At 39.4% G+C, this 72,089-nt stretch overlaps 1 protein-coding gene across 2 annotated transcripts; it reads right to left on the bottom strand.

Annotated features, from left to right (window-relative positions):
• Positions 1-44,215: 44,215 nt before the first annotated feature.
• FEM1C (fem-1 homolog C) lies at positions 44,216-67,151 on the bottom strand. Of its 2 annotated transcripts, none has more exons than XM_014841716.3 (3): positions 66,748-67,151; positions 65,143-65,876; positions 44,216-47,271 (listed from the first exon to the last, which is right to left on the bottom strand). In XM_014841716.3, exons 2-3 carry the CDS (start codon positions 65,684-65,686, stop codon positions 45,962-45,964), a joined length of 1,854 nt encoding a protein of 617 aa, XP_014697202.1. In that variant the 5' UTR covers positions 65,687-65,876; positions 66,748-67,151; the 3' UTR covers positions 44,216-45,961. The 2 variants fall into 2 exon arrangements, with proteins under 2 accessions (XP_014697202.1, XP_014697203.1); XM_014841717.3 differs by lacking the exon at positions 66,748-67,151 and adding an exon at positions 66,356-66,493.
• Positions 67,152-72,089: the final 4,938 nt, after the last annotated feature.

The raw sequence follows: 72,089 nt of genomic DNA, 5'->3' as shown, positions 1-72,089 counted from the left end.
AGAGGTGAGGTCAGCTCCTTCAGGACTCCACGGCCTGAAAGGGAGGGAGGGATGACACCTCCTAGGAAAATCAACAAGCTGTTATCAGAGGAAAGGGGAAATGGATGAAGAACACAAATAGATGAAGAAGGCAGCAAAATCTAGTTAACAAAAATAAGTTTAACAAAACTAGTGGATGACCTGGATCGACTTGAATTGTTGAAAGTTTACCAGAGCTCTCTTGGAGCTCTGCAAACCCAGGCTTTAGAGGTTTTCACTATGGAGTCATGATTGATTATATCACTGGTCATTGGTGATTGAACTCAATCTCTAGCCCCCTCGCCTCCCCTGAAGTGTGTGTGAGGCTGAAAGTCCCAACTCTCTAATCACCTGTTTGGTCTTTCTGGCCACTAGCCCCCATCCTGACGCTATCTAGAGCCTCTCTCATCCCTCAGGAGTCACCTCATTAGCATTAACTCGGAAAGGCTGACAAGGAACTTATTATGAATAACAAAAGGCACTCCTAACAGAGGGCCAGTTGATGCTCTTGCCTCAGGTAACCACTAAGAAAATGCAAACAGTTCCCCTGCTCCCTAATTTAATAAAGGACTTGGAGTAAAAAGGCCCATGTGTTCATGTGATGTCCTTCCCAGAAAATTTACCTGGCTTCTCACAGGAACCTTCAGAGCTTAAGCCTAAGGATCCAACTGGATGTATGAGGTCCACTCCAAACCCTTCCCAGGAAGGTTCCCAAGCAACTATGGTCTGTTCCCCCTTCCCTGAGGATGACATGTGTCATGTGATGCCTCCGTACAGCAGTCCCTTACTTCCCTCAGAGATTTTCAGGCATCAGTGAAGATACAAAAAACTACGCTATTTTTTTTTGGAAGGGGGAATGTTTTATTTTCCAAAGGAATCACGATAATGGTGGCCATTTTAAATGCCAGGTCTTGAGGGTCCTACTTCTGCTCACACGATCATCGTTATTCCTACTGTGATAGGGAATGAGAGGTGGCATGTAAAAAGGTATTTGCCCACAGCTTCTCTTTTTCTAAGCACAGATGACAGAAACAAGAAAAAGTTGTGGTAAAAATTTCACGAGGTCAGCACAGTTCCTCCGGACCCCCAGCCTGCTCTTTTGACTCTCTTCCCCTTTGACAGGTTCCCAACAAATTCCTCCTTTCTAACCCCCTCACTGAAAGCAACACAGGAAAGGGACACAGAAAGGAAGGAAATGAAAAAAGACAGAGCCCAGGGGAGCTCAGCTCTGTGCAGCAAGGGAAACCCAGGAGTTGAGAAGTGAGAACCAGGACAAGAGACTTTAGCGAGTTGATATTGAGATTGATCGACCATGCAAAAGGGATCAGAGGTGATTACTGAAAAGCAAACTACAGATCTTCAAAACTCAATAAATGGGAAGGGAAGAACTGAAAATACAGTTTGCCAGATAAGACCGATACCAATTAGAAAGTCATATTGTTCTATAATCCCAACATAGAACTCTAAAGTCTCCACATCACCGCCACCACCAGAGTCTGTCCCAACCACCATCCCTGGACTCCTCATGCCTGCTCTTGTTCCGTCTGGTTTCAGTCATTTTAATGACAGCCAGACGGTACTTCTTGAAATGTGAGTTTAGTCATGTCACTCCCTTGCTCAAAAGTTTCAACGGTTTCCAACTGCACTTAGAATAAAATCCAAAATCCTTACTATGGCTTAAAAGGCCTCTGCCAGCTCCCTAACCTTATGTCCTATTGCTCTCCTTCCTTCTACTGAGCGCAGCCACCAAGGCCTACTTTTAGTTTCTCCTACTGGGAGACTGCCCCCAAGACCCTGACTCCTGCTGTTACTGCTTCCTGGAAGACCCTCCCTGCTCTCCCCTACACCACCTCCTGTTCATCGATAAGACCTCAGACTACTCTGTTAATGCCTCTGTCCACCTAAATTAGGTTCCCTATGTTGTCCTATCTCTTTCCTTTCATTTATTACTTACATGTGAATATGTATGTTTGTTTAGTCTGTGTCCCACACTAGAAGCATCATGAAGACTGGGGCCATGTCAATTTGTTTACTGTCATATCTCCATTTCCAAGCATAATACCTGGCAAGTAGTGACCCACTATAAAGGTTTGTTGAATGAGTGATGAGTAAATGAACTGCTGTATACTCATCACTCCACGGACCTAGTTCTACAAACGTCATTGGATGCACCTGGATTACTCCCTTCTCCTACCACAAGTCATGTTCCCTCTCTTAAGGCACTAATGAGTTTCTCCCAAGTTAGCATTATTTTTTCTTCCCCTGCATTAGACTGAAAACACCTATAGAGCATATTGATTCACCTTTTTGCAGCCTTGTAAGGTCTAGTGCAGTGCACTTTAAAGATAATCTAAAGCATTTTTGAATGAAAGTTCAAAACAAGCAAAGACAGTTAACTTCTTGCTCATGTATCCTACCTCTCCCTGTGCCTACATCGTTAAATTGCATCTTCGTATTCCTGGAAGAGCAAAGGATAGTGGGACGGGGCCAGAAAGAAAGAAAGAATCGATGAAGAGAGAGGAAAGAAGGAAGAGGGAAACACGAGGGAAAAGAAATAAAGGAAAGTGGAGAAAGAGAGAGAGGTAAGGGATAGAGTTACAACCTGATATTATGATTGATGAAATGGATTTGAAGTCTCAATCATTAAAAATGCTTAAATCTTCTTCACTCTCTTCTCTCTGCCATACTTTGCATTTGATTACTTCCATTGCCCAGGCTTTTTGCTGAAAGTTGACAGGTCTGATGGTGGTACTTCATATTTTAATTCTTGCAAGTCTTGCTCATGACTCCTCCTAACAGACCTAGAGGAGTTAGAGAGTGGCAGTGATAGAAACACCCCTATTTCACAGATACAGAAGCTGACACTGCAATGGTCGGCCACTTGGCACCATAGAGTGAAGGGTCAGAAAGCTCTACCTCAGACCATGAATGGAACTGATTCCCAGGGTCTCAAAGATCTACAGTCAATTCAGAAACCTCACAATCTCAGGGTCAAAGTATGTCCTTTAGTCCAGTGTGTTCTCAGAATATGTTCGAAAGAAATTTTTTTCTTTCATGAGTGGCTCTGCTTTTCCTGTTAATTAAATATGACATCTCAATGGTCAATCATCATTTCATTTCATTTGACCCGAAGAATAAATTAATTTCTAACCTATGTACTAAGGAATAATCAGTTGAAATGGCTATCAAACAAAGTCAAAGTTTAAGTGGAGAATAGTTTAGGACTCTATTCATAAATTCTAAAAAAGATAAACTTATTTCTAGAAATGAGAGGATTCAATTGCTTGGTGGGAAGGAACAGTCTAAGGATAATAGACAGCTTAGCCTTGACAGCATTAACTTGCTTCATAATAGTTTCCAGAGAGTAAATCTTTCAAGTCCTACCAGATTTTTCTCCATTTTCCCATTCATTCGCCTCATCCCCTTGAGGGAGGCACAGTATCAAAGAAGTTGAGATTTGTATGGGATCTTAAAGGGAAGAATGACATGTAGCCAGAAATATACTGAGATAGGGATTAGAAATCTGAATTTTATTGCCCTTTGCCAATAATTAGTGTGAACTGGGATAAGTCAAATTCCCATTCTGGGCCTTAGTCTCCTAAACTTGGATGATAATCTCTAGCTTTTATTTTTCAAGATGCTAGGCTATCTGGATTAATTCCCCCCTTAATTCAATAATTTCTCCTGAAGTGCTCTAATGTAAACATACTCCTTTTAGCTTCGACACATGAGTGATGGAGAACTGTGCTTCCCAAGGCATTCGCTCCTCATTAGTTGATCTGTGGTCTCAGAATCTGCCTCTCTGTAATTTCCTCTCGTTGATCTTAGTCTGTGCACCAGAATAACCAGGGCAAGAGACCTCGTCTGGCCACACAACAGCTGTTTAAAATTTAAAGACATTATCATAGCTTTCATTTTCCAAGTTAAACCTCTCCACTTCCTGTCACTCTATATAAATGCTTTCCAGACACCGCTACGTCCTTCTTACCTATGCTGGCCCCTTTCTAGTTACCAATGTCCATCTTAAAATGTAGTTCCCAAAATTAAATTGTACATCCTAGCTGTGATCTCAGCAGATAGCTTAAAGAGTATTTCCAGTGTTGTAGGAAGAATACTGCTCCAAGTGTTTTGGTTTGATTAGTAATGAAACAAAAGTGTGCACTGGCTGTTGATATGGTTGGGGTTTTTTGTTGTTTATACCATCTACATCATACTGTCGCTTTTCATAGCTATGGTTCCAGCTGAACCTGAACTGGGATTCAGACTCTGAGAGTATCTGATAAACTGGTACTAATTGTGACCCACAGGCATTGATCATCCTGCATGAGGTGAGTTTCATGGAGGAAGTAGCTTGTGGGGAGGGCTTGGTGCCAGAGTGCCTGGGGATGGAAATGGGAAGCGAAGACACAGGTGTTTATCAAATTTGTGGCCTTTGAAATTTCTTAAATCTGTGGAGAGTAGGGCTGGGAATGATATTAGGCAGACACAAGACTATGTCAGAGACTTGAGGAGGTGGGACCTTCCACATTTCTGCTCATAACCTAGTGGAGTCTTGATGTGGTGAATAGGGAAGGAAACATGGCCCATGCATATGTCTGCCCCTGGGAGGGGACTTGGGGTTCTCCAGAAACACCCCAGCAGGCAGTGAGCAACAGGCAACAGAGGGAGCAGGAAATCTGCTCCTCAGGTAGCATGTGGGGAACCATCTGAGGATGCCAAGAAAAACTTCAGGGAACTTTGAAGATGAACTAAAATCCTGTCTTAGGCAATGCCAGGGAAATATGAACTAGTGCAGTTGAATTATTACTGAGAATGAGAGCCTATTGGGACCAATGCATTGATGAAGCAAAGGAAATTTGGGTTCTTTTAATATTAACAGTTAGTGCAATCTCTTTCATGTTAATACCAATCTGGAGCATCTAGGACTTTTCTGAAAAAATTCCCAAGTGATGCCAAATCTGCTAGTCTGCATACTACACTTTGAGTAACAAGGAATTAGAATATATAGCCATAGATCTTCTAAAAAAAAAAAGAGTATTGGGTGAAAAAGTCCCCTAAACTTGGACTATAATAGTTGGCTTCATTGCTCTCTGCTGAGTTTCCATCTTTCTAAATCCCCTGAAACTTCCTCCCAGTTAATAGAAATGAATCTCTGCTCACAACATTTTTTCCATGTTTGTGTGGTCTGGTCCCTGAAAGAGAGAAAACTCATTTGCAAAAGAAATACCTGGGAAGCAAAGCTGTCTACTTTAGGGAAGGAAAGAGTCAGTTTTTCTTAAGGATATATTAAAATTAATCATAGAAACAGACTTGGAACTTTCACTATAATTGACCTGACATTTGATGTTCCAGAATGACTAGTAAATAAAAGAAGGGAGAAAAAGCTAGAAGTCATTTTGATATGATTTCTCCACTTCTTTAATCCCAGTATAAACTGTCTATGGTTCTGTGGAGACTTTACACCCATAAATAAAAGCATGCTGACAGGAGACTCCCTGGTGAGCTTCTAGATCTTGTTGAGATCCTTTGGGGCCAGGGTGGTACAGAAGCTAGAGGGGCAGATGAGGGGCCAGAGAGAACTCACCTTGAATGACAGACCCTGTTCTCACTCAGCCCCCAGCCTAAGCAGCCCATTTATCTTCCTTTAAACATTGTCGGAGAATGTCCATTATTTCCCCTCAAGCATCACACTCCAAAATCTCACACAGAAAATCCTTCTTAACACCAACCTAAAACACAAGGCAGACACTCAGGGACTAGGACACCAGCAGAAATTTTACATTACACTCAAGTACAGAGGGAGGTGCAGACACACGCACTGCCATTGGAAGATGACATCTCAGAGGAAGACGGTAGCCACACAGGCTCGACCTCCAGGGCAAGCCCTGTCCCTGCTACCATCTTGAAGACCTGGGGCTTGGGCTCTCCAATAGCAGTGCTTTGATAACCCTGCCCACTTAGGCTGGAGTAAGTATTCTGCTGACAGTATGTGAAGAGCAGATGTGTTTACACAGCACTTCTCTGACAACAGAGGCTTTCCAAGATTTGCAGAAGAATATTAATTTCAGAAGCCAAGGCAGTGACCAGCTGGCTTCATTCGGCTGGCCAGGCCCAAGCAAGTCGTAGATGAGGCGGAACACATACCTTGCATATGCATAGCACAAAAGCAGCTGACCCAGGTGAAATGTAGCCAGGCCGCTATCTAAACTGGGACAGATGACTGATCAAGTAATTTACTAAGCCTGCCAGCCACGTGGTTGTTTTTCATATCTCCTTCTATTTATTTATCTCTTATTCCTTACCTATTTATAAAAAATTGAGGAAGTTTATGACAAAAGCCATAAATCCAGCTGACCTATTAAAACAAAAATAAAAAAAACCAGAGTCTGGATTGGGAAACCTGGAAAGCACTGAATTATAAAGTCTAAGCTACAGACAACCATTGCAGTCATCCCCCAAATTAGTTCTGTGCTCTGGGTAGCCAAGGCAAAAAAAAAAGGGGGACACTATTAATTTTAAAGCTCTTATCTAATAAAAGTAAACACATTTGTTCATTAACAGAAATGAACAACCTACCCCTACTTCTACACTCTAAGATGACCCCTTCACATCTTGAGTTTTCTCAATTTGATTAAATCATAATCAGGAATGTCCTACTATTCCTGGGAACTGATACTGCCAACATTGGAGAGTCAGAAGGTAACTGTCTTGTTTCTGGACTTTACCCGCACTCCTATGTAGGGAACATGTTCTGACATTATAATTTATAAAATTATACTTCTGAGATAAAAATGGACTTGAACTGTCAAACAACTCCAAAAATTGACATTTCTTAAAATAGCAATTATTTCAGTATTAGAGCCCCAATATCTTATGGTAGGAGGGTCCACGTGTGTTAAATATGGAGTAGGTGGAGCTCAGCTCCTGACATCCTGCTCTCCCATTTCTTTTTCTTCCTGACAGATGCCAATTTTCGTTTGTTTATAGTAATTTTTCCAACTTGGGGCTTGGTGATATTTTTAAAACATGCATAACAATTACCATTTTGTCCATTTTTAAGTCTACAATTCAGCAGCATTAAAACATTCACCTTCCCTCCCATTTCTGCAACTCCCACCTCCACCCTAGACCCTCCTATAAAGAGAAAATGTACAAACATTATTATTTTTCTTGGGGCTTTATATCTACTTACCTCTTAAAAAGAGGTACATCTCAAGAGGTTTACCATAAAGGAAGGCATGAAAGATTTTCAGAGAAGACAGACAGTGAGACAAAGAACTTTGGGTCAGCAGGCCGTTCCAATGTCCTTAACATCATACTTTCTTTCCCCTCTGCTCTGTTAGGGGTGTAATGGAAGAAGCAAGAGATTTAGAGTTGCTACTCTGCTGTGTGTTAGTTACATAAGATTTCAGCTGGTATCTTTCTACTGTGATGTCTTCATCCGTAAAATGGGGATAGTAATACAGATATCACTGTTGCATAATTTAAATGAGTAACACACATCATGAGGGATCTCAAAATTAGTATGCACAAATTGGTTATTACTTCTGTGAAATTCTGGTCCTAATTAATACTGTTAGGCTGCAGGCTCTTTGAGGACAGAGTCTAGGTCCTGTTCACTGCTGTGCTGAGCCCCCAGCCTGAATACAAGTTTGGCACTGAGAGAATATTGGTTAAATGTAGGAAAGGATAAGTTATCTCCATTTTTCTGCAAGTTCTTAATGTATCCAGGATAATGAGAAGTAAAAACCACAAAGACGAAGTCAGTCAATTGACAAAGTAAACGAGTCTGTGTGGTTTGTTGCACTCCGGGTCCAGCATGAGCGGAATTATCATTAGGACATGAAGACTTACACTCAAGTAATGGTACAATATTCTTATAGGGAAATTTGGAAAAGGGTGTAAAAACCTTAAAAACAAGCAAAATTTAACACAGAGTTCCAAATTAAGGAAGTTATGAGAAATATTCAAAGATGTTGGCAAACATGTAACTATAAGGATGTTATATAGGAAGACCAGAAACTACTTTCTCACCCAATAATAGGGACTGGCAAAATAAATTACTACCATCCAGACAATAGGACAAAATGCAGCCAACCTTTAAAATGGTTGTATAGGAGTATGTTTATTAACAAGGAAAGATGTCTAGGATATACTCAATTAAAAGAAAAAAAATTGCCAAGCAATAAACAGAAAAAGAAAGAAATACATGTAACAAATGTCAACAAAGGTGACCTCTGGGCTTATTCTTATTTCTTCATTTTGTTTTTCTGAATCTTCTCTTGTTTCTATAATAAGCATGAACTCATGAACTCTATGTAATTTGAAGGAAATAGTTAACAACAAAAAAAGAAAGAAGTGGCCGGTCTGGTCGCATAGTCGTCTAGTTCACATGTTCTGCTTTGGTGGCCTGGGGTTTGCAGGTTGGATCCTGGGTATGAACCTACACACAGTTCTGTGAGGCGTCCCACATACTAAATAGAGGAAGACTGGCACAGATGTTAGCTCAGGGTGAATCTTCCTCAAGCAAAAAGAGGAAGATAGACAACAGATGTTAGCTCAGGGCCAATCTTCCTCACCAGAAAAGAAAGAAAGAAAGAAAGAAAATATGGTCTCAAATATGCTTGAAGGAATTTTGGAGGCTTGGGAAACATATTAAAAAGTCCTAGAGAATAAAGCTGTATATTTATATGCCAGTAAGACTACTCGAAGGGTGAAGAAGAGCCTATAAGATGTCAAACCAAAGGGTCAGTTGACTAGTTTTTGTCTAATGAGTCATTTCGTTGAGGAAAATGCCAATGATCTCTACCTCCTGCTTCCCCTGCCTCTGCCACACTGACCACCAGCCAGCCTCACTTAGAAACCCAACTGTCACCATCAGTTCCTTTTCTCCTCCACTTGAGATCTGGACATCTGCATGCCACAAAGTGAGGAAATGTCCATGCTCTGGGTCAAGTTCCCAGCGGGAGACAATTGCCCCCTCCTTTCCTTCTCCCAGAGGAGAAGGGGAGCCAGGGGACTTCAGGGAAACCACCCACAGCCCGTCCTGCCCCAACCATGAACAAGGCTCATGCCCAATGCAGAGGGACTTCTGGGAATACATGCACGGACAAATAATTTCCTCCTGCTTGGTGAACCCTGAGAACAATCTGATGACTCAATCTTTTTAACTTTGTTCTACAAAAAAAAAAGGAAAAAGTGCTCATACAGTAAGAGCAGCCAAGGAAGTATCAGTTCTGGTTTTTTGCAATTGCTACATTTTCCGGTTGAAAACTGCTTTATTGTCTACAGTGTCCTCTCTGCTTCTTCTCTCTAGCTTTCTTGCTTGACCGAGAGCCCTGAAATTCCCCATGCATCTAGAGTGTATAAGCTTGTTCAAAAGTCTGTGCCACAGCTGTGGAAGTATTGGAAATTCTCCTTGGCCTTTCCGCTTTCTGAAAACGTCTTCTTGCTGCTGTATCTCTAACAATCTTCAGGCTTGTCAGGTGCCCAAATCTCCTCAGTCTGTCTAGAGGGGCCTGGAATGCTGGGCAATTCCAGAAAAGACCTGGCACCAGCTTTCCCCAAGAACAAAGGTCCTTCTGCACAAACGTCACACTGAGCCAGGAGTTCTGTTTCACCAAAGTCCTAGAGAACCGGTTCCTTCTAAGGACAGAATTGCTGTTCTGAGGACAAGTTCAAAGCCAAGGCTTTCAAGACCATATGTCGGGCCCCTGCTCACTTCCCTAAACTCTAAGGGAAAAAGGGAGGAAGACGAGGAGGAACTACAGCGTTTGTTACTGTCGCTTCTGGATGAAAAGTACTTTTTTCCTCGTAAGCATGGGCTTAGAGCAGTTTTAGCAATACAGTATTGGGAAACTCCACTCATTGGGTAGATGAATCTCTTAGGACTCTTTGAGTTCCAATTGAAAAAAATCCCAAGACTTGTAGGCTTAAGCAAAGGGGAATTTATTGTCTTGTGTAAATGAAAATTTAAAGGGTGAATCTGGTTAGATACATTAATTCAGATCAAATGATGCCAAGAGTCACTCTCTCTCTTGCTAACTACTCATCTAATTTCCTCTGTGTTGGCTTCATTCTCAGCATACTCTCATGATCAACTCCCAAAACTCCAGGCTTTCCTTCAATTAGACCAAGGAAAGGGAGCTTCTCTCCTTTGTAATAGCTCCACATAAGTCCCAGGACTGATTCACATTGGACTGACCTGAGTGACATGCCCTGCTTGAACAAATCCGGGGACTTGAGAGGTGAAATCTGCTGATTGGCCAGGTCTGGCCCTCCCCCTGTTATTCCAAAGGAAAACTCATGTGATGTTCCCAGAAGAAAAAAAGGTTGGTGGTCAGACAAAAACATTAAATGCCCTCCACCAGGGGCGTGTGATGGTCTTGGGTAGCAGACTGCGTAGGGTGCAGACAAGGAGTACTCAAAGGTCAGCAGGTCCAAGGTCTAGTCATGTCAATGGCCCCTAAGCTCAAAGGCCTTCGAGAGAGCCAGGAAACAACTTCCAGAAGCAATCACACTTAAGAGTCGAATTGTCGCAACTCAAATGGCAACCTGAATTCAGGGAAATTTAGAGACTCATGTGCAAACGTGTTCATGGAGAACACAGGACTTGCACTGAGTCTTGAAGATTGGTAGGATTTGGATTGAAAGATGGGGTGGGAGGGCAGCAGGAAGAATGCAGACCCGCGTGAACACAGGCAAGGAGTCTGCACAAGCGTGAGATCCGCGGGCGGGAGCTCTAGGAGAGGAGGAGACACATGGGCAAGAGCGAAAGGAATTTGAGGGTCCGTTACTGAGAGTAGTGATTGATTCTCATTCCATCCTCTTCCTTTTCTGGTTAGTCTCTAATGTTGTAATATTGCCAATATTTCAATTCTACCTCATTCTAAAAACAGATTTTTCGTGCATTCCATGCATTCCATGCTAATTGTCCTGCGGAGCAGCGGTTGAGCTGGCTCAACCCATCCCCTCCAGGATGCTGGTGCACAGCATTCTGAAGCAAGCAGGGGGCCCCGTGTGCTTTTTCCCGTCACGTGTCCGCCACAAGCCTGAGGTCTTCATCCCTTCATCGAGATTTCAGTGTTGCCAGGAGACAGGAGCATGTTAACAGAGTTAAAGCTTCTGTTATTAGGAGGTGCAGCAGGTCAGTTAGATCACTTGTAAGCAGGGATTAGTGTCCACTGTCACTGGAGAAAGCAAGAGCCTGGAGGAGTGGGGCACAGGACTGGCACGAGGTGGGGAAGGAATTGCTGAACAAAAGGCTGAGAGCCAGGAGTCCTTCCAGAGTCTGGGAAGGGCAATGAGTGGGAAGCCTGGATACACAGCGGAAAACACAGGCTTGGAGTCAAAAAGAACTCAGTTTGGTAAAAACTTTCAGTGATGAGATGAATACAATTTTAGGAATCTAATGTACAGCATGGTGACGATAGTTAGAAACACTGTACTGTATACTTGAAATTTGCTAAGAGAGCAGATCTGAATTGTTCTCACCACACACAAAAAATGGTAACTATATGAGGTGATGGATATATTAATTAACTTGATTGTGGAAATCATCACATCGTATACCATTAAAAAAATCACATGGTGCAACCCAAAAAAAAGACCTCAGTTTGAATCTTGCACTTACTAGCTGGCAGACAAAACTTAGTCTCTCTAAACTGCAGGTTCCTCAACAATAAAACAAGGATAATAAAACTTGTGTTTTATTGCAAGTGTTAATAAAGATGAAGGAAGTAAAGTGCCTGCTGCTGCATATCATTGTTCTGCCACTTTCTTGCTGTGGGTCCTTGGACACATTAACCTCTTTAAGCTACAATTTCCTCCTCTGTAAAGTGTGAATGATAAAAGTGCCTAGCTTGTAGGGTCGCAGTAAGGATTAAACAAGATAACACACATACAAGTTCAGCACAGCGTCTGCCAGGCGTGAGCACTCATAGATATTAATGATGATGATGATATTCATTGTATCAGCATGCTTGCAACTGTATGTGACAAAAAACCCAAACAGAAGTGACTCGGCAGGAAAGAAATGTTATTACTCACATGACAAGAAGTCCTGAGGTCAAGAGTTTCCAGAATGTTTAAGTCATTGGTTCAAAAATATCTCGAAGGATCTAAGTGCTTTCCTGCCTCCATTCTTGAGTTTCTCAGCATGTTGGCTGTTTCCTAACATGCGTTGTCCCCTCATGGGCACAAGATGGCTGCCACCATTCTTCTCCTAACACATCCTCTCCTAACAATCTCCAAAAGTGGAGGAGATCATGTCTTTCCTTCTTAAGAGAAAGAAAAATTTTTCTGGAAACTACCCTATACCAGTACACTTTCCCTCATATCTCATTAGCCAGAATTGCATATACATACTAATGCCTAAACCCATCACTGGCCTCTCAAGAGAGGAACAAATTCATGGTTCTCTTGGCAAAGAAGGTGGGCATGGCTGTTGAGAGGCAAACAACATCAGTCACGTCAATAATGATGAATACTCTGGCCCAGAGTGCTGCCGGGGGACAGAGAGCTGTACCAGGGAGAGAGGTGAAGAGGGCGCTTTAGCTGTTTAGTGCAATTCTTAAGAGAAGAATCTCTGGAGTGACAAAGTTGTACACTGAATTCTTGGCTCTGCCAGTTTCTAACTGTGTGAGCCTGTGCAATTATTTACCCTCCAGGCCTTTGTTTCCACAGCTGTAGAAGGCCAACATCTAAAGGATGCTTGACAATAAAATGGAGCCACACAGAGTAAGTGCTCAATAAATAAGTGAAACTATTATTAGTATTTCTGGCCTAGCAACAAGCACAGAAGCCAGATCAGTTGCTATGCCAACAATCATTGATGCTATTGAATACAGACATGTGTCTAGATGTGCTACTTCGGTAGGCTCTTTCTTTCCTGAGGCTGCAAAAGCATGTTCAGAATGAGGGGAAGCGATTAGGAGTGTGATGGCAGAACGAAACAGGATTCAAAACCTGCTGCCAGTGCCACTATTTAGGAGCTATGCAATCTTGGGAAAGTCATTGAATCACCTCGTGCCTCAGTTTTCTCATCTGAAAAGTGGAGTAATAGCCCATTAAGTTGTGGGATTATACAGTTAGTATAAGTGCCTGCCATGTAAACTGTCGATGAAGGTCAGCTATTGTTAGCGGGTTTTCCCTTTTTGTCATAAAGATGCAGTTGTTCTATTCTGTCTCTTTCTGACTCTGCAAATTGTCGTGACTAGAGCAGCAGTGAAAAGTCGGGTTTTCAATTGTTGCTTCTTTTCTTAATAGCCACGTGGCTTCTGAGCACCAGGTATTTCATTCATGTGATCAGCCCGCCTACCTCTCCAGGGATAAGAGTCTCCAAATCAAATGTTTTGAAGACCGAAACTCAACATATAATGTCACATTATTTATACTTACTTCCTACAATTCCGATTTTTGTCTAATTCTTTCTTATCACCCACGCTTTTCTTTGGCTTCTTGCCTGGAACTTTTTCCTATACAATCTCACTACTTATCATCATCTGCAGTATCTCCACTCTCCCTTCTATCCAAATTCTTATGCGTTACTAATAACCTTTTAAATGTGCCTCAAACTTTTTATTATAGGATGGTGATATATACCTACATATGTATTCTTTTTATTTATTTTAAATTTGATCTATTTTCCACAGCCCACAGGGACTCGTACTGAACCAGAATATGAAAAATACTAACTAAGCACACAGTAGTGCTTAATTTATAAATGCTAAAAAAAAAAATATGATTTCAACAAATATTTGCTGAGGTCCTACTGTGTGCACTGCATGTGCTAAAGAGATAACTCACACAGTTTCTGCACCCAAATTGCTGACCTACTCTGGTTTGGGAGTGAAGACTTGTAACTAAGTGAATATTACACATATAAACACTTCGAGGGGCCAGCCCCGTGCCCAAGTGGTTAAGTTCAACAGCCCAGGCTTTTACCGGTTCGGATCCTGGGCATGGACATGGCACTGTCATCAAGCCGTACTGAGGTGGTGTCCCACATAGCACAACCAGAAGGACCTGCAACTAGAATATACAACTATGTACTGGGGGGCTTTGGGGAGAAGAAGAAGAAGACGACGACAAAAAAGAAGATTGGCAACAGATGTGAGCTCAGGTGCCAATCTAAAAAAAAAAAACCACTTCTAAATAAATATTCAAGTAATAAAGGCCTTTTAGAAAGAATGGATTTCAAAAGCTTTGAAGTGGATGTCACTGAAAAAGCATCAGAAGGTGAATTTTCTTTAACAACTTTTAATATTTTAAATGTTTGAAATTATGTCATTTCCCAGAACAGATGGAACCCGGATGACGACTCACTGAAAGCGTAAATAGTTATCAATTCCATTTGCTCATCCTTTTCTGATCCTGCCTGAGGATGAAGGAGAGCCTGGTGTGAGTCACAGGGTGGGTGTCTGTGGCCTCGAACCTGGGTGTTTAACTCTCAGAAAACATGATGGTAACCAGGGAGCTAGGGAGATAAAGTATTAATGAAATGGAAACTGGGATGAAATTCCCTTCAAGATTTCGGTGTCAGTCTGCATTCTTCCTGGTTAACAGCAGAAACCAACTCTGATTGGATCAAGCAAAAACATTTAGAAGGTTATTAGGACCTCACAGAATCCACAGGAGGCTGAAGGTCAGGCTTGGAAAACAGGCAAGAATCAAGGCTGATCCAGAGAGGCTGAGGCATCAGGACCACAGCCAGGCCTAAATTACTCTTAACATTCATGGGGCTCAGGGCAAGCATACAAATGGAGCCCAGGGGGGCCAGCCTGGTGGCGCAGCAGTTAAGTTTGCACATTCTGCTTCGGCAGCCCGGGATTCACTGGTTCGGATCCTGGGTGTGAACATGGCACCCCTTGGCAAGCCATGCTTGCTGTGGTAGGCGTCCCACATAGAAAGTAGAGGAAGATGGGCATGGATGTTAGCTCAGGGCCGGTCTTCCTCAGCAAAAAGAGGAGGATTGGCAGCAGATGTTAGCTCAGGGTAAATCTTCCTCAAAAAAAATTAAATTAAATTAAATTAAAAATAGACAAATAAGCAAATGGAGCCCAAGGCCTTTGCTCACAACCCACCCACTTTCACATTCCAGCCACAGCCCCATTTGACACAAGAGGCCTCACGCACACCAGTGAGAACCCAGCCCCCTTGTCCAAGCTCCTTCTATACACCACTCTCCCTCCAAAACAGATGCTCTTGGCCACCCCCAGGACCTGGGAGTACAAACACTGGTGGCTTGATCTGCTCTCACAGGCTTGGGGCTCTCTGGGCAGGGTACCCAGAGTATGGTCTAGAAAGGAAGATATGCGCTCTGGGTGGGCAGAAGTGAAGCCAGAGGAGTCAAAGAGGTGGCCCTCTTGCTCAGGCCTAGCGGAGACAAGGCTTACAGCAAAGGTCAGTCAGACAGCAAGGCTCATCTGGGCTGCCTGGCCCTGCACTGCTGGCATGAACCTCCATTGCTAACCCTGCCACACCACTCTCTGAAGGTCCAGGTGACACCTTCAAATGGCCAAGCCCAAGTCACTTATCTTCCCCAAGGCTATTCCAGGCAGGAAGAGGTCCTACTTGGATCCTTGGGCCTCCTCCCAAGACCACACACAGAGGTGGAAAGGAATCTACAAAAGAAAATCAGGGAGCCGTGGGCAAAGCTGACTGGTCAGATAGCTCTAAAGCAGCAAACTCTCATGAGTATCTCTCAAGACTCACGGCTTTTCACCCCATAATAGCTGTTCCCTCTGGGCTTGACCTGGAAGCATCACCATTGCCAATCTCACCCAAAGGAAAACCAAACCTCTAATCAACACTAAATTTTTTTTAGTACACCCATCGATAAGATCAGAGGACAACAAGGCATTTATTTTATCTAATCATTGCTGGCATCACATCAACCTTCCTTCCTAGCTCTTTCCACATATCCCCAACCCCTACCCCAAAGGTCTCTGCTCCCTTGGAATTTACATAAACAAGCAAGAGTATTAAGAAAGTATCATGGACTATCAGTTTAAAATCCCTCACATAGGTACAAGCATCCTTTGAATATAGCAACAAGGAGAAACCCAGTTATAGGACAGAATTGTACAGGACTGGAACCTGAAACAGACACTTCCAGTGTGCCAGCGTCCTGACAACAGGACCATCCTGGACACATGCCTGAGGCCCAAGGCAGCGAGAAAAATAGCAGAAAAGTAGTTTAGAGCATCACAGAATTCTCTCTAAACAGTCAGACACCTTAAGTTTCTATGTCTTTTCCTCTCTTTATTAAAAGAGAGAGATCTAGGTATTAAGTGCACAAAAAATATTATTTAGTGACAGCTTCACACACACACAGAGGGGAAGAAAACCATCCTTTAGAAATATAGAAACCTATGTGTGTTGGTTTGTAATAATGGCCAAGACATATTATTAAGTGAAAAAGGCAAGTTGCTAAAAATTGTGGTGAATACAGAACCGACTATAAAAATAGGGAGGAATTGCATATACATTCATTCTTGCACATGCTTAAAACACCTCGGAAGGTACACTAGTAAACTGCTGGAGGTGGAAGCAGAGCCCGGCGTTTGGGGACTGGGAGTGGACGGACACTTTTCTCCTATTTCTCCAGCACAATTCCTCCTGGAAAAGGTGTTATGAAAGCAAAGAAAACAAAAGTTGATATGCACTGGTTTGTGGTACTACCCCATAGATTCACTATAGAATGGAACAGGTCCATGGATGATCTATCCAAAATTGTAAAGGGAAAAATAGAGAAATGCATCTCACAGTTAAACCAATAGGAAAGGGAGCTGCAGTGTCGGGAGGTTAACAACGACGCCCCAGCCCCTTTCAGAGCATACAGCCTTTGCCCCACTCTCATAGGAGCAAAGTCTTGAGCAAATGGGATATTTTTAAAGAAATGATTGGAAAATCCTGAATTACTTGATTGATATATGAATGTATGATTGAGACCTGGAATTTCCTTCAAGAACTGGTTTCCGTTGTTTCTCTTGCTTTCTATTTATTCCGTATGTAGTAGAAGCACAAGAATCAGCAGCATTATTTTCCAGCCTTTGGAGAAACAGTCAAACAGGGCAAAGGAGATTCGAAGAAGCCAAGACGCACAAGAAGAAAGATGCATCCAAATGCTTCTTGGAAGTTTCTTAAGCATACTCAGAAACGTGGAAGAGCAGATCTCTAAAGAGAAAGAAATTGGAAAGCCTGGCAAAGGTGAAAAAAAAAACTGTTGTGAAAGAGAAATCAAAAGCTACATTTCTTGGGAAGGGGAAAGAACCAAGGGGTTCAAATAATCGTCCTGTTAACTAAATGCTACTCTATAATTGCAAAATAAAGAGCTGTAGGTATGTTATTGGCATTCTGAATATATCTAAGGAAATATGTTTTTAATTAGTAAAAAGTCAAAAAAGATGATATCAGCTGTTTGAAAGAACACAGGAATTCTCCGACATTGCTTGAATAATTGTTTTAAAAGATTTGCTCTTATCTCTCAAAAATGTGAACTGAGGATTGAAAGGACACTTGGTGTTTGCTCCAGAATAAGTCAAGGGGGTAAAGAATGCTTCTAGAACGTTACAACAGTAACAGACAGGGATGCACTGATTTCCATCATCACAACTTGATTCTGAGCCTCCTCCAGGATCCTAGATTGACTAACCACGGTTTCTATCAATTGTCATGTTCAACAAGGACAATGGGATTTTGAGTTTAGTATTAGCACATAGCCCCCTTCTCTCAAAATAAACTTTACCCTGGTGCATTGGCTGTTCATCATTCCACAGAAGGAAAATGTGAGCGTAGAGAAAAGTGGGAAACAAAGATAGAGCAGGGCTAGGAGTAACTTACTAAGAAGTGCACCTCCCAGAAGGAAGGGGAGAAGGAAGTAGTAACTTTCTTTACTGACACTCAAGCATGTAGGCACTTTATAAAGATCCTTTGATTTAATCTTTACAACCACTCAGTGAGGTAGGTCCTGTTATCTCCCTATTTTTCAAAGGAAGAAGCAGGCATTAAGAGGTTAAGTACTTGCCCAAAGCCACTCAGCTCCAGCAAGTGGCTCTGTTGGGAGTGGGGTGGGAAAGGAGCGCTGATGGAGGTTGGCCAGCTCAAAATCTCCCACTTGTTCCTAACCTCACTTCTATTGGGGCCAACCTAATTTCACACATGGCCTGTATTCCCTTGTGTTCAAGTTAATTTGTAAGATTGTCCTACATTTTCCTTTAGAGAGTGACTATTTGGAGGCTTTTTGTCACAAGGGCACAAATGTCTTTTCTAAATGGGTACTGTTTCTGCTAATTGAGGAAGACTGAATGCTGGAACAAGCATCTCTGACTCACCCTCTTTGGCTTCATCTATGAAAACGGACCCTGGGGATTCAAAAGAAGAGAGATGATCAGAAGCATGGCTGGGCACCACCCTTCAACTGGTTGAAAAACATTTGAGCATGGCTTCCGTCTGACCGAGAATAAGGCTTCCACAACTGAAATCTGTTCAGACACTCATCAAAAATATCTTGCCTCTTCTTTCTCCCAAAGTGCCTCTGAAGCCACAGCAAATCTCAGCTCAAATATTGCAGAACACCTCCTCCCATTGGCAAAGGAGAACCGAAGCTGTCTAATTTTAGGGTCTAACAGTTGGCATGCAATTAAAACTATATTTATGATGGGCTTCAGAGGAGAATAATTTATTTATGGGTAAATTAGGATCATTGCAATACAAACATGCTCCCACGGATCAGGAATTAGCTATGCTCAACCAGGGACTCGAAGAACTCTGCCATTTTACAATATGAGGCTTATTGTTTCAAAACAAGCAAAAGATCAGACACTTTCTAGTCACTTTTCAACATCAGTCCCAAAGTCTGTCTCTATTTTGGCACTGGGAATCATTTGAGGGGATTTGATCAAGAAAATATATACCCATTCCTGAAAAGAAAAGAAGTCATATTAGTTTAAAGTTCAGAAAAGTGATTGAGAGTATTTTGTTTTTGTTTTGCTTTAAAAACTTTGCTGACTAGAAATTTAGGCTGGGATAGATGAGTCTAATTATGCCAGTTTATTTTGTGTCAATAATTTGCTAAAATAGCATGGAGAAAAGCATGCCTTATGATTTAAATAATGAGAAATAAAAGAAAAAATAAATAAAATAGCTTATAGTGTACAACCATTGTTCTCCTGAGAACAAGGTTACCATAATACCTCCTGTCAATTCAGTATCACCTTCAATTTCCTGTTTGAGTCTTCCAACCTAATCAGAGTATGTCCCCACCTCCACCATAGTAGCTTTACAAAAAAAGGTAAAGCATATAAAAATACACAAAAGTATGTGTTCCTCCCAACTCAAAAACTATATCACAATGTTCTATGTGGAGTAAAACATTTTGTTTTTGAATTCGTTTTTGTGTTCTGGTGTAGATAGAAGTCTAAAGCCTAGAGCTAGGATTTAGTTTTGTAGTTCTCTGTTATTTGATCTATTTTCCTCAGATTGAGGACTTTAAATCATTGGTAATCTGTGACTACAGTCTCTGGGTTATGTGTTTCTGCATCTTCTTTTCCTGCCCACTCACTATTATGCACTGGCCCAGGCGTAAGTACTTACACGTGATTCTAACTAGTACCTTTATGGTCAAACCCATTCAGCATAAAGAGAGATGGAGATCTGCTAACTACCCCTGAGCACCCATCCTAAATGAGTACACAGACATCTACCTCCCCTTGGGTCAGTCTTCATCACAGAAAGTGTTTTGTTTTCATGGAAATTTCATTACTATAGGAAATAATCTTGTTCATTTGTTTGGGTACTTTATTGTTTGTCTCTTCTTACTGAAACACTCATTCCATGAGGTTAGGAAACTTGTCTTTCTAATTCATCCCTACGTCCCCAACACCTCGAAGAGAGTCTGGCCCATATCAGAGATTCAACAACTGTTTGCTGAAGGGATGAATTTCCTAATGACTTTTGAGAGTACAAACAATGGATCTAAAGGGACTCTCTAAAGACAATACTCAAAGATCTTAGAATCTTCTAGATAGAGGGAGTCTCAGGTCATTCAGAGTTGGAAAATTTTTGTTAATGGACCAGATAGGAGTATTTCAGACTTTGTGGGCCATGTGGTCACTGCCATGACTACTCAAGTCTGCCACTGTAGCATGAAAGCAGCCATAGACACTATGTACATGAACGAGTTTGGCTGTGTTCCAACAAAACTTTATGTACAAAAACAGTCAGTGGTGGCCTAAGTTGCTGACCCCTTCTAGACCAACGGTTTCCCAATGGCCTTCTAAGAATATGTTTTACCAAGGGCAATAAAAGGAAAATACGAGGAAGTTCCTGTGAGATTTTTCATAAAGCTAAAGTTTTTCAATTTAAAAACTGTCTTTTTTTGAGTGTATGTTCTTCCTACCTTTTCGGTCTTCAAAATGTCTCTTCAGATAAATTATGGTAATAGTAAATTGATTTTGTATTGTTAATATCCTTTCTTGGCAAAAGAAAAGTTAGCAACATTAATAAAATTTCAAAATAGTTTCTGGTAATTTTTCTTATCCAAGAAATTCAAACAGCTGAGAATTACTGTGACACTAGGCTCATACATCTCATCCTATAGTCAGGTTCTCATTTACAGTCAAGAGAGCCTTTTCTATCTAGGATAAGTAAAAGAGATTACTGAAAAGATCTTAGAAGTGTATGGAATCTCAGAGGACCAGAGAACTAAGCACTAGGAGAAATCCACCCCACACCACGTGACTGTTTTGGCAGAACACGAACACCCCTGCTGTCTGTTGGACTGCACCTACATCAACAGGGGCTGAACGCCAGAAAGCCTGCCTCCGCTGACCCCAAAGAACAGATGCTTCGAGCACCATGCCTGTCAAAAAAATTGTTTCCCATCCCACTCCCGCGCCTAGCCACTGCCTTACTTTACTCACATACTCCTCCTAGTCTCACACAGAGGCATTGGCTTAACTGAAGTGAGGTCACACGCAGAACCCTCACTGCAAGGGCGGTGGAGAAATGAATGTTTAGCTCTCAGCCTCTTTGAACAGGAAGTCAAGCTAGGAGGACGCTAGAATTGGTGCTGAGTAAACCAGTTTATAGCATCTTCCACAAGAATCCTAAGGCCCCAAACTCTTCACCTCCACACCGGAAGTTCACAATTGAAAGAATAAAATTTAGGAACAAATGATGTCACTACAAATACTACAAAAGGCATAAGTGTTCTTAGAAATATTTATGTTAATAGAGACTGTTCCTTTTTTGAGCAAAGAAATGTGAATGCTGATGTGCACATGTAATTTTTGGATGCACGGAATTTGACATTCTATGAAGGGATGAGAGGTTGGGAAGTGTTGAAGGAAGAACATTGCATCATAGGGAAGAAAAACTAAGACATGCACAGAGTGTGAAAGTTTGCCAAGAATCTCAGTTCAGCAGTGTCTTCAATTCTTAATAGAACCTAGTGACCAAAAATATCATTTGTGCATATCTGTGTAACAAGTTCTCTTCAGGATTAAAAACATGTCAAAAAAGTCATGGCCACTAAATATTCTAATAAGCAAACCAGGAAAAACGATATTATGTGTCTCAGTCCATTTGGGCTGCTTTAACAAAATACCATGGACTGGGTGGCTTATATACAACAGAAATTTATTTCTCATAGTGCTGGAGGTTGGAAGTCCAAGACCAAGGCACCAGCAGATTCGGTGTCTGATGAGAACCCACTTCCTGGTTTGTAGACTGATGGCCTTCTTCTCAATGTGTCCTCATAGGGCAGAATGGGTGAGGGAACTCTCTGAGGTTTCTTTTATAAGGGGACTAATCTCATTCGTGAGGGCTCTTCCCTCATGACTTAACCATCTCCCAAAGGCCCCACCTCCTAGTACCATCACAGTGGGGATTAAGTTTCAACACATGAATTTGGTGGGGGACACAAACATTCAGTCTATAGCATTATGTCCTAGTGTTTGCAAACAGCAGGCTAAGAAGAAAGGAGGTTGCCTAGCCTTGTTGTGAATATCAAAGGCAGTCCCCTCCAGAACTACTTTTTCTACCAAGTGTTTCACTTATAAAAGTAGAAAGCAAGACTTTAAACAGGTTAGACCAAAACCTGTACTAATCCTTTCTTTAGATTAATGTCAATATTCTCTCCTAGGCTTGTGGTCAATTTCCAATCAGAGATTCTTAGCAGAGCAGCATCTATACCATGTTCTGAGACCTGTTTCTCCACCAACATTGGAAGCGCTGATCTGTGGCAGCCTCTGGGAGGTGGTTTACATTCCAGGGATTCATTCACAAGGAAATAGTCCTGTTCATCTATGTCTAGGTTGCAACTTAACCACATTTTCATAAAGATAAAGTTTATATTAGGAAAAAGCTGAATTTACTGGCTATAAAGAGGGGATGTGTGCCCAGGGACAAAACTGGAACCAATGAGTGATGCTCCCAACTAAAGCATCTCTAGCCAGAATGGAGCTAATATTTGCATAGCTATTTGGAGTTGGACCACGCCCCTCCCCCCTCATATCTATTTACATCTACTGACCTTAATGTGGGCTGAGAAAAAAAGGAAGCATGTCCACAGTAGGGTTCAGACATATACAGACAGGGCTGACAGCCTTCAGGCTCTGACAGAAGCCAGTTTGCACCATCAGAGAAGCCTCTAAGAGCAAGTTCACCAATTTTAAGCAGCCTGGCTGACTTAGCAGCAAGGTTTAAGCATCAGAGATAAGTGGTATCAGTAAACAATACTAGAATCCATCCTGACCCAACTCCCTGTGTGGCATGCCTGCACTCTGGGGAGAAAAAAACATGTGTTCTAAGACTGGAAAAGCTCTCTCCAAACTCTGCCGGGCTCCAGAACTGACGCAGCCCTCTGCAGGAGTGGTGCCGCAGAGTTGGCATTCTTACTACTCACTGGGGAAATGGAGAGGGATTCAGGCTTCACGAGGAAGATTCTTGCTCAATATAAGGACAACTTTAAAAAAAAAAAAATAGAGACTCTCATTAACAGAACTTTTTGTCTTACAAAGTAGTGAGCTCCCTAGCACTGAAAGTGTTTAAGCAGAGACTGAAAAACCTGCATTGCATGGAAATTTGGCCTGCGTGAGAAAGTGTGAAGAGCATACCAATGGTCCTACCTCACTGCACTGCTGTGATGGTCAATTTCATGTGTCAACTTGACTAGGCCATGAGATGCCCAGATATTTGGTCAAACACTATTCTGGGTGCTTCTGTTGTCGACGAAAATAATATAAATGAAAATTTGGGTGTTTATTCTGAGCTGAAATCTGAGGACCATAGCCTGGGGAGTTTCTTCCCAAAGGAAGAAAGGGCACCAAGGAAGTGAGGTATACAGACTGGTTATATACCCCCATACAGGACGTTTCACATAGGATTGAAATGTCCCTCCCACAATAGTCACAAGATTGCCCTGTCAGCACAGCGCTTGATGGATACAGCAGGTAGTGGGTCTGCTCTCTCAGAGGGCATAGCAGGAGGCAAGTCTATTGTCTTGAGCTGGGTGGTCACAGGTGAGCACAGCAATCAGTTTCCAGCCTAAGGAAAGATGCTTAATCCTTAAGGAAATGCCAACGTTGGGAGGGGGAGGGAAGTTGCACCTTTATCTCAAGGGCCTTTGTTCTTGCCATAGGGAATATCTAAAGTAGATATACAATGCATGCTCAACAGCCACGGTCAGGCCCTTTTGGAAAGACAAGGTTAGGCCGAATTAGGTTTATACCAAATGGCTTCCTCATGTTCTCCAATATATCCTATTGCTTGCCATTTTTATTTGTCACTGTGAAGATGGTTTTGGAGGAGATTAACATTTAAATCAGTGGATTTTAACGTTTGATTAGATTACTATTTCAATCAGTAAAGCAGATTACTCTCCATAATGTGTGTGGGCCTCATCCAATCAATTAAAGGCCTGAATAGAACAAAAAGACCAACTCTCCCTCAAGTGAAAAAGAATTCTCTAGCTGATCACCTTTGGACTTCATCTGCACCATCGGATCTTCCGGGTCTTGAACCTGCTCGCCCACACTGCAGATTTGGACTTCCAGCCTCTATCATCGTGTGAGCCAATTCCTTATAATAAATTTCTTTCTCTCTGTATACACAGCTTATGGTTCTGTTTCTCTGGAGAACCCTGACTAATACAACTTGCTTTCTCAGTCTCCATTGCTGACTCAGCCTCCACTTTCCAATCTCTAAATGTGGGAAGCATTCCAAAGTTCAGTCCTCAATGATATTCTCTATGTACCTTTCTTCATAGGTGAGATCAGCCAGTGCCACAGCTTTCAACATCATCATCTATACATTGATGGCTTTATACCCAGCCCCAACCTCTCCCTGGAGTTGCAGACTAGACTACACTTCCTATCTCTTGTTGGATGTCCAATAAGATCTCAAACTTAACCTATCCAAAACAGAACTCTACTCTCCACTGCCACTCTCTCCCTCCACTCACTCATCTTAATTAATGGCACCACCATTCACCCTGTTGCTCAGGCTCAATACCTAGAAGCCATCTTGAATTCCTTCTTTTCCTTCATATTCAACATCTAAATGTTTAGCAAGACCTATCAGTTATGTCCAAAATAAATCCCAAATCTGTCCACTGCTCATCATCTTCACCACGCTCTCTGCTTCTGTTCTTGTTCCCCTCCCTCTCTTCTTCTTAGAGTTATGAGTGGTATTTTTTTTTTGAGGAAGATTAGCCCTGAACTAACATCAGCCACCAGTCCTCCTCTTTTTGCTCAGGAAGACATGCCCATCTTCCTCCACTTTATATGTGGGATGCCTGCCACAGCATGGCTTGACAAGCAGTGCATAGGTCCGCACCTGGGATCAGAACCAGTGAACTCCGGGCCACTGAAGCAGAACATGTGAACTCAACCACTGCACCACCAGGTGGGCTCCTAGGAGTGGTATTTTTAAAACATGAACCTGATCACATCACTTCTGTACTTATTACCCTCCATGGTTTCTCATCTCGCTCAGAATAAAATCCAAACTCCTTACCAGGGCCTCAAAGGCACTGTACATCCCTTTGCTTCTCTCTCTGACCTTACGTCCTACCACTCTCCCACCTGGCCTTTCTGCTGTTCCTGGAACATCCAAGCTACTTTCTGCCTCAAGGCCTTGACATTTGCTATATCCTCTGCCTGAAACACTCTGTCTCTAAATCTTCATAATGGCTTTACCCTTCACAGCATTCATGTCTCAACTTAAACATCATCTCCTCAGAGGGGTCTTCCCTGACTACCCTGTCTATCTCTTCTTCTCCCTCACATTCCATCCCCTAACACTGCTTTGATTTCTTCATGGCACTTACATTTAGCTTGAACCAGGTTGACATCTGAACAGAATCCCTGCCACTTGCTTCTTGAGTCTGGATCTTGGGATCCACTTGCAGAAGGGACTGGGCCTCCAGACTACCCAAAACTTACCAGTCAGCATCACAGGAAATTGCTGCCTCATTACCTATTGAGCCCTGATAGCAAGAACAAAGAGACAGAGGTTTCCAGAAGTGCACGTAGAAAGTGGGTTCTGGGCCTGACAGGTGTGCTTACTGCATGGGGGACAAGTGAAAGAGATGACTCTTGTCTTGAGGTACAGGATGGCCAGGGAGAAAACTGACTGCTGAGTCACCAAGCTCTACAATCAGATATTACTTCGCCTTGGGAGGAAGGGGTGGAGAGAAGACCTGCTAGTGGAAGATCCCTTGTGGAAACATGAGGCCTGGGGAGTAGGGATCCTTCTCACAATTTAGAGTAATGAAAAATAGTTTGAGGAGATGGGCTGAAAAGCAAGTAAGTTGACTAGTTCACATCTAGAAGACCCTCCTCCAACCACAACTCAATGCCGGAAGAAATGCAGTCTCAGTAATGACATTCGACACATTATTTTATATGGAACATCACTCCCACTTGACTGGTTCCTTACCTAGGGCAAATTAAAGCACAGGTTGCCCCACCCCCACTCCCAATGCCTCTTCTACATGAATTTGGTTACGTAAGTTAATGATCTTCCTACTTCTCCTGTCTTTTATGTCATTTACAAATTAAGTTGCCTTTCTCTTCAGTGGTTTTATTATCCTTCTGTAGCTCTGTGAATACCTTGCTTAAATTGTAGGTTCTTCATTTAAACCAAGGAAGCAACAGACTTATTGTGCAGAATGACACCATGTTGAAGGTGCTAAGAAAAAAAACAGTAAAAAAGAGAACTAAACACCCTTTCTTTCTCCCATCTTCCCGAATGCACTCTCATCATCCTCCACGTACGGAATGTTAGGCCAGGCCCTGCTCAGGCCACTGTCAAGTCACATGACTCTCAAAGTCTGATCACCCTGTCTGTGCCTTGTGTTTGATCTAGACTTCTACCATTTCTCTTGACAGCAAATCACAGGTGAAAAAGAGGCATTTTAATGAATTGTGAACACTTTTGAAGACAGCAAAAGCAATATAAACTGAATATGAACCTTCAAAAAGTGTATAAGACATATAGTTGTTGCTTTAAATCATATACAAAGAAAATTTACGGGACTAAGAGCAGCATCACTTTGAATAAATATCTGTATCCCAGTAAGTGTCTCCCTGAGAAAGTTATGGGAAACGGCATGGCATCTAAAGGCATTTCTAAATACACAGGTTCTTTTTTTTCAATTATTTTATTGAGGTCATAACGGTTTATAACACTGTGTAATTTCAGGTGTACATTATATATCAGTTTATGTATAGACTGCTTCGTGCTCACCACAAACAGTCTAATTTTTATCTGTCAGCACACATATGTGCCCCTTTATCCTTTCTGCCCACCCCCCCAACACCCTTGCCTTCTGGTAACCCCTAATCTGTTCTCTTCATCCATGTGTTTGTTCATCTTCCACATATAAGAAAAATCATGTAGTGTTTGTCTTTCTCTGTCTGGCTTATTTCACGTAACATCACACCCTCAAGGTCCATCCATTTGTTGCAAATGGGATGACTTTGCCTTTTTTTTATGGTGGAGTAGTATTCCATTGTATATATATATACAACATCTTTATCTATTCCTCAGTCAATGGGCACTTGGGTTGCTTCCATGTCTTGACTATTGTGAATAATGCTGCAATGAACATAGGAGTGCATAAATCTCTTTGAATTGTTGATTTCAATTTCTTTGGATAAATACCCAGTAGTGGGAGAGCTCTATTGCATGGTATTTCTAATTTTTTGAGAACTCTCCATACTGTTTTCCATAATGGTTGTACCAGTTTGCATTACCACCAACAGTGTATGAGGGTTCCCTTTTCTCCACAACCTGTCCAACTTTTGTTAATTCTTGTCTTGTTAATTATAGCCATTCCGACAGGTGTAAGGTGATATCTTAGGAAATGCATTTCCCTAATAATTAGTGATGTTGAACATCTTTCCATGTGCCTGCTTGCTATCTGTATATCTTCTTTGGAAAAATGTCTGTTCATATCCTCTGCCAATTTTTTGATCAGTTTGTTTTTGTTGTTGTTGTTGAGTTGTGTGAGTTCTTTATATATTTTGGAAATTAACTCTTTGTCAGATATATGATTTGCAAATATTTTCTCCCAGTTGGTGGGTTGTCTTATTGTTTTGTTCATGGTTTTCTTTGCCATGCAGAAGCTTTTTAGTCTGATGTAGTCCCATTTATTTTTTCTTTTGTTTCCCTTTCCTGAGTAGACACGGTTAAGTACAGATCCTTAACACCATTCCCTTTTGAATTCTTAGCTATAACTAGGTACTGAAAGAGCACAAGAGTCTCTTCTAGCATCCTTTTGCTAAATAAACTCAGGTTTTATTAAACCAGGATTTGTTACTAAAAAGATATAAACTGTTTCAGGTAAGATTCTTTTATTGCAAGCAATAGAAACTAACAACAGCTAACTTAGCAAGAAAAGGGATTGATTGAGAGGATATGGTAGCTGCTGTTCACCAAGGAAAAGCTGAAGAGCCAGGTCTCAACAGGGACAGGAATTAGGCTGCTCTTGGGAATGCAGGCAGTCAAAATCAACAGGGAGTCTCTTCAAGATGTCACTGTTGAGTTTAACAAGTTCCAGTCATTTTTGTTTGCATTAAATCCACAGAGATAGCGCATCTGATTGTCTTACTTTGGTCAATGTCAGCAGGACAGTGCCACCAAGACTGTAACCATTGGGAAAGGGTTAGTCTACCAGACAAAATCAGGAAGCTGTTACTAGGAGACAAGAATGGACGACGATGAGGAGTGGGGTGGGCTTTGGATGGTGGAGGGATGGGCAAAGGTCCCTCCAGAGCACCAAGGTCATCTAGTGACTTAACTGATGAAAGGCCTTTTCATCTTAGTCATGTACTTTTAAGCATTAATTTGATGACAGTGACTGATCTAATACATTACTTTAAGAAAAGTCTTCTTCTCTATGCATTGGCTTAGCAATCCGGGTCGGCTGTGTCACGTGGTGATTGTCTTGAACTTGCACCAGAGGGAATATCCTATGTTGCACTGAAGGCACCATCCCCCTTTCTCGTTACTCACAAATTCTTTTCATCCATAGTGTGTACGCCACATGTTTACTTTGAGCTTCTCTTTCTCTGTTTTATGACTCAGGTGTATCTAAACACCTGCACTCCTTGGAGACTCATAACCTAACATTGTTACTTTTTTTCATTTTTGCACTCTTGTTATTTTGGGGAGAACTACGTACTCCAAACATGGATGGTTAGACTGCCTTAATATTTCCTCCCATGAGTCTCTAAATAGGCTAACATTTTTTAAATTGACTTTTTCATTGTGGATTTTATTTTCATGTTCTACATGAACCAAAGTCATTTTCAGCGTTCATTCATTTATGCCTTCTTGGATTTTTTTTGCTTTTTAAAGATTCTGACAGCTATTTTCAATAGGCATGTAAACCAAATATCATTAGTTGTGTCGTGTGTATGTGTGTGTTGTGTGGATGGAATTCTTTTTCTTTTTTAAGATTCTGACAGCTAAGAGAATATTTGCTCTTCCCTTTCTGAGACAAAATTAAATAATAATTTAAAAGAAAACATTTTAAAACTTCAATATTTAAAACCCCATCATCACTCGCAAGTGCCAGTATACACTGCCAGTCACCACTGCTGTGTTTGAGGAGTGACAGAAATGACTGGTAATCATCAGCAGGCGGGGGGGCTGAGGGGGGTTATTTCATAACTGCTAAGAAAGTGACAAGTTGCCAAGCATATGTTTAGAGTCACTGACTCCTCTTCTTCCTCTCACACTCAACATTCCATCCATCAGCAATCCTTTAGCTCTAAGCATCATTCAATCCATCAGCAATCCCTACCTCTAAGCATTAGCTTATATCCTTCCACTTCTCTCCATTTCCATTACTAGCATCCTACTCCCAGCCACCATCATCTTTCATCTGGACTACAGTAAGAGCCTCCTAAAGATTTCCCAGCTTCCACTCACAACTGATTCTCCAGACAGCAGCCAGAGTTACCCTTCAATAATATAGAGCATGTCAATTTGAGGTCAGAACCCCCTAATGACTTCCCATCACACCCAGAATCAAATCCAAACTCCTCCACATGGCCACCAAGGCCTGACATAAGGTGCCTGTTAACCTTTCCTACTCATCTGCTATGTCCTTGCCACTCCTTAAATAACAAACCTAGAGCCCACCTCAGGGCCTTAAACTTGCCATTCTCTCTATCTCGAGTGCTGTGTCTCTTGGAGGATGCACAGCTGCTCCTTCCTGTTTCTCAGGTCTCAGGGTAAATGGCAGATCTTTGGAGAGGCCTGCCTTAGAAAGTGATCTCCCTTTCTAAATGACCACCACAGTCCCATTCCCACTCACTTTCCTCCCTCTATGTTGCTTTTATGTTTTCTTGCAGAGCATATATTACTTTCTGAATTTATTTTATATATATATCTCTCTCTTCCATTGGAAGCTCCATGAGAATAGGAACTTCGTCTTAATTACTGCTGATTCTCCAGCCCCTGTGACACTGCCTATCATACAGTATGCTCTCAATCAATATTTGCTGCATGAATGAGTTCTCCTGCTCCTGAATACAACATTTTGCGTGAGCTATTTATGAAGCCAGTTATCATAATAGAGAAAACATATCTGAGTGCTGAAAAGGCGAGAATAGCTGTCTGAAAATGTGGTAGTAAAACAGAAACAAAATTGGGAGGGATCCTAAAGCTCCAGAGCATTTCAGACAGCCTCCTATGTGGGACCAGATCACGCTGTTACTGAAAGGCTGTTAGAAGTCCCCTGCTCTCTGTACCATGGACATCTTTGGCAAGAATGCATATTCACCTGAGGGCATAGTACCTCCAAGGGTGAGAAATGATGAGGAAGCTGCTGTTCTTTAGCACACAGGAATCCAGAAATCCAAACCTTAAAATCTAGGCCTATGTCTTGACATTATGGAATTTGCCTAATCTGCTTCACAGTTGTGGTCTAACTCTGACTCTAGATTCTAAAAATAGAAGCTGAAAGATGATAAGTGTAGAGGCAAGAACTCTGCATTTGGAGTCTGAAGACATTGGTTAGAAGTTATGGGCACTGACACATAACAGCCTTGTGACTTTGATCAAGTTTCAGATGAACTTATTCCCTTTCTGTAAAGTGCACCAACTTCACAGGTTATCATGGACAGTCGGCGAGATATGGCTATGACAGAGCCCAGCCCAATGCTTGTATGGAAGTGCTCAGCGCATGCTAGTTTCCTTCCATCCTTCCAACTCCGTAGCTCTTTCCTTTTGTCCTTCAAATACAACAGAATGATTTGGCATGCCATGTTATGTTTTCTGGGCATCAGTATATAGACTTTTAAGGTCTGTTTTCTGAGTCTCACATAATCAGATGAGTTATGTCTAATCAGCCAGAGACGCAGTCTTCTTTGGATAGTAAGAGCTTTAGATTTTGAAAATACATTGCTTTGCCTGCATTTTCTTCTCCAGTGCATCACTAAAATGACAAGCTGCTTTCCTTAGAATGTATCAGGAATTCTGTTTCTTAGCAACACCCCTCCCACAGGCAATAAAAGACAGAACACAATTCCCTTTGGGCATTAGGAGTCTGCTCATAATACTGAAAATGTGGCCAATTTTCCCTTAGATGCAGAATTAGAAATCACTTCTCCACCTTCGACAGACAATACAATCAGGACCCTTCAAAGTAAAGCTTTTGAAAAGTTTAGTACATTTCTCATTCCAGGGCCTGCCATTTCAAGGATTATTTTTAAAGATATTACAGAATTTTAATGGACTAGGTCTCATAGCCTTGCTCTTCATGATTCAAAACTAAGAATGAAGATTTTCGAGTTCTAAGTGCTTTCCTCCTACTACCTTCCAGGATCATCTGTCAAGAAAGTACAACAACTCACTAGTTTGAATACCAGCTGCACTCTTCAGTTTTATATTCTAGATTTCAAAAAGTAAAAATTTTACATTTTTGATCAAGTATAAATTAAGCTTATTGTACATGTAAAGTTTGTTTAAAGGTTAAAATCCAAATAAATTTAGTATTTATTTTATTATCTACTTTTCTACCAAATAATAACAGCTACATTTATTAAGAAATTATTATGGGGGCTGGCCCCACGGCGCAGTGGTTAGAGTTCAGAGCACTCTGCCTCAGTGGTCTGGGTTTGCAGGTTCAGATCCTAGGTGTGGACATATACCACTCATCAACCATGCTGTGGTGGTGACCCACACACAAAGTAGAGGAGGATTGGCACAGAAGTTATGTCAGGGCAAATCTTACTCAGCAAAACAAAAAGAGAGGAAAAAAAAGAAAGAAATGATTATGTGCCAAGTGTTCTACTTAGCACTTTAAATGCTTTATTTACTCCTCATAAAAACCTTGTGAGATGGGTATTATTAATTCTCATTAACTGTGGAACTGAGGCTTAGAAAAGTTAAATAACTAGCTCAAGGTCACACAGCAAGTAATAGAGACCCATGCACTTAAGTAATATATTAATCTTACTCTCTAATACTTCATTCATTAGTTCCCTTTTTTATTTTGTGTTGTGCTCATCACTGCCTTTGACCTAGTTTGTTGAATCTAATTGAATGAATAAAATAAAACCACATGTAATTTTACATTTCTAGAAAAGGTAGTATTCAGTAGTTAGCTAAGAAAACTTGAACACATCCACAATTAATACTTAATCCTTTAACACTATAATTGTGTGTTACAAAGAAGCTATGTTGAATGAATTCAATGCAGTAAAAAGGCTTACTACCAGAGCCAAACTATTTTTTCAGCTGTCTGATAATCAGGGTAATTTACCACATCTTCTCTGTGTCTGCAATTCTGTCATGTCTCATGGGTAACTAGGAGACTAGCAAGCAAAACAAATGTGGTCACAATTATTTAAAGTGTGTTCCCATCTGATGGATCTAATTTTTTCTTAGACATCTGACATTTGAATTGGCTATCGTTTCCTATGACTAAAAACAGTCTTGCCATTATAATTTAATAAGCCACTCCTTAACTTTAACACAAGCACTCCAGAAAATGTTCTATCTGTTATGTGTTGGCACAGTCCAACAAAGTGCATTACCGTTTAGCTATATATTAAATAGTGTCTTGGGAGGGATCTTTTCTCCCTCTCTCTCTATAGAACATATGTGCGTGTGTGCATATATATATATATATATATATATTTACATATATAAATGTGTACATGGAGTGTCGAGGGTCAACATATACATTAAGTAGAATGTTTATAATGAAAGGATACATAAAATACACGTCTCTTTTTTTAGCTACCTTGAGACATAAGCTTGTTGTTACAGCCTATGACATTCTCTTAAAGGGCCGTTAAACACTAAATGCTTCACATATGTGTAAATAAGAATAAAAATAAAAGCTATACTTTGTACATCAAATAACCCATGAGTGAATTTTTCTAGTAAATTAGAGGAAATGCACTATGCAAACTCTCATCCTCCCTTTTACCCTGGACATTGCAGGAAGGTTGACTTAAGCCAGGTCTAGTCTGTGACTACAAAATGAAAACTGCTCTGTGGCTCAAGAGTTTCTCAGCCCCAAATCTTGGCCTCATTACAGGTTGCTCTAAGCCGGTGTTTTCTATTGTGGCAAAGGAAAAATAATGTTTACATTCAGAACAGAATTCCATGGGCATACCCAAGGTCATATACGAGTCTCAGCACAATTAGAATTCTATGCTTTTCTGATCCATTAACAAAGTGTAACTGAATTCTAGGGAGAGTATCAATATAAGAATGACCTTGATTCAACCCTAATTTACAAAACTGAAAATCCCTTAGTAACTCTGGTACTTGTGACCCAGCATAGTCTAAAATGAGACTGGCGGACTAGCTTAGTGCATACTACCCTCTCATTCCAAACACAGGGAAAGGGTGGATAAACATACCTACGCCCCTCCCAATTTTTTTAATACATAGTTGAGCTTGAAAGAAAGGAAAATCCTTAAGTTTCAGAAATGAAGAGAGCAATTCAAAGCCAGAGTGTAAGTGCATGAGCAAACACCAACACTGATGGGGGTAAGGGTGTCTAAGGCTAGGGACTGAGGGCTTAGCACCTACAGAAAGCATCTCCTTGAGATCCAATTAGACAGGGAGCTGGAACTGAATTCTTTTTTAAAGATTTTATTTTTCCTTTTTCTCCCAAAGCCCCCGGGTACATAGTTGTGTATTTTCAGTTGTGGGTCCTTCCAGCAGTGCCATGCCCGTGCCCAGGATTCCAACTGGTGAAACCCTGGGCCGCCGCAGCGGAGTGCCCGAACTCAACCACTCAGCCACGGGGCCAGCCCCTGGAACTGAATTCTATACATAATGTCAGGAACTTGAGAAAGACTATTCCTTGAGTAAAAAAGCCAGGAAAACCTTAGCCTTCTAGTCCCATGAGGCAGCAAGGAGCCTTTGCTGTCTGTCCATTACTATGGGTTGGGTTAAAAAACAATATGCTTCCATGGGAAACTGGAACTTGAAGCCTGCACTTTGTGCATAGAATCCAAATTAACTTCACTCTCTTCATATAGGACGCCCAAACTAAAAATTTAATATAAAAACTGATTCTGGAACCCCTGGGGCCCTGGTTGCTCTGTAGGGATGTTCCCAAAGCCCTGGACACACAAGTCTTCCCCTTGAAGAAATATCACCTGCTGAGAATAGCTACAAAAATAAAATGACAATCTCCAGGAGGAAAGGATCCATCATGAAGAGAGCAGCACTATAAACAGGAGGGTTAGCACCTCAGGAACTGGAGATAGTACAACTACAAGGGATCATAAAGTAGGAATATTTAAAATAATGAGATAAGGTTTAAGAAAATTCCAGAGTCTAGTACAGAGAGACAGAAGACATGAGAAAAGTTAAGAGACAAAGAAGAGACTGGAAAAGTCTAACAATATGTCTAATAGGAGTTCCAGAAGGAAAGAATAAAGAGAATGAGGAAGAATCAATAGACAAAGATATAATGGGTGATAATTTTTCCAAAACTAAAGAAAGACATGAGTCCACAGATTGAAGAATCATACTGCATCACAAGCAGGATAAATAAATAAATCGCAACTTAGTCACATCCTAAGGAAACCACAAAATGTTGAAGACAGAGAAAAACCTCAAAGTAAATGAGGGAAAAAAATGATTACCCACAACGGAACAAAGAATGACAGAACTTAATAGCAAGATTAGAGGTCAAAAGACAATGGAATAGTATTTTCAAAATGCTGAGGGAAAACTGTCAGTGACACAAACATAGTTTAACACACAGAGTACCTCCTGCTCCCGTCCCAAAAGAAGAATATTAAAGGTACTTTAGAAAGAAGAGAATTTTTCCCAAGAGGAAGGAATGAGGCACAAGTAACAAACAGTGCTATTAATGAAACTGATAAATAAGTACATCTGAGCACAAACTAAAACAACAAAATGACTCATTTGGATGGGAGGAGGGTTAAAACCAAGGTGAACCATCATCTTAGATTTGTAACAACCTGGAAGACGAGAGGTGATAGGAGTTAAAACATCCCAAGGTCCTTGTAGTCTGCACAGCCTGTTAGGCCAGTATGTATGATTTATTAGTTTTCTAGGGCTGCCATCACAACTTACACAAACTTGGCTTAAAACAACACTAACTTATTCTTTAGCCAGCCCTGGGTCTAGTGGTTAAGATTCAGTCCTCTCACCGCTGTGGCCCAAGTTTGTTTTCTGGTCAGGGAACCACATCACCAGTCTGTTGGTTGTCATACTGAGGCTGCTGCACGTTGCTGTGATGCTGAAAGCTATGGCATCGTATTTCAAATACCAACAGGGTGAGTCAGGGTGGACAGGTTTCAGGGGAGCTTCCAGACTAGACAGACTAGGAAGAAGGACCTGGCTACCCACTTGCAAAATAAAATGGCCATGAAAACTCTATGAATAGCAGCAGAGCATTGATAGAGCACCAGAAAGTCAGAGGATGGCACAAAAAGACCAGGCAGGGTTCTGCTCTGCTGTACACAGCGTCACTAAGGAGTTGGAATCAACTCAACGGCACTAACAACAACAAATTAATTATCTCACACTTGCGGAAGCTAAAGTCCAAAATCAAAGTGTCTCAACAGGGTCAGTTCCTTCTGGAGGCTCTGAGGAAGAACCTGTTCCATGCCGCTCTTCTAGCTCGTGGTGGCTGCCAACAACACTTACCATTCTTTAACTTGTAGCTACATCACTCTAATGCCTGCCTCCATCTTCACATGGCCTTCTCCTTTGTGTGGCTCTGTCTTCACATGCCCTTCTCCCCTGTCTCTGTGCCTTCTTCTTTTGTGTCTCTTATAAGGACACTCTTCATTAGATTTGAAGCCCATCCTGATCCAGGATGATCTCATCTCGAGATCCTTACCTCAATTATATCTGCAAAAAGACTCTTATTCAAAAGTCACATTCTGAGGTTCTGGGTGGACATATCTTTTGGGGATCACAATTCAACCCAGTATATCTGTTAAAAATGTAAAGGTAGCCACTATAAAAAGTATTTAAAAAAATGGATTGTATAAATCCTAAACAAACAGAAGGAAAAAGAAATACAGAAAACAATCTCCTTGAAGGTAGGAAAGGAGAAATAAAAGCTAAGTAAAAGCATAGTAAAATAAGATGGTAGAAGTTAAGTCCAAAAGAATTAGAAATTACATTAAGTGTAAATAAGGTAAAATGCAATTGTTAAAAGACAAATTCAGATTAGATGTAAAAAGAAACAAAACCCATATATGCCATTGCTGATCAAAATATTCAGACTTGGGTCCCATTCTGTTAAAGACTTTTTCGGTGCCTTAGCTTAGCAATGCAGTACATTCTCATTTGATTAATGTCCTGAAGTCATTTTCACCTGTGACAACATTAAGACCAGACTATAAACAGAGGTTACAGAACAGAAAAAGAAAAATGCCTTCAAACCAAATTTCCCCCATTCCAGTGGTAGCTAAGGAGTTAATTTTTCAGGATCAGTTTCAAGAGTTTTTTAAAGTAGTTTTACATGGCTTAAAAGATTAACGAAAGGTTAAAACTGTGAGATTTATTTTTTATCCTTCACTCACCTTCATTCTTCAACCAATTCCAAGTCTAACCTTTGAAATTCCAGACTACAGAGAGCAGACCTTGTTACTGAATCTGGTAGACTATGACTTATTTTCAATCACGATGGGCACAAATTCTGAATGCACAGCATGGGCCAGATTTAACGAGTTGAGAATACAAAAAAACCATCACTTGCGCACATACATTCAAAGGATAGCTCCTACAATTTTATAAGAAAAAGTACATATTTCAAAATAAAATATCAAGTACAAATTTTAGTACAATGATGTCAAAAAGATGAAGAAAATTCAGTCAATGGACTATGCACTTCTCCTCTAAACTGCATTTTGGTAAAAAGATGAAATAGCCAGCAGGTACTAACAATGTGAACTACGGTCTTAAAATCCTCTACCCTTCAGAATACAGCTAAAAATTAGCTTTGTTTGCCTCCCCCAAAATATTGTTCACTCTTCAATGGCAGGGCTGTATTATGAATCTTTATATCCCTGACTCACTGCACAGTGCTTGATGGTCAGTAAATTTACTGAATGTGTGAATTTACATGATAAATTCTCCCCAAATTTATTTCCTTTCGGTCACAAAGACTCTTTCCCCTAAACTTTCAGTACATTGGCAGTCTAGAGGAGTTTAAGTTCTGACCCAACAATATTCTTTTATGTCATAGTATACACAAAAAAGTGGTTGGGGCCTAAAGAAAAGCCAATGCATTCGAATACAGAGCGCTATGAGGTATTATGAGAGTTACCAGCAATTCTCTTATTTTTGCTGTTAGCACAAATTGATTAGGGAGTTTCAGTATTTAAAGATGCAGAAAAATTTCTTTTTAATAAAGACCCCTAAGAAGACAATTCAAAGGAAGACTCTTCCCTACCGTTGCCCCCAACTACTCCTAACAAGCCTCAAACATCACTTCATTTTTAGAGCCTGTTCAAAATGGCAGGAAGACAAATTTCACCGGCTGAAACTCTTGATTCTATTTCAGTAATTGCAACTTCTAAATTTAATATAAAGAAGCTGGAAAATCAGCCAAAGCAGTGACAAGATAGTACAGGTAGATTTGTTGGACAATCTGCTGAGACAGCAAGAAGACAGAAATTTTAGTTGACAACAGGTTAAATGTATTTATTTCTACTTTAACATTTTATACATTATGTCTCTCATATTTCCTTGGTTTTGCTGGTGAGCTCTAGCTTGTAGTCAGAATCTTCTATCACACAAAAGTTACTCTCTTTGATGCCAATTGTAAAATAGTCATAAAAGAAAAGTTTTGCTGAGGACAAACGGTGCTGCCTTAAGTAACCTTAAGTTTTGACTGGACAAAAAGAACTAGAAAAAAATTTTTTAGTACGTAAGCACTGTACTCTAGTAGGTAAATTTCTCACAAGGGCAATGGGTTAGCAATCCTGAAACTATATGTGCACTAGGGTTGAAAAATTAAGTAAATAAATTGTAGATAATGGGAGTTAGGTTTCTCACTGACAGAGAAAGAAGTCACAAATAAGCAAAGGGAGAAAGCTGGAATGAATCCTGTGGTGCTGGATCAGGAGTCGGAGTTCTAAGTATGACCTCAGGTTTATTTTAAACAAACACAGACAAACAGAAGTAATTATAGATATGCGTGTGTACCTGTGTTATACATTCAACAAGCACATGCAACAATCAAGTCTTCAATACTAAATACCATTCTCCAATAAAAGGAACAGGGCTCTTCAGAGAATGGCTGATTCTTGGGCTGGGGCAGAGAAAATACAAGGTGAATTTGGAGTATCTTGTACCAGAAAGTAAGGAAGGCTAAGGAGAAAAAATGAGGTCATGTCAAAAGGACATGGTTCCCAATGGCCAAAGCTGGAACAATTTGAGAAACAAAAGTAATTATATATTTGATTATAACACACACATAAAAAAATACATATCCATGAGCCTATACTGAAAAATGATTGAATGAGGAAGGAGAGACAACACTCTCTTACTTAGCATTCAAATAATCTATGTAGATACCCTCTAGGAAGTAGAGCTTAATTCCTCTCCTCCTCAGCAAGGGTTGGACTTAGTGACTTACTTCCAAAGAAGAGCACATGGAATGAAAAACAGTAACTCTCCAATAGAGACAGAAATCTGGCAGATACCATCCTCATCAAGTGATCAACATTAATATCACCAGTGATAAGTCATGTCACTATCACGTACCTCCTGATATGCTGTAATGAGAAGGGCCCCTCACCTCTGTGGTCTTCCCCACAGAGAAAATTACAATCCCAGTAAAATCAGGAGAAAATACCAGACAGATCCGAATTGAGGTGCATTCTACAAAACAGCCGACCAGTACTCTTCAAAAATGTCAAGGTCTAGGAAAACAAGGCAAGACTGAGAAACTATTACAGACTAAGAAGACATGACGACTAAATGCAATGTGGTGTCTTTAGATTGGGTCCAGGAACAGAAAAGGACATTAGCGGAAAAACTGTGAAATCCAAATAATCTACAGGGGCCAGCCCGGTGGCACAGCAGTTAAGTTCACACGTTCCACTTCTTGGAAGCCCGGGGTTCACTGGTTCCGATCTTGGGTGTGGACATGGCACCACTTGGCACGCCATGCTGTGGTAGGCATCCCACGTACAAAGTAGAGGAAGATGGGCATGGATGTTAGCTCAGGGCCAGTCTTCCTCAGCAAAAAGAGGAGGATTGGCAGCAGATGTTAGCTCAGGGCTAACCTTCCTCAAAAAAAAAAGTTAAAAAAAATTTTTTAAAAAACCCCCAAAACAAATAAAGTCTGTAGTTTGGTTGATTGTATTATACCAATGTTAATTTCTCAGTTTTGATAAGCAGGTACCATGTACGTAAGATGTTAACATTAGGGGAAGCTAGATGAAGTGTATACAGGAACTCTCTGCACTATCTTTGCAACTTTTCTGTAAATCTAAAATTACTCCAAAATTTTAAAAAGTTTTGGAGTATTCAAAGAAATAAAAATATTCTACAACTCATACTAATTTGCATAATTTATCTGTAAAATTAAAAATTCTCATAATTTAAATATGTCAAGATCTGTCCAAAGTCAGTGATGTAGAAAGAATACTAAACATTACAGATACCAGCTTAGATTACTATAGAAAAGTTAGAAAGGTTTAAATATATTTTATAAGCTCTTTATGTGTAACTAAAACCTTACGCAATTTCTTTAAAAAGTTACATTTACATGAATAGAAACCATCCTAACGTCAGCTACTGCAGAGATAAATAGGAATGAATTGTTGCCTACTGGCAAAGAACATGGACTTTGCTACTTGATTTTTTTGTGAAAAATTACCCTGAACAGGCCTGGGAAATATCCCTAATTTCCCCTTAATACTCCATTATAAACAGGTCACACTCATTTAACTTCATTCTTGACCTAATTCTATTTTCAGAATTTTCTGAATTTTCGCTACCACTCACTACTTTAAAAATCTGTTTGTTCTGGAAGAACTTTAGATTTAAAACAGAACACATACACACAAAGAAAACATACCTAAGCATTAACTGTGTGTAATTGGGAGGCGAGACTCGTGGTTTTCTTTTTGCTTATTTTCTAGTCTTCCACAGTGAGTGGATACAATAATCATCATTTGGCATAGTGCCCAGAACTACAGGAATTCAGTATTATTGACTGAATACTTAACTGAAATTATTTTTACTATTAAAGAATCAAGATGGGGATGGCCTCCCAGAACCACTACCTAGCCACCCCCTGTAAATAAGCCAGGCCCAGCAGGTATGCCATCCCGGGCTCTGTGAGCAAGAGGCTCCAGCAGAAGCTGATGAACCCGTGAAGTCTGGTGGCAAGGGAATTTCAGCCTTCCCTGAGTCAACCTTTTCAAATGGGTGAGGACCATCCGTGGAGCAGCCAGAACAGTCTGTGAAGACCTGAGGTATCTCTCCGAGTTCTCCAGTGGCTCCTGTCACAGCACACTCGTGGTAAAGCTCTTCACATCTGGCTACCACCCCCAAGTGGACACCAGGGTCACGTGTGCCTGGACATCCTGGAGGACAAGTGGTAAGCCCTGTGTGATGTCACGACCATCCTGCCATCTGTGCAGAGACTGCTAGGAGAACTCAACATCCACAGCCCTTTGAACACACATGCTGCTAAGTTCTGGAAACACCGACACCTTTAAGAAGTACCTACAAGAAATCTACACAGAGCTGGATTCCCTCTAAGGGCCGTGACCCTGGCTGTCCAGCCTCTCTCCGTGTGTCGTCTGATGGTCTGTCCTTTCTTTGTATTTTGTCTCCAGTTGGGCCCTTAAATGAATATATTAAATAAATACATTTTGTTTTTAAAAAATAAAAAGAATCAAGGTACCTGCTAAGTTTTAGAACAAAGCATTATCACGTGTTCTTTTATAGCTTTATAATCTACAGACATTCAATTATAAGGATGAAAGGATTTTAAAAATAAGTATCAATTCTAGGATCAATTAGTGCTGGTTATCTATTATGGAAACAAGGGGGGAAACCTGCAATGAACAAAGTTAAGAAAAAAGTAAATTAATAAATCAGGTTCAAATATGTCTAAAATAAATCAATTAGTCCTCACCCTACAAGAGACATTATTGGGAAATTTTGTAAATTTTCTATAACAGACTGAATAATTTTTTTCCATTTTTATTTTTGGCAATCATGCCAAACACTTTAAACCATTCCACTCCCTGATTTACACCAAAGTATATGGTGGTTAATAAGCACCCAAACTGTTTTAGCGGAACTACCACTCATCAAATCCTTCTTTAATGTGAATGTATATGTCTTAAATGTATTTCTTCTGTAAGTTTAAATTTTCAGTTTCTTAAGGCAGGGAACTGTATTGTTTCATTTTTTAAATCAGACACAAATACTCTATTAGTAAAATCAAATAAATTGAAATCATTATATAAAGCTGAGCTAATTTTAGGAGAGAAAATCTTATTTAAAACAGCCTTCACAATAAACAAAATGTAACGTAACATAGGACCCAGGAAGGAACCAATTATTTCACAACTCCCAACAACCCCAAATTACTCAAGAAAGAACATGGGGGGGGGGCGGGGCAGACACACAATGTATCTTGAGGACATACGACTTATTTAAATCCTTAAAAATATAATATTCTTATCCTCATACATTTGGTAAGATTTCCTTTTAAATATTGGTGGTGGTACTTGGGGCCAATCATAGAACCAAGGGTAAAGAAGACCAAGGTCCTGTCAAAAGGATGACAAAACCTGTATTTGCTATGGTAAGGTAAGTTAAAGATTCAAAAGGGGAAAGCCTATACAACTCGATATTTCAATTTATGCTTGGAGTTTAGAAATTAGGGCCACTGCATTTTCTGAACCTATTAAAACTTTTTGTATTAGGAAATTGAGATATCCAGGAAAAGACAAGGACTACTTAGATTTTATGACTTAAACCAGATGGAAATAAATTTATAAAACTTATCTTCATAGTAATATATCTATGACACACTTCTGATACTTAATACCAAACCAGTTAAAAAAACAAGAACAAGAGTTAAAAGCAGCTCCTTTCCCATGCAACTGACAACAAAAGTCGTCCCGTATCTTTAGTTTCTGTGGTCTTTACCGGAAAAAAAATTTAGATTAAACTGTATATAAATCATCTTTGCTATTTTACATAGAAGTATCAATAATAAATACTATCTCAAGTTCTGACCATAAATTACCAAGTAGATGTTTTTTGAAACAGGAGTCCACAATCATATGCATTGAGATAACATCAATCAAGTACTGAGTTATTAAGAATACACTTGTATTTGGTGCAAATTTAATTTTATTAAACCTTACAATGAATGTTGTGGCATATCATTTTCCATTGTGTGACAACTTATTGGCTGGCATCTGTATACAGTACTTCTTTTGAAAAATACACAATGGGAACTGACAAAAAAGGGAGAGAAACTAGTTGTTTAGTGATATATGAGGGCAAAAAAAAAAAGATGACGAGCAAATAATTTTAGTTTCCTTAGCATCTAATTCTAAAATGGTTAAAGTTCCAAGAAACAGTGCTGCTGTTACAGCGTACAAGATAATGGTTGTTATCTCATCTGGCCCCCACAATTCTGAGAAAATTAATTATAAAGATTATTATACCTGTAAAATTCAACCTAAGATTTCTGCTGGGTGGTATGATTTTAAAGAGCTACTTTTCCAAATATAACCTAAACAATCTTCCCAAGTCACAGTAGATGGGGGTCTCTAAAATATTAGACATTAAAGTTGTCACTTTATAAGTGAGCAACCTCTTAACTTCAAAATCATAATGGGCACCAAATTATCCTTTGCTGATTTGGGCTTATGGCCCTGTTAGATTTATGGATAAGAAAATGACTATTTTTTAAATCTATAATCCACTTGTCTTTATAAAGTAGAATGGAATCTACTAGAGTAAATGGACCATTTCTTTTACAGAAATGACCAATAGTGGAACATCTAAAATTCAGCAGGCCTTAACAGGGCATTTTTATAGAAATGTAATAAACTTATCAAAAATGATAACTCCAGCCAACATCACCACGCTACAGCGTACAGTTTAGTTTGACTCAAATGAGTACAATTAGCTAAGTATTAAATTACTCATCTGTGGTTAAGAAAATAACACAAATTTAAGTATTTCTTTTAATTCAGTCTCACAACAATTTTGAGAATACTTTCTGACAAAGTCCTTAACAGTTTCTGAGGTCACATTTATTTTTTAACCAACCTCCTCTAAAATAAAATCAGTGACAATTTTGAGCTATTAAATTAACTGATTTTTAAGAGCTCCTAAAAGGATTTGGGAAGATGACAAACAGAGGACAACTGTATCCTAATGGAAAAAGGCATTTCAGTTATCAAGACTGAGGAATAGTTCTAAGTTATCCATATTTAGTGGTGGAAAAATGCTATGTAAAGAAATCCTTATTTTATACTAGAGTTGCACAATTCAAGTTCACCTGTAAAAGTGTGTGAGATATGCCTTACTATAAGAGCATGTAAGCCCTCCTACCCCCTCCTCCAAAAATGAGGGGGTAATAGTAAATCACTTAAAAATCCAAATTGCTCACCCTGTACCCAAAAATTATTGAGATCAACTAATATAGATTTACTGTACTTGTAAAGTTTTTGTTTTTTAAAAAAAGTAGCTCATGAATATATAATTTTTATACTGCAAGGTTAGAGGCAAATGATTTCAAAATATTGATGTCTGATATTTCTAGAATATTTGTCTAAATCACAAATTATTCCTATCAGATGTGGCAGTTCAAATATTCCATCAATTTTGCCCATGGTAAATAAAATAAGAAAATCTCTTCATCAAAAGGCTGGAGAGCAACCATTTAGATCCAATCCACTTTTTTCAAAGGTGAAATTAAATTTACAACCTAGTAAAATGAGTAGGGATATCTTTTTAAAAATTAAACTTCAATTATTTAACCAGAAAGTAAGTCTAATGTTTTTTTATTTACTACTCTTCATTACAAGTTTTTTATTGAGTAAAGATGAAATAAACCTAATGTGACTGTTTGCAATGATGACTCCTTAAATACCATTATATTAACCCTCAGAATAAAATGTCAACACAAAAATCCCAGTGATTCGGCTCATTAAACTCACAGGTAAACTGATTTTTTCTCAAACCAATAAGGAGCTTTTTATTCAGAACAATTTCATTAAGACAACTGCAGGGCAAATATGCCATCATAAATTTTATTCTGAATAACAATAAAGTGCTGAATGATAATTACCTGAATCTTTTTTAGTACTTCTCACTTATCTGTTCTTAAGTTAAAAGAGCCCTTTCTGTGGCATTAGCAAAGCTGTTAAAAAAAACCTCAAAAGAAAAGAAAAGCCAACTTTCAGTAAGGGAATAGGAAGCACTGCAACCTTTTGTGTTTAACTATGGTGACAAATAATTGAGACCAAAGTAACTCATGCAAGTTATCTTTAAAGGTATAATTAAGCTTGAAGAAAGAAAGAACACTGTTACTGACCTTTGATACTATGGCAGTAAATTGCATACGAAAATACCTTAATTATCCTAGATGCCTAGATCTGGCTTGGCAAGCATCATGCCACTGACATGCTTCAGCTCTTTTTGTTAACTAAAAGTGATTTGCAGTTCAATTACTGAATATTTCAGTGTGACTCATTAAGCTGTGTGATAAACTTTGAGGTTAAATTTAAGCAAATTCTCTACACCTAATCACATCATCAGCACAAGCAGGACAACGCTGGCGCAGCATGAAAGGTGGGTCACTTTATAAAGATTCTTCCTTTTACTGCATGATATATTAAGATGACAGACCTAAATTTCAACTGGGTTAATGAGTTAGAATAGATTTGTTTCCCAAATTTAGCACACAATAATTTCAGTGGATTAGAGAAAGAAATCTCAGATGTGAAGGAAAAAAACAAACAAAAACGTTTGAGCTCAGGTAGCTAACCTATAGCTCTAAAAATTGTCATGCTACTAGAGTACTTTCATAAAATGAACTTTGTAACAAACTTAACAGTGTTTTGAGTTGAAGTTGACCAACTGCTGCATAGAAAATTTGCTAACATACAACAGTCAAGTTTAAGCCGGTGCATAGAGAAGATAAAGCACTTATGGTAACTGCAAATGGTAACAAGTCCATAAAATTTGTACAACCTAGCATGGGTCCATAAGGGAAAAAAATTGATAAGTAGAAATAGCCAGGAAAACATAAAGTGGAAACAGGGGAGAAGCTTAGAGAAAAGAAGGAAAAAGCAGGGAAAAAAGACTGTCAATTGTATAAAATTCACAGACCAGAAAAGTATAAAGACACCACCGAAAACTAGTTCACTCTGTCCCAAGCACCCAACAGCAAACAAAACCAGAATGGATAAGCCTTTGGCAGACAATTTTAGAAATCTGGGGGCCGGCCTGGTGGCACAGCAGTTAAGTTGACACGTTCCGCTTCGGTGGCCTGGGGTTCGCCGGTTCGGATCCCGGGTGCGGACGCGGCACTGCTTGGCAAGCCATGCTTTGGTAGGCATCCCACATATAAAGTAGAGGAAGATGGGCATGGATGTTAGCTCAGGGCCAGTCTTCCTCAGCAAAAAGAGGAGGATTGGCAGTAGTTAGCTCAGGGCTAATCTTCCTCAAAAAAAAACAAGAAATCTGAATATGACATTATATTTCTCAATAATTCACAAACAATATATTATATGGTATATTTATATTAAATACTGGGAAACCAATCCTGTAAATTTGATGCTTATAATGCTTTAGCCAATGAGAGCACGATGATATCAAGCTAAACGAATGCTGGTGTTATCACAACAGTGCTCATTTATGAAACAACTGTTACCAATTCGTGCTTTAACAGTGCTAAAATACAGTCAAACTATCATCTATGAAGTGAAACAAAGGTCTCTAGCTTTTCTGGAATATGCCCTTTATAATATATTCTATGATTCACTATGACACGAGCAGCAAGACACTGCAATGTGGTATGATTTATGGGCTGGATCAAATTTTTAGCTATTTCCTTCTCATCCAACAAGTCACTAGCAGTTTGTTTGTGCAAGTTTGTGGCATCAAAATGTGCACCTGATTTAATAAGGAGATTCATGATGTCTGGATGGTTGTTCAGAGCAGCGATATGTAGGGGACTGTTGTCATCGGAGTCTCTGACGTTCACATCAGCACCACATTCTATCAGTATCGCAGTAACTTGCAGAGATGGAAATTTACAAACAGGGTACCGCCCTACACACGTAGTATTCTTGTCCACAGCCAGATGAAGAGGACTGAAGTTATTCTTTCCCCTCGGATGCAGCTTAAGAAATCTGTATATAGTCTGCTTTTTGAAATGGTCCTGTTCTAGAGTACAAGAAACTTTTTCTAACAAGCAAATTAAGTGCAAAATGATGGAAAGAGCCTTATTTAACTGTAATGGGTCAGCTGGACACTGAGTTTGCTTGATAGCCCGCTCTATTTCAAGGACACTTTTGCAAAGTATGCCCATAAGATCATCAAATGTAACAGTGGTGCCCAGCAGGCCTTTAGCCCTATCCTGTAGCATAAAAGAGAACAGTTCTGCAAAAGATAATAAGCTGCTGGCAGTCATTGGGCTTAAAGGGTCCAAATTGTTCTGCTGCATATCCAAAGCATACTTCCATAGGTTGATGCATCGTTTGAAATTTCCAGAGTCTGCATAGACAGCGCCTCTATATCTAATATAGTAAGAGGTATCAGGATGAGAAGGACCAAGAATACGTTCTCTAATTAATAGTGCCTGCATTCTCATCTCATCGGGATCAGCAATCAGACATTCTAGTTCTTCTGCACTGTTTACCTCCTTGGCATAATCATAAGCCATTATTAGTGTCTGTGGTACTGGTTTGCTAATTATATTAGTCCTATCACTGTATCTCATGTTCATTGCCTTTTTCCAGTATTTCAAAGCCCCAAGTAGATCTCTTTTTTTGTCTACAAATGTAGCTCCCAGCAGCTCTAGAGCATTGATCCGTTCTGTCTTGCTGGTCTGTGCATGGTGAGTCAGAAAATCCACAATATTTGTGTGACCAGTCACACTTGCTGACAGAAGGGGAGTCATTCCATAACCATCCTTTTCCATCTTGGCACAATACATAAGAAGCATCTTCATAATGTCCAAACTTCCAGATTCTGCACAGTCATGCAATGCAGTATTTCCTTAAGGAGAAAAAAGAAAAAGAGAGAACATATTAATACATGTACGTACTTTAGAACCTAAACAAAAGCAGGCAGCTCCAAGCCACTCTTAATGGGACATATTTTCATTTGATTACAAGAAAGAAAAAGATCTCCAACATCTAAAATAGCGTCTGAAACACAGTACAGGTTAAAGAAATACTTAAGTTTGTTGAATAAATGAAATGACCAAATTAGGCATGAAAAGCTATCCAAAGTCACTAGAAATTCAAAATTAATTCATAGCTTCTTGGTATTTTTCAATAATGTTTTCAAGTGCACAGTCTATGCCTAAAAACTGATAAAATGAAATTAACTGACTATTCGCAGTTTTGCTGACAGTCATTTAACTTTCTGGGTCAGCTTCCACATTTATAAACGAGAAATCTAGTCTACAATATCTAAGATTCTCCAATTTGATTCTGATAGTAGTCAGAAATTATTTTTTCAGTATTTCTGATTGCCAAGTGAACTTTAGCTGTTTTAGTCAAAATTCTTGGTAAAAAAGTACTTTCCTCAAAAAGCTCCCATAAACAAAACAAGTCCAATGAAATCTGAAAAATATGTGGGTGGTTCAATACGAACTTTAAAAGGAGACATCTGAAGTGTCCTTTCATAATGGATTATTTTTCATTGTAATTTAATTTTTTAACCATTCTTTTTAGATGTACTAAATGTTCTAACACTGTCCTGTTCTTCCCACACATGGATTAAAACTGACAACAGCACTGGCACATTAGTAAAAGCCTGTATGGAACATATCAAGACATTATAAATACCCAAGTATTTTAGCTACCTAAGTTTAATGATAAACATTTTACTAATTATCAAAACAGAAATCATCATGTAGACCTTTGATATTTACATATAATGTTTACAGAAAATTTTAACACTGAGTCATTTTAGGCACGTGTACAGAAACAAGTTAACATAGCTGGCTGAGACAGCTATCCTTACAAAGACTTACTTGCAAGGATAGCCCTTGGTTGGCTTCTGGGAACTTACCTGGCAAACAGTTTGAAGATATAAAACCTTCCCCAAATGAGAAAGGTAACTCACTGTTTGTATAAACAATACATTTTATGCTGAACATCTGCTTTCCTTGTGGGAGTCTAGAATTTTGGGTATGTGCTTAGCAAAGGGTATCTACATAGTCAGCCTCTAAAAAAATCATTGAGTGCCGAGTGTTTAATGGATTTCCCTGGGCAGAAATATTACACACAAGCATCTATGTTGCTAGGGGAAGACTGCTATACGTGACATCCCTCGAGAAGGAGACCACAAAAAAAGCCTACACATAGATTCCTCCAGACCCCAACCTATGCCGTTCCCCTTAGGATCCAGCTGCATGTCCTTATTACATCACTGTAATTAATCTTAGCTGTAAGTACAATTATATGCTGAGTCACCTCCAAACATGAGGGTGGCCTTGGGGACCCTGACACAGAATGTGTACTAGCAAGTGGTTTAAACCTCAATAGTTCACATAAAAAGCTACAACTAAAATTCTAAAAAGCAAAAGCTATAACACATTAAGACTTTAATTTCTGGGGCCAGCTCCGTGGCCGAGTGGTTAAGTTCACACGCTCCGCTGTGGCGGCCCAGGGTTTGGATCCTGGGAGCGGACATGGCACTGCTCGTCAGGCCACGTTGAGGCGGCATCCCACATCCCACAACTAGAAGGACGTGCAACTAAGATATACAACTGTGTATGGGGGGGTTGGGGGAGATAAAAGCAGGGGAAAAAAAAAAAAGACTTTAATTTCCCCACAAGTTTATCTTGTTTAGTCTTTCATGATATCTACAGGGACTACATAATTATCTGGATATTTTTATTCTGACCCAGAATTTCAACGGTCTACAATGGAATGGTGTCTAATAGAACGTTTTAGCAATGTGTGTGGTAACCAAGCAGTGAGAGAGCCCAGAATTTCTGACTACTGATGTTCATTTGCTCAAAATAATTTCAATTAAATATGATTACTACTCGGTATATTTTTAAAACTCTTTTGAATTAAGAAACCCTAATATTCCCATTCTTCTCTAAGAAACAGACTACTTAAGAGAAATATGACTATAAAGAGAAGGCTTAGATAGTCTTCTTTATTCACAGTAACATAAAATCAAGAATAAGAAGCTAGCAAAAGCCAGTTTCTTAACAAACTGAATTGCTGTATTGGAAAAATACAGAAAATGTGTGTGTGTGTGTGTGTGTGTGTGTGTGTGTGTGTGTGTGTGTTTTGAATCACTACATGTTGGAAAAAATGGTTTATTAAAAAAAAAGACGCAAGACTTTCACATCTAGTAACGGCAGAGGTAATATGATCGCCCTCCCACTAAGGACAAGAAAAGCTGAAAAATATATTTTTAAAAATCTGTGTGACAGCATGTAAGAGCTAACAAGGGGACAACATCCAGGAGAAGAAAGAAAATTAGAGAAGTAAAGTTTAGAATTCGAGAAAGCTTTCCTCAATGGCTTCTACCGATTCTGGAAGAGGCAGCTGAAAAACTGAGCAGAGCTTTTGACAACCTTGCAGGGTGAGAGCAGAACTGGAGTCCAGAGCCCACTAAGAAGGGAACTTTGAAATCCTCTTACTCTTTGGGTTATAGCTCTGAAGGGATGCACTCCAGGAGTTAAGGTGAAGCGCAAACAGACCAGCCACCACAGGAACTGAAATTCAATTTAAAATCATCTTGATATTGAATTAAAGTAATCTAGGATTGCTTGTATACACAATAAAAACCCAGAAGCAAATGCAAATACCATTTGGAGGAAGATATTATCATACTAGGGCCCAAATTATTTTTCCATATTGTTCATATTGGTATCCAATCAAAAATAATGGACAGAAAAGAAAACAAAAGAAAAGACAAAAACCAAGAGAAATAAGAGCTGACAGAAAAGACCAACAGAAGATTCAGATAATACAGTTGTCAAACACAGACTTTAAAATAATAATTACACTTAGCAAATTCAGATAGATTAAAAAACAATTCTGAGAATTAGACAGAAAACTGGAAACTACAAAAAAGAATCGGATATTCTAGAACTGAAAAACTCAGGTGGCTTTAAAAAGCAGACTACACACAGCTGAATAGAGAATTAACGAAATAGAAAGTAAGTCAAATGAAAATACACAGAAAGCAGCATGGAGGTGAAGGGATAAAAAAGGCAGGAGACTGTAAGAGACAGAGGGAACAATGTCAGAGGGTTAACATACTTAAAACCAGAATTCCAGAGGAAGAAAACAGACCCAAAGTGATACTTAAAGAGATAAAGTCTAAAAATTTTCCAAAGCTTATGAAAGATTAAACCACACATTTAGTAAGTTTTACAAACACCAAGAAAATCACAGTGAGGCACACTACAGCAAAACTGCTGAAAACTAAAGACAAAGAGAAAAATCTTAAAACCAGAGAACAGGTGGAAATGAGCAAAAGAGCAACAATTAGATTGACAGCAAAGTTCTCATCAGGAACAGAGGCCAGGAGACAAGAGAATGATATCTTAGGGGCACTAAAGGAAAATAACTGCCAAGTTAGAATTCTATATCCACACCAAGAATAAACGTGAACTAAAGGACCATTTCAGAGAAAGAAAAGAGAAAAAAATTCAGATATTATTACCAGCAGACCTAAATACTATAGGGTGTTCTTTAGGCAAAAAGAAGATGAGCCACATGGAGTCCTGGGGTGTAGGTATAAATATTAACAGAAAGGGTAAATTAGTGGGAAATCTAAATCAATGTTGACTTTGAAAATAATAATGTCTTGGGGCTGCCCAGTGGCGTAGTGGTTAAGTTGGTGTGTGCTGCTTTGGTGGCTTGGGGTTCACAGGGTTGGATCCCAGGTGCACACCTAGCACCACTCATCAAGCCACGCTGTGGCGGCATCCCACATAAAACAGAGGAAGGCTGGCAACAGTTATTAGCTCAGGGCCAATCTTCCTCACAAAAAATAATAATAATGTTTTGTAGGGCTTGAAATACATCTATCAATAAAATGCTTGATAGCAATAGCATAAAAGTAAGGAGTGTAATTAGAGTTTAAAGCATTCTAAGATTTCTGTATTGCTTGGAAAGAGGTAAAATTAGAAATTTATGTTAGCTTTTGATTAAGTCAAAGTAGTACTATCTAAGGTAACCACTAAAATAGTAAAGCGTACGTATACAATTACTACATATTCTCTGATATAGAGAAAAAATAAAATAATGAAAAATAATCCAAACAAAGACAAAAAAGAAAAAACAAAGAATACAAAATAGGGCAAACAAAAAAGTAGCTAGAAGATGAAAACCCAAATATAACAGTAATTACATTAAATGAAAGCAAACTAAATGTTGCCATTAAAAGACAAAAACTGTCAACTGAAAATACAAACACATAAAACTCAACTACATGCTGCTAACAAGGGATACGCCTTAAATATAAGGACAGAAAGCGGCTGAAGTGAAAAGATGGGAAAATATATATACCCTATACAAAAACTAACCATAAGAAAGCTATCTGATATTAAAATATCAGACTAAGTAGCTTTTAAAGCAAAATGCACAGAGATAAAAGGGAAACATTTTATAATGATATAAAATTCAAAACACAGAGATATAATTCTAAATTTGTTTTCACCTAAAAACACAGGTTCAGGCCCCAGCCCTGTGGCTAAGTGGTTAAGTTCGTGCACTCTGCTGCAGGCGGCCCAGTGTTTCGTGGGTTCGAATCCTGGGTGCGGACATGGCACCACTCATCGAGCCATGCTTGGGTGGCATCCCACGTACCACAACTAGAAGGACCCACAACTAAGAATATACAACTATGTATTGGGGGGCTTTGGGGAGAAAAAGGAAAAAAAAAACTTAAAAAAATAAAAACATAGGTTCAAATTATATAAAGCAAAAACCAACAGAATTACAAGGAAAATCAGACACATTCACAATCATAGTACATTTGAACACACCCATCTCAGTACAGAAGACCAAAATCAATAACAATATAGACGATTTGAACACAGTTAACATATTTGATTTAACTACATATATAAACAAACACCGGACTCAACACTGTAGAATACCATTTTTCTCCAAGGATACACAGAATGTATACAAATATTGACCATACTCTGGGCTATAAAGTGAGTCACACACAAATGTCAAGAGACTGAAATCACTGAGAATGTTCTAAGTCCACAAGGCAAGTTAAAACATCGAAAACAAAAAAAAGAAACCTACAAAAATCTCCATATTTTTCAAATTTAAAAATAGACTTCTAAATAATCCATGGGTCAAAGAAGAAATCCCAATAGAAAATAGAAAATATTTCTAATTGGATGATAAAGAAAACACTAAATAACAAATCTTGTGGGATATGGCTAAAGCTGTGCTTAAATGTATGTTAGAAAAGAAGAAAGGCTTTAAAAAAATAGCTAGTTTCCATCTCAAGAAGTCATAGGGAAAAAACAGTAAACTTAACCCAGAGAAAGCAGAAGCAAACAATAAAACGCAGAAATTAAGAAGAAAAAGGTATCGGTATGCTAGCACAGCATTTTTTATTTTCCTAAGTTTATTAACTGTTGCCCCTTTGTAATCTTAATAACTATGCAAAGTAGAGAAGATAAACTTATTCTACAAAGAGAAAACAGACAAGTTCATAGTAAAACATAAACCCATGCCTCTCATTTGCCGTTTCAGTGTTCTGCTCACTTCTGAGGTCATATTTTAAATGCTGGTGATACTAGACTCCAATGAATAAGTTACATCTAATGTAAGCCAAATCTCAGAATAAAACTTCCACCAATCACATTACTTTCCAACTCGAAAGCTTCTATGCTTCTGCTAAGGAAACAGCTGAAAATCTTTTAAGAGGGCTTTGAGAATTCTACAGCACTGACTCTCAAAGCACTATTTGTGCGGAGGTAGGAGGGCAACGAGAAAGAAATCTATACTTTTAGAAGGCATGTTATGTGAAGTAAAGTTTAATCCTGGTTGGTGGGAATACACATAAAAAGATAAACTATGGGAAATGGATTTTAAAACACTGAGAAATATTCCTCTACCCTACCTCCCCAGCCTCATTCCTCATCATCTTCAATATGAGTGCTGCACTGTGAATCTAGCCCAGGACTTGGTAAACTTTTTCTGTAAAGGACTAGCTAGTATTTTAGGCTTTGCAGGCCATAAGGTCTCTGCTGTAATCACTCAACTCTGCCACATAGCAAAAAGCATCCACAGGCAATTAGTTAAATTAATGTATATGGCTGTTTTCCAACAAAACTTTACTTCTGGACACTGAAATATGACTTTCAAGTAATTTTCATGTCATGAAATATTACTCATTTGATTTTTTTTCAACCATTAAAAAATATAAAAACCATTTTTTAGCACTCAGGCAAAAAATGGGGTGAGCAGGATTAGACTCCTGGGCCATACTTTGCCAACACCTACTCTAACCCAAAAGACATTATGAATACGTGCCATACATAAGGGAGAGATTCGGCTTATGTTTCACATCACTCCATCCAGCACCAGGAACAGTCCCGCTCACTCCCACCTCCATGCCTCTGCTCTTAATTTTCCTGTAAAACACTCTTTCTTCTTTACCTTTTTAACTTCTTGTCCTTCAAGTTTCACCAGAAATTTCAGCTGCTCAAAGAGGCCTTCTCGGTTATACCATATCAATTTGTCATTTTGAGAATGCCTGGTAGGTACTCATATTACATCTACTATTATAATATTATGTAATACCTTAGCATAATGTTACTGCTTCACAAATAGGCTTTCTTACCTAAACTGTCTATTCCTAAAGTACAGAGATCCTATATTTCCTTTACATCCCAGATAGCGGTTAGCACACTGTTAAAGCTAAGGTAGATTCTTAAATTTTTAATACTTGCTATCATAAAAAGTGATTCAAATTTAGCTTCTGAGGATAAAATAAGCTTAAAAAGTAAAATCTTAGAAGGAAGGGATCTTCTTAATTACTCTAACAAGTTTATAATCACCACACTTTCATGCCCTAAAAGCCTTGAAAAAGAAAAGCATAGTTTTAAAGCAACTATAATTTTTGTGTCATGTCGCCAAGTCTCTTTACATGGTATGTTCTGATAGAGTTGTAATCAGTACATAGACAACTGTTTCCTGCTTTTCACCTACCCCAGAGTCATTTTGTCATGTTATGTTTCTACACTGTCTATATGAACTACATAGATACCACTTAATCATTCTTAATGGCTTTACTGTGAAAGTTGAAGTAAAGAGGTATGTCATAAATTACATAAACCCTTCCCTGTTGACGGACACCTGCACTGCTTCAGAATTTTCACTATTAAAATTAATGCCTAAAAACCCATAAGGACAGATAACAGACCAGTGATTGTCAGGGGGTGGGTGTTGGGAGAGAGGTTGACTGCAGAGGGTTAGGGAACTTTCTGTCCTGTCTTTACCGTAGCAGTTACAGTATGTTTGTCAAAACTACAAATTACAACATATGTTTGTCAAAACTTACAGAACCATATTCTAAAAGGATGGATTTTATTCTATGTAAACTATGTTTCAATAAACAAATGACAAAAAACTTAATGCCTACCTTAAAAAAGAATCACACGTGATAGCTTAACACACATCTTTAATTCGCTTCCAAAGGACTAATAAAATCTTTTAAAGTTCCACTTGTATAGTACTCTTTCTAGCACTGGAACTAATTCTTGAATTTTAATTTATATTACCTCTATATCTAGGTATATAAAATATTTTCCTATGTCTGGTCACAAATTTTATTTTCTTTTACAATATGTCTATTTATGTTCGTTTCTGGGCTTAGTCTGACTTTCTATATATAAGTACTTTATAAAATGACAACCAGTTGTACGTTATATTTAATGTACATATTTTCCTCTATCGGTTGTTTCATTCAACAGTGTTAGATATGCTGTAAGTATTAACTGCAAGTTCTTGTGAAAAGATATAACAAGCTGAATTAAATAATCAAGTTACTATGTTCTTGTGACTAGTCTGTGCTAAGTTACATGCCAAAGACCAATAATATCATTACTTAATTTTGGTAAGTAACTTCATTGATTTAAACTTCCGGTGCATAGCAATATATGCCAAGCAATACTGAAGATTCAACTCAAATATTTTCCCTGGGTTATGTGCCCCTTAAAAATGCTTCCATAATACAGGATTACCCTTTCAAAAGATTTTGTATCTCTACCTTACTATGTCTTATTTTTGTCTCCTCGGAGAAAGACAATTAAAAATAGAACACTAAGTTCAAAAATAAATACTACCAGGCATCTTAGACGAAATTAAGGATATTTAGCATTGAAATTTAATGAATTTACCTTTAGCTAAAAAAAAAAACCTAAGTACTGTATTATGCAGTTCTCAATGCCTGATTAAGAAAAAGCTCATTTGAAGAAAAAAATAAAATTTCTGCTACTGAACTCATAATGGAAATTTTTTATGACTTCTCAAAAGACATGTTTGTTAAATGGACATTTCTTAAAAATCAAGCTAATGGTACATTGTTACTTCAGTTCAAGTATTTCTGCAACAAGTTAAACAGTATGATCTAAACACATTAATTTTCAACTATATAATTTAACATGGAAACAGTGCTAAGAAAATTTGGAAGAACAAAAAGTAGCCATATTCACTGGGATGCTTCTGGAATTGATACTAAGGGAAAGAAATTATGGGAAGCACTCATGCATTAAGCAAGCAATATTCCTCAAAAAGACCTATCTGAGGTGCCAATCTTAGTTGCTGTTAATTTTAAAGAGATCTGTAATCTTTTGACAGCAGGTACATAAAAGACAGGAATTTATGTTCAACTGTGAAAATTTAGGTGCCTAACAATGGGGTGAAGATTTTTCTAAAATAAGTAATCCAAAAACATACTAGTATTTTGAGTAAGAACTAGTTTGAACCTAAGAATGTCCCGGCTCCAAATCAGGTGTTTTGGTTTGACTAAAAGATATTTATCTTGATTGTCTGTGATTGTTAGCAATCAACCACTTAAATCACATAAGAACTTCAACACAGCATTTATAAATATTTCAATTTGGCTAAGACTACTTAGACTCACCAGGATCAAATTAAGTTAGTTTCCAAACCACTCCCAAGTAGTAAACAGAATTTATCTTTTTAAAGAAACAAAAACGTCCTCATAAGGGCTATAAAATATTTAACAAATACAAAATGTCTATTATAATTTAAATTGCTTTTTCTAGATCAATTCAACAGATTCTGCCATTTGTAAAATCTTCACATAGTTCAAGCTGTGTGTGTGTGTGTTTCCAGTATAGGTCAAATAAAGTTGTGTTTCTCAAACTTTCAAGTACAAAATCACCAGAGTATCATAGTAAAATGTAGGTTCTAACTCAGTTGATCTAGGATGGGTGCAAGTGATGCCAATGCTGCTAGTCTTTGCTACTTTGAGCAGCAAGGTAACAGAGGAGAAATCTTATTTTCTTGTTTGCTATATAGATATTTGCCATATAGCTAACACATCTAATAGCTATATCAAGTCATCTGAATATAAGTTTAAAAGGAGGGTTAGGTCACAGCCCTGTTTTACACGATACAGAAACGAAAGTTCACCATTCCTCTATCTTCTCAATTTAAACATTATATGCCATGGCAGGATTAGGGTGTGTTTTACAACTAGGTTACACAGTTTGATCCACAGAAAAGTTCCTGTCTATGTAACAAAGGGTATCAGTAAACCCTGCAGTCTATTCTTAACAATTTTCTTAAGTCAAATCCAAGTAATCCACAGTTGAATTTTTAAAAAATTAGTTTGTAAAATAAAATCCAAATTGCTGTAAACATACCATCGAAAGAGTGAAAAAACAATTCACAAAATGGGAGAAAATATTTGCAAATAACATATCTGGTAAAGGACTTGTATGCAGAATATACAAATTACTCTCACAACTCAGTTATTAAAAAAACCCATCAATTTAAAAACATGCAAAGGATAGGAGGACACTTCTCCAAAGATGATATGTAAATAGCCAATAAGCACATGAAAAGATGCTCAACATCATTAGGCACTGAAATAAAAATCAAAACCACAATGAGATACCACTTCACACCCACTAAGATGGCTATCTTAAAAAAAAAAAAGAATAACAACAAATGTTGGTGAGGGTGTGGAAAAACTGGATCCCTCCTACGTTGCTGATAGGAATGTAAAATGGTGCAGCCACTCTGGACAACAGTTTGCAGTTCCTCAAAAGGTTACCATATGACCCAGCAATTCCACTCCTACATATATGCCCAAAAGAAAACATACATCCACAGAACTTGTTCATGAATATCCGCAGCAGCATTATTTCCAATGCCAGAAAGTAGAAACAATGCAAATGCCTATCAACTGATGAATGGATAAATGTAGTATAGCTATACAACGGATTATTCAGCAATAAAGTTCTGACACATGCTACAAAATGGATAAGCCTTGAAAAGAAGCAAGTCACAAAAAACCACATATTATGATTATATTTATATGTTATGTCCAGAACAGGCAAATTTTTAGAGACAGAAAGATTAGTGGTTGCCTAAGACTAATGAATGGGTGGGTGACTATTAATGGATATGGGATTTTTGGGGCAGTGATGAAAGGTGATTGTGGTGATGGTTGCATAACTCTGTGAACATACTAAAAATTATTGATTTGTACACTTTAAATGGGTGACTGGTACGTGAATCATGTTTTAAAATCAAAGTATTTGCGTCTTTGTTACATAAATGTGTGAGTTTTGACAGAAGCAGCAAAGGGTCTTTTATTGTAATAGATTTATCTGGAAATGCACAAAAACAATTCTCATCTCTCCTCTTTATTCTACTGTACTTGGCATCCATTCTTCTTCAGCTTTGTAGCTGGGACTAAGCTAAATCTATAAGAAGTCCTTTGTAAAGATGGGAAGGGGGCGTGCCATTACAACTGCATAACAATGCTGATTCCAAGTATTTTATTCCAGAAATCACTAATTGGTAGGTGTTAAGGGAGGAGGTGAGAAGGGGTAGAGAGAAACACTTTAGGGTATCAAAGGAGCACTGGACGGTTGCTCTGCTCAGAATGTTTCCCTTCCCCAGGTATACTTCAACACCAGAGATACTTAAGGACAGGAGTTCCAAAAAAAAGAATAAAAAATAGAATCAAAGACAAATTGTGCCAAGATTACCAAATGGCCCCCTTCATTAATTCTTTGTAAAGGCACTGAGCTAGGAGCATAGAGAAATTTAATAATACAGGTTCCTGAGCTCACAACAAAGTTAAGTGCTAAAGAACATCTGCATCCACAGAGGTAAGATACATTCTTACTGACTCAAGGGGGATGAGGAATTGCCTTTGAAATGGGTCTTTTTTTTTTTTTTTAAAGATTTTACTTTTTCCTTTTTCTCCCCAAAGCTCCCGGTACATAGTTGTATATTCTTCGTTGTGGTCCTTCTAGTTGTAGCATGTGGGACGCTGCCTCAGCGTGGCTTGATGAGCAGCGCCATGTCCGCACCCAGGATTCGAACCAACGAAACACTGGGCCGCCTGCAGCGGAGTGCGCAAACTTAACCACTCGGCCACGGGGTCAGCCCCCTGAAATGGGTCTTGATATCAAGTAGCATTTTCAAGGCTAAGAGCACCAGAGCTAAGGGATCGGGACTAAAAACAACTACTGTTAGTGTAATTTCAGGAACATTAAGCAACATAAATTGATGAAAACCTCAACATTACAATTCAGACTTCATTACAACTCCTTTTCCTGGCCATTCTACTTCAGACTCTATTCAACTGCAGTTTTTCCCAAAGGGAGGGAAAAAAGAGGAAGAGAGATGTTTTATTCACATTTGCATCCAAGTGACTTCTTTACCTAGATCTCTCCTCACCTCTGTCTTCCTCACATACATTACTGATGTCTCAATAGCATAAATCTCTAGAATGCCAAGGGCTTCCTGAATTTTGTTTTAAACAAATAAATTTAAATAATCAATAAAGGAAAATCTGATAAAGATGAACTCAGTGAGGTAACCACATGTACCCAAAAGTCAATAAGTAAAGCTTAACCTCTGCCTTAAGTTCATGTTGCTGCCAACAACTCTGAAACAGCAGTAGTGTTCAGGATCTACTCATTTTCACCAACTTCAGTTCAATTCTGTGAGGGTTCACAGTTCAAAATCCAATCTCCAGGGATAGAGGAACACAATGGATATTTCCCTACTGAACACAATTTACACATCATCTACAGCTTAGCTTCTCCAACTAGTCTCCCCAAGGATACAGGGAAGTGTGCCAAGGAATACAAGAGGGAAAGGGAAGTGTGCCAAGGAATACAAGAGGGAAAACAATGAACACGGAACAACTCGAAGGAACAACTTGATGATCTGGAATTAAAATGTTAATGACTTCAACTAGTAAGTTATTTGAACATTATTATTAAATCAAAATAAATACCGACATGTTACAGAGTAGCATGAAATTTTAAGTCCCCCTCTTAGTCTTCTCAGCAAGTAGGTGTGTTGAGGTAACCATAGCTGAGAAGAGCATTCAAAGTCAAGAAAGAAAAGAGAACTTCAGCTTGTAACACTCTCAGATAGTCCTGAAGTACAGTGAAATAACCTATCTACGCGACAATAGTCATTATCTTCGTCCATTATCGTACTACCAGCAGTTCTTAACTTACAGGGGAGATTTTCTTTTTGAAATTCCTTTGCATTTACACTGGGTTAAAAAAAAAAAAAGCATTTCTAATTTTTTTTTTTTTTACATCTTCTTCACTGAAATACATCTATACCCTAAAATGCCTATACTATGGAAGAGAAATGATATAATGCCTGGGGTTTGATTTAAACTGCAGAAAACAAAAGGAGGGGAGGAAAAAACGTATTTTTTTAGAACTTTTGCAAATGTGGCTAATTGTTGATAAACAGGCAAATGAACTGCCTGAACTAGCTCTACTCTCAAACTCTTTAAAAGTTAGCTATACTTACCATGTGCCCACATGATTTCTCCCTTTTCTGTATCCCTATCAAGTTCTACCTGTACCACTCATTTTTCACAATTACTGTCTTAATTTCTTACTTCAAGTCTCCACGTATGCATTTATTTCCGTACTGAAAAGACTACAAAGCACACTCCTTGCTATCAAGGAGTTTATAATCTTTCCTCTCTTACCTCCAACACATTCATTCAAAAATCTCATTTACCAAATACCCACTATGGGCCAGATACTCTTTCTAATGCATGGATGCAAACAACAGGTCTCTAGCCTCAAAGAGATCACAATGTAATAGAATGAGAATGTAGTTAGATGCATTTTTCTAAAGAATTCCCAGTTATTCCTCTGTTGAAAACTTTCACTGGCTTACCACTCCATAAAGAACAAAATCAAACTCCTCTACCTGGAAGTCAATGTCTTCTATAACCCAGCCTTGAGTGCCCTTTGGTCCAAATATGCCTAGTTTCCAATTCCTGGACCTTCTAAGCATATTTCTCAATATGCCTTTCCTTATGCCATTTCCTAAACCTTAAAAACTGTATTAAATCCCTTCTGCAGATCTGAACCCCCAACAATCCTTTCAAGTCCTAGTTCAACTTTTCCAAGAAGACTTTCTAGTCACTAAACTTTTCTAAAATCGTACCAGATTTATACCATTAACAGTTAACAAATTAGCAGTTAACAAATGAGATGTCCTGTATGGTCTCATAGCGTCCACAATGTCCAACACAATGCACTGCCTACAGAAAATGCACAGCAATTATCTCATTACCAATTTACTCAATTCCCTTGTGTATCTAAAATGATTGACCAATGTGTGAGGACAGTATGTCCTCTAGAGCCAGTCTCCCCAATTCCAACTCAGAGAGCTGCTCTACTGGTCTGTAGTACTCAATTAATCACTTTTAGCTGCTCAATTCCCAGTGGAATTTGGGTGTAAAAGCAGAACTAAAGGTCTTAAGTAACTTCACCATAGATCCGCAAAGTCCTATTCAGAGTCAAAAAAAAAAACCAAAAAACATAGGAAAGAACCAAAGAAAGCCAAAGATGTCTATAACCATGAAGTGCTGAGATCAACATGACGGCTCTGAGATGGGCTTGTCTAATCACTTCCGATTTGGGGTCTACAGTTTTAAATAGCAACCAATTCTCCTGTTTCAAAAATCAATTTTTGTGTTAAACTGGAGAAGTATTTCTAAATATCTCAAAGTTTTTCTCCCCATTTTGAATGCCATAGGAGAAGAAGGAACCCACTCTCCCCTCAGGTAATGAGTTGGTTGGGATAAAGTATTTCCAAACATCTAATAGAAGAAAGCACTTCTGTTGTACTTACCATATTTTGGTTTAAGTATCTGCTTATGAACCTGTCTCTCCAATCAAATCATGAGCTCCTCAAGAGCAGGGAATCAAGAACTGGATAACTTGTCTTACTCATCTTTGTATATCCTGTCTAACAGCCTGGCACACTGAGAGACTCAATAAATGCTCTCTTAATTAATTAATGAATTCCACCTTAGGTTAAAACATGTTCAAAATGCCAACAGCCTGTTAAAAAGTAATGGAAAGAGGTTAAATAATACATTCAAATACCAACTGCCTGTTAAAAAGTAATGGAACACTGGGGCTGGCCCCGTGGCCGAGTGGTTAAGTTCGCGCACTCCGCTGCAGGCGGCCCAGTGTTTCGTTGGTTCGAATCCTGGGCGCGGACATGGCACTGCTCATCAAACCACGCTGAGGCAGCGTCCCACATGCCACAACTAGAAGGACCCACAACGAAGAATATACAACTATGTACTGGGGGGCTTTGGGGAGAAAAAGGAAAAATAAAATCTTTAAAAAAAAAAAAAAAAGTAATGGAACACAGAAGGCACATGCATTTTATATTTAAGCAGACCAAGCATAATTTATTGGAGTTTTCTTTCTTCAAAACCATTTCCAACGGGTGACATAAAATTTCCTAAGGAATGATTTCATGTTATCCCTAATCTTATCAGGCTTTTCCACTTTTTGGTTGGGAGTAAAAACATGGGAAAAAACTCTTTTTTGATGCGCTTTCAGATCCTTCTCCAGTGCTTCTGCCTTAGTTTAAACCGGCTCTTGCATTTTTACTACCCTTTAACCCACAAAAAAATCTGAAGAGTCAATGAGAGAGTGATTATCAAAGAATGGAAGCTTCAGGATCAGAGTGGGGGAGGGTGCATATGTACTTTAACCTGCCCCTAGCATTCATTAAGAATTACTATTGAAATTAAAAGGCACCATGAAAAGGTAAAAGTACTGCACACAGTGATACATATTATATATATATATATATATATATAAAATACACATAGGTAGGTATATATATATGTAGGTATATAAAATTGAGGCTATCCAAAAACAATTTTTGGTGTAAAATTGTTTTCTCGTGTTACATGTAGTTTTTTAAAAGGCATGAATACTAGATATTGATACTGGGGGGAAAATGACTAGAATTAGCAGAACATTTAGTCAAAAGTGGGAGCATACACATCCTCACATAAAGGCTATACGATGATGATGATAAAAGGAACATTCTTCTGAAACAGGAAAGGTAATCAAGTTAAATACTGTTCAGAAATGCTCACAAAACTATGATCTATTCATAGTATAGTTCTCTCATACCTTATATTTCCGGAAGTATATAAAGCAGCTTTGAAAAACATAAGATAATTAGCACCAGTACTGGTCTCTCTTAAGAGTTTAAAATATACCCCAATTTGACTTAAATGTATGCGTTTATCAACAATCCATACATCATTAAGCTGATGAATAAAAAGCTCAAAACAAAGAAACAAAAAATCCAACAAGTCTAAACAAGCAGCCATACCTTTTAATTCTTTCTCTTCTACTTATGATTTCAAAGCATTCCCAATATTAAAATGATCACTTAAGCAGTAACTTGTCCTTTAAAAATGAGCATTCTTTAAAAGAATGATTGTTTGAAAAGAAAAGTTATCTTGTCCTGTGACCCAACAATCTACCTCAAAGATAATCAGGAGCAAATGAAAACATTTCTAAGAAAGAATGTTTACATAAACATTTTTTATCACACTTAAAAGCTAGAAGCAATGTAAAACTCCATTAGTAGAAGAGTATGCACCCATTGAAATTAAGGAGCTATGATTAGTAACATTAAAGATAACATTTATTAAGCTTAAAAAGAAAAAGGTTATAGAAGAGCATATAAAATAAAATTGTACACATATATCTACATGCCAAATTGAGAAATATCTTTGGAAGGGTTATCTCTAAGTGCTAGAATTTTGCAGGATTTTTATATATCCTGTGGAAAAAAAATTTTTGACAGAAAATCACAATGAGCTTGTGTCATTTTTATAACAAATCTTTTTTAAAAAAGATGATACTAACTTCAGTAAAGATGTCCAGTAACTATGTAGTGCCCGATAATTGTGTGGTTTAGCCTCTCTGAAAGGCAATCAGACACTATCACAATGATAAATGCACATTCACTTCGATTCAGCAATTCCACTTACAGGTATTTATAATACAGCTATTCTCACACAAGTGTGCAAAGACACACTTGTTCAAGAATGCTCACAACAGCATTGTTTACATTGGGTGTGACCTAACTGTCCATCAACAGGGATTAGATAAATAAATTATGTACATTCATACAATGAAATACTGTGTAGCTATGAAATAGAATGAGGTAGCTATGTGTGTTGGAGTTGAATGACATCCAAGATAAATTAAGGTTTAAAAAAACTAGTTATGTATCAACTAACAGAGAGGAAAGAGGGAGGGAGAGAGACACAGTCAAGTATACTTGTATTTGCATAAACTCTCTCCAGGACACAGAAAAAACTGTAAATAGTGGTTGCCAGTGTAAGGTTAGGGGTCTAGAAATCAGGGGTGAAAAGACTTATTTTTCATTGTAAACAAGGTAAACCAATTTGTATTGACTTTTTTTTACCATGTACGTACGCTACTTTTAAGTTTTAATAGTTTTTAAAATATGGGCAGTGAATTACTTTGCTGTTGTATAAAGACATTTAAGGAAAAAAAGGTTTTCAAGTATCAAAATTATGCTAGCAAAACAGTTATTTTTAAAGGTTTAAAAAAATTCTAAACTATCATTTGCTGCTTTAAGTTTATTACAACCGCTGAAAATAATACACAATTGTAAACCTGAGCGCTTCTTCTGGACAAGGGTGTTTACTTTGTTGCTAGCCAACAAATCCACATCTGTTTAACCCAGTGCTTGTTCTGCTCTCTCAGTACTGTAGCAGTTTTAAAAACGTGCCTTCTCTCTTGCTAGATTTAATACCTGTTCTATATAAAAGGATTTTCTATTGGCCACACAATAAATGGGAAATAAGGGAACAGATTTTCTCCTTTTCCATTGATACTAATCCTTCCAGGTCAGTCTGGCCTAGCCTTCCCCGATGGAGTAACAAATGAAATGCCGACCTAAGACAAGCAAGACAATGACTCACTAGACATAGTAGTTTCTACTCCAAGGGTGTTCTAAAATAATTAAAGCTAAGAAAAATATATTACATTGACGCATACTCTCAAGTAGATTAAACACAAGCCTAAGGTCTCAGATCAACTGCCACTAACATGCTCTGTAACTTTGGGGAATCTATTTTCCAGGAATGGGAAGTTACTCCAAATATGAGACAGAAAATGCTGCCTAATACAGTGATAGAGATCTTCTTATCACACTAGCTCAGGGTATTATAAAATATCAGAGAAACAATCAACAAGGTTATAAGACAGGTCTGTCAATGTCGGCTTACTCAACACCACTGCTTATCAAACTTCCTGAAAATAAGCGGTAAACTCTTAAAAGATAAAAATGAAGAAGCTGAACTCACCTTTAACACTTTTTCTATTAACATCTGCCCCCTTTTCAAGTAAATACTGAGCAATCTCTTTGTGTCCTTTGTAACACGAAATCATCAAGCACGTATGCCCATGTCGGTTTGACACTTCCAAATCAGCTTTGTGTTCTACAAGGTACTTCACTATTTCCAAATGGCCATCGAAACAGGCAGCTCGGAGAGGAGTTGAATTGGTTAAAGTCGTGTTGTTGACAGATGCTCCATGATTTAACAAAGACTGAACCACCTTCAGATGTCCTGCTGCAGAAGCGGCCCACAACGGGGGAGCCCCCTCAATGGTTTCGCCATCAAAATTGACGGAGCCCCCGACTTCGATGGAGGCACTGCACTGCTCCAGGAGGAATTCCACCATGTCAAGGTGCCCATACCGGGCGGCCATCAGAAGTGGCGTGGCCCCATTGGTTTTTTCAGAGATCAAGGAGGAAACCTCCTCTTTGGATTTGCTTGCCAGTAACTTGGTGAGAACCCGGAGTTTGCCATCCCGAGCTGCGTTAAATACTGCTGTCTTTAGATCCATTTATGTCCAGTTGAGAGGCTGCGCTTTATTTATCCTTCAGAGCAAAGCTCCGGCTTAACTCTATCCACCCAGGCGAGAGTTACAGGAACCAAAGTTCAGTGTTAATCACTGCACCCCAGAACGGATATAAAACCAGGGTCAGTACGTTCTGTCCTATTGTCTTCCAACATCTGACAACCAGAGCACCAAACTAGAGAAAGAAAAAAAAAGTAGTTTTGAATTTTCTACAGGTGAAGACAAACTATTTAGGGTTTCTTAATTTCTACTCCAGGGGAAAAGGGAGGTAAAAAAGCGCCAGACTTTAGGGACTACTCTGCAACCCCAAAAAAGGGAGGAAAGGCGAATACAAAAAAAGGTACACACAGAGACCCAAATGTTTTGATGGGAGGCAGTCTCTTCTCTATATACGGTAAATTTAAACACTACAGGCAACCGGTTTTCTCGCCTCCTAACCAGCCAAGCTTTGTTCTAGTTTTGCTTTGCACCAGAAGAGTACAACCGAGAGAGACAGGAGACGCAGGTTCAGAACTGCTTCTCTTTCCCACATCTGCAGAAGGGAGAGGGCCAAGGGCGCCAGGCTGAAAGGCCTCATTGTGGCCAGGATGGGTCTCGAGAAGGAACAAAAAGGTCGGACACAACAAACCGCGGAGCTAAAGCCCAAAGCCTCACCCGAAAGCTTCTTTCCTTTAAAACTCCTCGGGGCTCTCAGGAAATCCGGCTGCCTTTTAGCTAACTTCGCCCGCCCCATCTTGGTCCCCCCCACAAGACATCTGCAGGTTCCCCCAACCCCAGACGCCCCTACATAACCTTCACCTCTACGTTTCCCAGATGCGGCAGCCCCTCCCCAAGCTCCTCGCTTGATCACGACCCCTCGTCCTGCCACCCGCCGGCCCCCCCTCTCCCCCGGCGGGCCGACGAGCCTGTGGCCTCTAGCCCGCCGCCCGCCTTCCACTGCCGGTGGCGCTCTCCTTCCCCTTCCCCTTCCCGCCCAGGCCTCTCTGCGGGCGCCTCAGGCCGCGGCCCGGGCTCGGGCAGGCCGACGCCGCCGCTGCCGCTACTACCTGCCCGGGGGCTAGTCCTCCCCGCCGCCGCTGGCCGCTCGCGCTCGGGCCGCCCCCTTCAAATTGAAACCGTTGTCCCAGCCACCCGGGCCGCCGTGCTCCGCCTTCGGCCGCACAGCTCCTCCATGCCCCGCGCCCCACAGGAATGAATCCGGCCGCGCCGCTCGCCCCGCCCCGCCACGCCAAGCTGCCTCCCGCCCTCCCAGTCTGCGCGGGCTGCAGCGGCTGCCGCGACGGATGGTGTAATGGGCTGAGGGCCGGGGGCCGGACAAGCCTGAGCACTGCTTCACATCACTGACGCGGCAGCCGCGCCATTGGGTCGGGGGAGGGCGGCGGCCACAGCGAGCAACCGCCTAGAGGTGGAGCTGGCCGGCCGGCCGGGGCGGGGCGACGCGAGAGGGGGCGGGGCCGCAAGCCCGGCGAAGGATGCGCGTGCGTGCGGCGCGCCAGGGAGGGGGCGGGGCGCCATGAGGGGGCGGGGCCACGCGGCGCGCCGGCGGCCTGAGGGGCGTGGAGAGGCTGCCGGGAGCTCGAGGGCTTCTCTTCAGCGTTCCGGGCGCGCTATTCGGGAAGCTGGTTTTGGGGACGCTTGTGTCCAGTTGTCAGAACGGCGAACGGTGCAGTCACCAGTATTACCACCCGTGTACATAGACACCCTCGGCCTAGCCTCTTTTCTCCTTCCTTTGGTGGGCCCTGGAAAATACTGAGCTTTTAATTAGATCTCAACAAAACAAACAACAAGAAAAACACAAGAAACAAATTTAAGAAGATTAGTTTTGGGGGCTGCAAAGCATGACTTTTATTTTTTTTTTAATGTGAACTCTAAAAAATATAAAGCCTACGAGGAACGGTAAAACTCAAGAGCAGTGTAAGTCAACAAGGTCGAGTTCTTGAACAGTAAAACCAGGAAATGAAAGAAAGCTAGAAAGTTAATAAGTTAATAAGAATGAAAAGAATTACTACTTCATACAGCAAGAAATAAACTTCTGGAATTTGTGACGTTAATACGTGGGATGTATTAAACTAAGTTGAAGAATAGTCTGAGTATGTTTGGGGAATAACACTAATGAATCATAATGAGAACGTTTTTGAAAAACGGATCGTCAATCTCTTGAACGCTTTGTTTTGGGGAATTTAAACTCACACGGCACAGCTCCTTGGTACCATTGGGAGAAAGAATATTAGATTAGACAGATTGACCTCCAGCATTGTAAATGTAATCATCATTATTATTTTTAAAGTCATGTGACTTTAAAGACATTTTACAAAAAATCACTTCATTTTTGCATATTTAATTCTAGTGTCCAGAAGTTTATGTAGTTTTGCATAATTGAAATCATAATTTTCATACAACTATGTATTTTGCTTTTTTCCCTTACCATACTATAAAGATTTCTCAAGTTGTTGCAGTATTAATAATCATTTTTAAGTGGGGCATATTTTCCCTTAGGTAGTCAGTACATAGTCTCCACATCGGTACCCCAAAATTGAAGTCAAGGTTACAACTGAGAAGAAAATATAGAGAAACAGAATATAAATGATGAGGGCTGGCTGCTTTACGGGTCACAGTTCTATACTCCCAAAGAGTGGACACCAGGGTACAGTGTCCCAACCAAGGCCTAACCTAAGTTGACCTATCTCTCTTATTGAGTTCAATAAGACGTTGTAAAAATTTCCATCAGTTGTCTTTAAACTGAGATGTGCCCCCGCCAGAGGCTTTTCAAGGGGTGGGTGCACACAGTTTTAAGGCTACCGGTTTCTGAATCTTCAACTTGTGTCTGTAGTATTTCTAAAACCGATTTGCTGGTGAAGGAATGCAGTCAAGGCGTCTCCCTGTTGCATTTCATTTCTCTTTCACAGTAGCCGTAGAGTTCCCAAATTGCAAAAAGAAAGGGCATAACTCACTCGTTGAAAATCTTAAAATGGTGCATTGTTCCAGGGTGTAAAAACCTCAGGCAAACTTTGTCAGTTGTTTTTCTTTCTTTGAGGAAGATTAGCCCTGAGCTAACATTCGCTTTGCCACCAATCCTCCTCTTTTTGCTGAGGAAGATTGGCCCTGAGTTAACACCTGTGACCATCTTCCTCTACTTTATATGTGGGATGCCTGCTACAGCATGGCTTGATAAGCAGTGCATGGTCACACGGAGGATCTGAACCTGAGAACCCCAGACTGCCAAAGTGGAGCATGTGAACATAACCGCTGCGCCACCAGGTTGGCCCCCTTTATCAGTTCTTTACCAGTTTAAAATACTGAGCTGTATTAAGAAAGTGTGTACTTCTAATGACTGGATAACAAATTCTTTTGCAAGTTAGACGATTTTCAAATAATTGCTTTCAACAAAGTATGACCTTAAAATCACTGAGTTTATAAATTGCAAGTAGTTCAAAGAATTGAGTGACTGATATGAAACTCCTTACAACTTCATCTACTTGTTAAGGTAAAAATATTTTCTTAGAATTTATGAAAATGAAAAATTGAGAAAACGCTGATGCTAAACTCTGTCTCATTCTTGTGAGAAGTAGTATTTAACAACAAATGTATACACTAATTGTAAAAAATTACATGTTTAATAATGATCAAAATCTGCAATATATTTTGTATTGTTTTGAATACTTATTACTAATAAATATAATGATACCTCGATCTGGAAGAAAATGTTTCAGCACTTACAGTCTTTCAATCATAGGAACTTTAAATTTAAATATATATATTTTTCATTGCAGAGAAATTTAATAGGGTGATCGATAAAATACATTCAAACATAAAAATACATTAAATTATGACATACTCCTGAGAGGTGGGGATGTGGAATACAGTCATAAGTGTAAACAGAAAAATAAATTATGTAAAATATACTGTAGGTAAAGAAGAATTTGTTCATATATCTTTTAATTGGAAGATAGTAGGTAAAATTGCCATGGTATTTAGATTTCATTGAATTCATTTAAAAGAGTGACTATTCCATTTTAAAATGTCGATGTTTACAGTATGCAGGAAATTACACCATTTGCAACTACTTAAACTTAGAATGAAAAATTTTAGATGTCAACCTAAAAACATTCAAGAGGGTAAATAGTGTTTTATGTAGGCGAACAAAAATGTTTGAAGACCACTGATTTACTCATCAACCCCCTATTGGAGGTAGTCTCCATTTCGAAAGATTTTGGCAATATCTGTTCTTTCAATTTTTTTTTAGGTTTTTTTTCTTAAATAGAAACTCAACTAAAATACCTTTCTTTTTTGCAGAAAGATCTTACAGTGCTTCTAAACACCTACCCCTCCCTACCCTCTATGAATGAAAAGAAGTTTTTTGTTCCGCTTGGTTGGTTTGGTTTGGATTTGTTTGGTTCCAAAGGCTTTAGACTCTGGTTTAACCAGCAATTACTGTCTTCCCAAAAGCCTCAGAATGCTTTTGGGGGCATAACAAGAAGAACCATGGACTCAAGTTTAAGGAATCTGCAGATGGTACAGGTAGGACCTAGAGGACTGGAAGAAGGGGAAGGGGCCAGAGGGAGCCTCTGAATTACCCATTTGGGTGAGTGCCCAGGTGATGGCAGACAAAAAGAGGAACCCCTGTGAGGAAGCAGGCCAATGCCCAGTTTACCCCTGGGGGAGAGTCTTGTGTCACTGCGTCCTCAGCTCTGACTCATCAGCCTGGCCTGAGACCCAAAGCTTCACAACTGCCTGTGAGGGCACCTCCCTGTAAGGCCCCCAGGACACTGTAGGCTCACTACTGAAACTGGCAAACAGTTAGCCATTGATGATTAAGTAGCTAGGAACTAAAGGTGTTTTTTTTTCCTTTTTGCAATTACTGATTAAAGCTTTTAGCTGTTTACCCACCCATTGCTGACTGTGCTGTTTAGGCAATTTGCTATTGACTCCCAGTAGGCGCCTATAGATAACATCTCCCTGGAGCCCAGATCACCATGGTAATGGGTGTGTGAGATATTTTTCAGGGGTTAGAACCCCTTTTCCACTTCAGGCTGGTTGAGACCACCAACCCATCAACTGGGCCTGCACAAATGTTTGATAAGTGACCTTTTGATGTCAAAAGCCTAAAAATTCCACCCTCAGATCATGCTAATACCACCATTTTGTGAATATGCATCCTATGAAGAGCCATGAAGTCTGACTACTCTTGCGTCAATCATCAATTACCTCACATTTCCTCATTTCCAATCACCTATTCCACATTTCAGACCACCTGGACCCCTTCCCCATAAATATCCGTGAGTCCCTATTTTCGGAAAAGTGGATTTGAGACTCATTTTCCCATTTCCTCAATTTGGCTGCCTTGTGAGTAAACCCTATCTGTTGTAATCTCATTGTTTCAGTGTTTGGCTTTCCTGGCGATGGGCAAAAACAAACCTGGTTGGGTAACACTACCTCATACCTTAAAGAGTGATGGCAAGGAATTGTTTTACCACACAAAGAGCACGATCTGCTTGCCACAAGACAAAAGCCAATTGTCAAGTGGCAAGATGGTGGCAGAGAAAGGGTATTTTATTACAGCGTGCTAGCAAGAGGGAGGATGGCCAACTAATGTCCAAAAGAACCACCCTAAGGGGGGCACAGAATCTTGAAGCAGTTATGTAGGCCAGTGGGTTATAAGGGAGGGGGTTAGGAACGTTGACCCTCTGGTGTTACAGACTGGGAGTTGCCACATCAGATCTTTCAGTTTTCATTGATGATGGCTATCAGCATAGACTCTCTGTTTGAGGGGTCATCACATTCCTAAGGAAGTGAAAAGAACGAAGTTATCATCTTATCACAGCTGGGAGGTATATGCGCTAGCAGGAGTCAAAAAATCTACAGAACAGGTGGATCTCCTGGAGGATACAAGTCCAGCTGTGTTAGCTAGTCAGAGGTCGTTCAAAGTTACAACATGGTCTCTTTTCTACAATATGCCTTCCCTCATGTCAACCTTGTGTTGAGCTGGTTTTAACTGGACTACCAGAGAGGGGACACCTTATTACTAAAACAATGATCATTTTCAAGTGTTTAAGTTGTTTTCTTCTTTTCAAGTATTGCTTTGGGATAAATTTCCAGGAGTGGGATTATGGAACATCTTTCTGGCTTCTCATATATACTGTCATATCACTTTCCCCAAGAGTCAGGCCAGTCTGCTTTACTAGCAGCAAGAGAGTATGCTGAATTTGCCAAATCTCGTCCCCACTGGATATTACATTTTAAAAATTCTTGCTAGCTTGCTATGTGTAAAATGGTACAGAAAATTTTTGCAAATTTGCCTGGCCACTCATGATTTTTTTTGTCCATATAATCTCCTGTAATTAGCAGAATATTTCTTCTACAATTTTCCTTCTGGGGATTTTCAAATGTT

Source organism: Equus asinus, chromosome 9 (assembly GCF_041296235.1).
Source record: "Equus asinus isolate D_3611 breed Donkey chromosome 9, EquAss-T2T_v2, whole genome shotgun sequence".
NCBI classification, from domain to species: Eukaryota; Metazoa; Chordata; class Mammalia; order Perissodactyla; family Equidae; genus Equus; species Equus asinus.
This window is presented reverse-complemented; position numbering and strand designations above follow the sequence as displayed.

Excerpts from the sequence above, each read along its gene's own strand:
- FEM1C (XM_014841716.3), bottom strand. The coding sequence starts at position 65,686 with ATGGATCTAAAGACAGCAGTATTTAACGCAGCTCGGGATGGCAAACTC. Across the intron at positions 47,272-65,142 it reads TAATAGAAAAAGTGTTAAAG|GAAATACTGCATTGCATGAC; the intron begins GTGAGTTCAGCT and ends TTTCTCCTTAAG.